Genomic DNA, 53,633 nt, shown 5'->3' with positions numbered 1-53,633 from the left:
TGATTTGTCAATAAACTTCACACGATAGTGGACAATTACACAGTGAACAATTACTAGTTGAGAATAATGGTTGTAAGAAAATCTAAAGTAAAAAAATATATTTATAAATTAATAGTCATTAATTTATTATTAATTAAAATGTATATTTAAACTCTTATACTTAAATTTTAAAGATACTTTTTTTTTGTTTATAAATAAAGAATAAAAAATACTATATCTACACCAAAATCAACCATTTTGTATTTGTGTATATATATTTTTTAAATTTATTTTTAATGTATATTTTATATTTTAACATATATCATATATTAACAATTGATTTTAGTGTACACCTAATATTATCTATAAAAAATATTTAAGAAAATAAAATTGTGCATCAAATATTGCAGATTAATTTAGTCTAATTACGAGGAAGTCTAGTTTGAAATTGTGCAGAATTTGTTTGAGTTTCTAATATTTCATTAGGATAAATATCAATACCACTTGTGAAGATTATATATTATTTAGTTAAGTAATGTTAGAAAATTAACCCTTTTTTTATAATTAACATTAACTCATTTCTTTAAAATCATAAATGGTAACCTTAAAAAATTCTGAATTATAAACTTAAACATTAAATTTGGTTAATGATAACTAACTAAAAGTTTATTTTCAATATTTTCTCTATTTAATTATATAAAACAAACACACACGCGTACATATATAAAAAATGAACATAGATTTATGATGAAGATTGGTGCGGTTTGGTCATGCATAAAATTATGAAAAATGCTACTTTGTAAAATGATGGATGGAGGGGTGTAGAAATGTTAAAAATGAAAATGCATGAGTGTACCGAGTAACAGCGACGTATCAAACGGAATGTTGAACATGCTTTAATTTGCGACCAACAGCATTGTGCAGAAGGAATATTCTGTTCACAGACTTGCTTTAAACATTAGCTATTACAGTAGCAGACAATAGTTTAAACTAAACACCAGAGTATCGGATCTGACTCTGCAAAATAAATCCTTCACTGTACCTTCAATTTTGATACTTTTATTGTCTCAATTCAAACTAAACACTTAAAATTTGATTTTATTCCCTGTTTTTATTCCAATTTTAAGTTATGTTTCGCACACAATTACACTCTTAAATAGTACTCCTTATATTTCATGAAGATGTAAATTTGATCCCAATTTTTTAAGGGATTATTTTAATATAATGGATATTATGTAATCCCTTTTATATATTTATGGATTTTGACGAGTATATATTCAAATTAGTTTTTAAATTTTAAATCAAACATTTTGATATTCAATAAATTTTTATTATTTTAAAGGTTTATGAGAATTACACTTTTCAGACAAATTGATTGCTAAAAATTACATTGGTTAAGGACGAAGAGTTAATAGAAACTGAGAAAAATTACATTGGTTGAGGATGAAGAGTTGATAGGAATTGTGAAAAATTACATTGGTTGAGGATGAAGAGTTGATAGGAATTGTGAAGGATTGTGATTTTGATATAACTATTACTAGCATATTAGATTCGACCATGAAAGTTATTGTGACAGGGAAAGGTCGATATGTGAGATATTGGTCTTCAAAACTTATTTTTCGATCCCGATAAATATAAAATGGTCATTTTTTTATGACCAACTCATATCTATTGCAACAACAGCTAGCCACTATGTATTTGCTTATTTGTTATACTTTTCTCTTCACAAAACAATTGATCATGAGCCCATGGTCCTGTTTTCAAAGCAGATCTCACAAGGTATTCATTTCTGAAGGTAGCAATGTAATGAAAAAAAATGGGGGTGGTATTGTTAAGTGGGTGCTTATGTGAAAGTGTGAAGAGTAAGAAAACTTAAAATGCCCTTTAAAAATTTTTCTACAAACACCTAATGTGAAGAAGAATGAAACTCCATCAAGTATCCCTTATCCCGAATGCATACAAGCACATTTATAAACGATTAGATCTTCTATCACAGTTAGATGTTCTATCACAGCTTTTATAATCGATTGCTGAGATGAGAAAAAATGAATCCAAATCATTTTTTTCTGCTCCTTTATAAGATAAGAGCATCATGTTATAAAACAAAGGCAAAAATCTTATTATAAATCCTATTATTATTTATATTGATAATTCAATATTGTTTGTTTCTCATGTAATGTGACATTTTCGAATGAATATATGACACGTTTAAGAAAGAACAAAAAATTGAATAATCTACCTTATAACTAAATGTAATAATTAAGACAAATCAAAGAAGAAAATATCCGATTCCTACTAAAAAAATACATAGTATCAAAACTACTAGACCGGACCGGTCAAAAACTAGTAATACGGTAGCCTAACTGATTCGATTTGACATTTAGATCATTTATGCATTTAAATCGGTCAATAGCAGTCAAACCCATTGAAAACCCGCGCTTCCACAATATATTAATGCTCCACGTTATCCTTGTCTCTCTGCACATAGCCAAATTGAATGGAGGCACTAAGATTGACCTATTTTCCTTGCTACAAAAATGGATGGACATGGTGGCACTCTTCATCAGAGTCATTTAAGTCTCGCAAATGTCAAATAGTCTGTGTGACCTCTAGCTTCACCACAAGGTCTAGCCATAACGGAAGAAACAATACTGTCCGGCGCATAGCTTCCATTGGAACGTTGCCTCCTCTTGCAAGGGAGAGAACCATTAGAACCATTGTTGTCTCCATTCAGGTTTTCCATTTTCCCTTCTCTAACTTCGTATGTGCGTAACAACACCTCAAATGTTCTTATATCTTTAAAGAAGCAAAATTTATTTAGGAATTACGTCAGTCTAATACAGGTAGCTGCAGTTTGCATGGATAACTTGAATGACATACAAAACGGCACCAAAAGTTAGAAAATATAGAGAATGTACCTGTGAAGCTGTTTTGAAGTGTTTCGCACGATCGCTGTACTTGCTCAACGCATGGGGAGAACGAGCACAATGTACCATCTTGTTTTAACATTTCTGCAGCCGAAGGAATAGCAAGCCATGGTTGGGGTAGATCCAAAAATACGGCATCAGCCAAGCCAGCAAATTCACTTGGAAATCCCTCGCCCTGAATATCCCTTACTCTCACACTGATTAAGCTGCTTAGACCTGTCCTCTCAAAATCATCCCTATGAAGAAGAAAATAAATCAAGTAAACATGAGACAGGAATGGTTCTATATTCCGCACAACCCTTTGGAATATTTCTTCACCAGTATGTAAATGTTCACAAATATGCAATCATGAGGTAAGAAAAGGGCAAAGGCACAAGTGAAAAACACAAAAATATATGAACACACACAGAAGAATATCACCATCATCTTCCTTGTTTGTTACCTGGCCGATCCAGCTCGTTGCTCATGGAAGTGAAGTAGTTAAAGATCCACTTCCAGTGCCAGATTCAAGAACCAAGCAACCAGGAACAACCTCCAAGTACATGATAACAAAGCTAATATCCGCAATATAGAGAATCTGAGTCCTGTGGCTTAAAACTAGAGTCCATAACTCCGGTGTTGGAGCTAACAAATATACAAAACCACCCTTGTTGCTGAATACTTTAGACCCAAATGGCTTTCCTATCCATTCTGAATGCTTAAAGACACCGAATCGATTCTGCAGTACAGTACTTTCAGACACGGTTACGGCCTTCAGGTTGTCATGCCTTTCATAAACTATAACCAAATCACCATTGCTAATCAATCGATTGAAAGATAATTTTGTTGCAGGATCAATTGCCAGCATCTTAAAAGTCCTCAAGAATCTTTCAACAAAATCACAAGGAACAATTATCTGTAATTCATGAAAGGGAAAAAAACCAATAATGCACATTGAATTATTTGGATGTAACTACAATTTAAACTTACTGCATTTAACTCTCTGTCCAAAAATTCATACATGAGTTTTGAACATAAAACACTAATGAAAGTTACCAACTTGAAATTAAATAAAAGTGTGAACTTTTCTCTTAGAAGGAAAACCAAATAAGAAAACAGAGGCAACTAACTGATGATGGAGCAAGCTATAATCTTGACTCGTCAAGGTGAAAACATTATCGACCGAATTGATGGATTCACAAGTTGGGTATCAGAGCTTTGAAAATTGATGAAGGACCAACAGCAGCACTGGTTTAACACAAATATAAATTGATGAGTGATGAGGGGGTTTAACCTGGGGCTATGGTTGGATTGATGGTTTTGGAAAGAGGAGAATGAGATAAAGAGATTATAACAGGATTTTAAAGTAATCTGTAAATAGTACTCCCTAGATCATTAAATGGCTGACAAAGTTATTTCAACTTTGTTAATGATAAAAATACCAAAATATTTTAAAATGCTACAAAAACATAATTATAATAAAATAATATATAAAATTATAAATAAAGACACAGAAATATATTCTAGTAAATCTTAAAAATACACAAATTAATCTAATGACCAACAAAATCTAATAACAAGAACAACTAGGCAACAGCAATTAACATAAGTCAATAACAACATAGCAAAAATTTAATAACACTTAACACAACATCAATTAAGTGATTAACAACTTAACAAATCAACAAAGATGTAATGTCTGTTTGGTCCCTGAAATTCCCAATGCCCGTCAAAACAGCCCTGATTTTTGAAAATGATAAAATTGGTCCCTGAAATTACAAATTGCGAATCTCTTTCGCCCCTAATTCAAATGTCGTTAACACAGTGCTGACTGCTGACATGGAGCACTAAAGTGTTAGCTTGAAATTCCCAATAGTAAGGTGACATGGTTAAGACTTCGGATCAAATAGTCGACTAGTCGTCCCAAATTGGTTAATTGGACTCATTTTAGCCTCTCCACTAGTATAAAATCAATTAACCAAAATGAGTTTAGGGCACCCAATTGATCATATTGAAATCTTAGATATGTCACCTTAATGTCAAGCTAACACTTTGTCAGCACAATATTGAATTAACGGGCGAAGAAAATTCAGATTTGTAAATTCAGGAGCAATTTGGTACTTTTCAAAAAGCCAGGACTGTTTATCTCTAGCGCTAGGAATTTCAGAGAACAAACTGGACGTTGCCTCAATTAACAAATAGCAAAAACAACACAACACAGCAATGAGCAACATGCAGCAAGAACAACTAGGCAATAGCAAAAAATCTGATAACCAACAAAAAAAACACACAACCAGAAACTACAACACAGAAACCAGCAACCATCAACAAAAAGTAAAAACTCAGCAAGAATCAAAGAGGAGAGGACTGCACTACCAGAACTGGAAGACGAGCACGAGGTGAGGGCGACGATGACGGCAGAGCTCGGCGGACTGGAGTGAAATCGCCGCTTCAAGCTCAGGGAAAGGAAGAAAAGCGGAACGGACTGCTGGAAGAGGGGGAGAACCGGATAAGATGGGGCCAGCAGCGGGCTGGGAAGGCTGGAGACGGCGGGGGCTGGAGACGGCGGGACTGGGAAGGGGAAGGGGAGACCCGGAACTTGGAAGGGATTTACTGATTTAGGTATTTCTTAAAAAAAAACGGTCAACTTCGAGGCTGTGTTTATTTTTTAAAATAGAATAAAAAAATATTAAAAAGTGAAAATAAAATATAAAAAATAGAAATATAAAATTTTGTGTTTTTATATTTTTAATAATAATAAATTAAAACAAAATATAAAAATTTAATTTTTTTATTTAAAAAATTTAAAACAAAAAATATAATAATAAAAAATATAATTATAAAAAACTAATAAAAAATAAAAATAAATACTAAATTATATTTTTTATTAATATTTCGAATTCTTTTTGTTAGAATAAATATAAAATATATTAATTTAATATTTTTTTCATATCTTTTCTATTAAACAGAATTTTATGTTTTTATATCCATATTTTATTTTAATAAATAAACGCAACCTAAATTTTTAAGATCGACACTTAACTCCTCGCCTTTTGAAATACAAAATTATGTCATTTTGAAGACCTCCAGATGCAACTGTTTAATAAATATTCTTTCATTTTTCCCCATATATAACGAAAAGACTTTAAACTCCATTCTCTCTTCTTCATTTTACAGAAATAATTCTAACATTTTACAACGTTAACCCCAATCAAAAAAATTCTATTGATAATGACTTCACTGCAGCTCTCCTTGATGATTGCCTCGCCAAAATCTTTAGCTAAATTATAACCCTCTTAGTTTTTGAAAATTTTAAATAATAAATAATTCATAATTCATTATTTTATTTAAAAAAATATTTTTTAAAAAATAATTAAATTAAATTTTATAATATTTTAAATTTAAAATTTATTAAAATTTTTAAATAATTTTTATTATAATAAATATTTTAAAAAATAAAAAATTATTATTATTATTATTATTATTATTATTATTATTATTATTCCAAAAAAAGGAAGAATTGGTCCAAACCTTAAAGAAACAAAGGAAGGAAATAAAATAAGGTGGCTTGCATGCTTTTATATATATATATATATAAACCATGGCAACTCATTAGTTTCATTCATTGAATGTCATATAATCACATAATCATCTTCAATTGGCTTCATTTTTTTTCGAGTAAATTTTAGAATAGTTTTTGAAATTCGAGTCATTATCTAATGTGATCTTTAAGATCCCAATTGTACTATTATAATCTTTCAGATATGGTTTCTGGCTTTATTTTTTTTCGAATAAATCTCCATAATAGTTTTTGAGATTTGGGTCGTTATCTAATATGGTCTTTGAGATCCCAATTGCACCATTGTAATCTTCCAGATACGGCTCCAGGCACCATAATAGTCCTTGGACAGTTTTTCGGTGCTGAGTCATGACCGACGATCTGATGTGTCACGAAATTGCCACGTTGGAGAGCCAAAACGTTGGCGTTTTGGGTTGGCGCCCCAATTTGGTAAAGACGTCGTCATTTGACCCAAAATAAAAATATGAAACGAGCTTGATCAAAAACACACCCTCCCTTTACTTGTCTTCTCCACTTCCATCATCTGTCTTCTTCTTTTCTTCTTCTTCTTCCTCCTCTCTTCATGAATGCCACTACCTTAGGGTTCCATTGGTGAGGTTGAAATTCTTGCACTCAGAAGACATCAAAATCAAGTTTCACTTCATCGTTCGTTTCCTCCTGCGTCAGAAAGAAGAGGTTCTGTCATTTGTAAAGGTAATTTTTTTATTCTTTTTTTGCAATGCATGATGATTTTTGTATATGCTTGTGTTGTGAGTGTGGTTGGAATTATACTTTTTTTTCTGTTACTATGGTTCTAGGGTTTGATTAGGTTGGGGTTTCATGAGATGCTCTGTTTGATTATCGTCATGCTCTGTTTGAAAATAATGCTCTGTTACTTCCTTAGGGTTCCATTGATGAGGTTGAAATTCTTGCACTCAGAAGACATCAAAATCAAGTTTCACTTCGTCGTTCGTTTTCTCCTGTGTCAGAAATAAGAGGTTCTGCCATTTGTAAAGGTAAATTTTTTTATTCTTTTTTTTGCAATGCATGATGATTTTTGTATATGCTTGTGTTGTGAGTGTGGTTGGAATTATGATTTTTTTTCTGTTACTATGGTTCTATGGTTTGATTAGGTTGGAGTTTCATGAGATGCTCTATTTGATTATGGTCATGCTCTGTTTGAAAATAATACTCTGTTTCATGGTCATAAGTGTTCTGTTTGCTCTTATCTGTTGATGTCTGTTATATGAGTGAATACTGCAATGACTTGTAATGTAGATAATACTATAAATACTTCTGCTACAATTGTCCTATCTAATATATAAAAATTCCGTGTCTAGGAGTCAATATTGTTTTTGTCTTGTACTAAATAAAGTGACTATATCCTGCAAATAATTATGTAAATAAAACACTAAAATCTGTTTGTGTACATGTATTATTCTTTTTATTTTTTTTATTGAATAGTTAGTGTAACTAGGACAGAAAAATCTATTTGTGTTTATAGTGATTGTCAGGTAATGGGTTTTGAATTTTTTTTTTCAGATGGAAGAGATGTTGGATATTATGTTTCATCACAGGGGTGATTTCAAAAAAAGACCAAGAAGGAACAATTGGTATATTATCCGGATAATCAGGCTTGTTTAGGTGATCTAGATATGGATACGTTAGATGTCTTCTATCTGAGGAAGGAATTACAACTAAGGGGACTTTTGTGGGAATGTGCAAGGACAACGACTCATCAAGAGTTCAGGGATAAAATGGACAAGATAAAAAGACTGAATAAAGATGCATGGCCATATTTAGATAATTGGCAAAGAGATGCATGGACTAGAAGCACGTTTAGTCATAAGCCGAAGTTGGATAGCATTTGTAACAATGCATGCGAGGTGTTCAATGCAAAGATCAAGGATGCAAGAACCAAGTCCATTATAACATTGTTGGAGGAGGTTCGAATATTCGTAATGCGGACCATAGCCAAGAACAAGATGAAACTAAACAATCACACTGGAGTGCTCACACCTGTTATAAAGAGTAGATTGGAGAAAGTTAGAAAAGAATCTAAGAATTGGAAACCTATTTGGACAGGGGACAGCGGATACGAAAAGTTTGAGGTGCATGGACACCCAACTAATCATGTGGTGGACTTAGGAAAAAGACTATGCACTTGCCAATTTTGGATGTTTACAGGTTATTTGCATTTCTATAATAATTATTTTTGTGCTATAGTAATAATCTGATTAATGGTATATAACTAAAACCCATGGTTGTTGTGGATGTTATTTGCATGCAGGTATTCCTTGTGTGCATGCATGTGCTGCACTGTCTCGGGTTAACAAGCCACCAGAAGATTTTTGTCACCGCTTGCTAACAATGGAGTCATATAGGGAAACATATAATCATCATATTAATTCAATTCCTGGACAACTATTATGGGAGCATACAGAAGAATGTAACAGGCCACATACACCAAAAATAAAGAGAAAACCTGAAAAACTACAGATGAAAAGACGGATGAATGCTGATGAGAATGGTGGTGGAGAATCTAAAAAGTCTAAAACTGATCCCAAGCCTCAGAGTAACAATGGAGATAATGCTCATCTAAAGAGGCAGTTGAACCCCTTTACTTGCAGTTTCTGTGGTGATAAAGGACATACAAAGAGATGTTGTAAGAAGAAGAGAACTTGTGATGTTGATGCAGTTGCTGCTGCTGCTACTGAGGCTGATAAGAAGAAGAAAAATGAAGGAGGTGTGCCTGCATCTGAGCAGCAACTTCAGCAGCCTCAAGATGATGGTGACCAACGTGATGGAGAAGACAATCCTTATGTGCAGTCTACTGAGATTGCACCAGCCACTTCTGATGCACAACCTGTAGAGATAGATATATCTCATCCAACTGCTTTTGATGTAGAAGATTCTCAAAAGGTAACTTCCTATTTACATTTCTTAAATTTTTTATGATTCAAGTGAATCATCATTTATGTGTAATGTAAATTTTTTCTATCTAGGATCATGGAATAAAAAAGCCTTCAAAATTATCACCAAGGAGAAGATCCTCTCCACTAGCAACTTCTGTCCCAGTGAACCCATGCAGAGTGCTAGTTCAGAAACTGCAACAAGACTTGTCAATTACATGAAGTTCATCCCAACTCCAGGATTTAAGGCTCCAAGAAAGAAGAATTGAAGACTTTAGCTTAATATGTATAGGGCTTTCTGTGTTGAATTTAATACTTTTTGCTAGACAAAGACTACATAAAGAAAAAATAATCCTTTATGTTTTGCTGTAAAGTCCTCCCTTTTGAGGCAACTTTGTTTAACATGCTCATGTTAGTTGGCTGCCCTTTGTGTTATGTGACTAACTGTGTTAAGTTTAACCATTATCTTAATACACTTATCTTTTAAGTTTGAACCATTATCTTAATACAGTGCTGGCTAGTTTTCAATCACTTATGTTGCCTTCTTTAGCATATTACTATTTTAATTAATTGAGTTATCCAAGTTTACATTCCATCAACAAACACCATTCAACAGTTTCTAATACCATAATCATGTTATCATTTTTTTACATATTGTTCATTCAATGAACACAGGGTACACACCACCAACTCTTTTAACTTAGGCTTTACAATACTGGATAACAATTAATAGAATTAATATAGACACAACTAATACCAACAATCGGTTAACCAATTTTTTATTTTAGACATCTTCTAATCTCCCAAGCCTCCAATCAAAGTTCATCTTCACTTCATGATTATCTCCATAAGATTATGGTTTCTCAACTGGTTCATCCTGCCCAGTATCTGCCCACACAGAAGTCCACACTATCTCTTTCCACTTGTCTGTAATCAAGCAAACATATAACGTGCTCAAGCTTCAGGGAAGAAGAACAAGAGAAGAATAGTCAGGTAGGTAGGAGCAATCATAACAACACAAGTAATACTGATAACTCACATTATAATTGGGACAACAAAAAAATGGTTTATTTGGGTTTGAATTTGTCCCAGACCACCTAAGAACTGTCCGGCAGCCACAACCGCACCATTCCGGCACCCCGGATCTTCTACTCCTGCTTTGCATTCTCGTCCGATGGCAAGTGCACGATGAACTAATAGAGCTTCCAGCTCTAGTGCTTCCACCACCCATCATGGATATTCACTTCCAGCTCCAGGAACAAAAGCAATAACAAGAATAAGAAAATAACGAAGAAGAAGAATAAATTAACTTACTGAACATTTGAGAATTTAGGGTTAAATATAGAGGGAGGGATCACATTGGGTATAAATTGAAACTGTGCCAGTTCAACTAGCCGTTGGCTCCATCCAGCGTGGCAAAATGAGGCCACGTCAGCGTCTTGATGATGACCTATCACCGAAAAACTGTCTAGGGACTATTATGGTGTACGGAGCTGTATCTGGAGGATTACAATAATGCAATTGGGATTTTAGGGACCACATTGAGTAACGACCCAAATCTCAGGGACCATTATGGGTATTTACTCTTTTTTTTTCATATCATAAGCGAGAGAGAGAGACCGAACTTGTATCGAGAGAACCGTACCCTCCACCAAAATTTCGGCTTCAATTTTTTTAGATTCATAACTCCAATAAAAAATCTAAGCTGGTAAAAGTGTTCGTATCCTCATTCTCTACACATTGGTATTACTTTTGTTCGGTAGAAGTTGACTGTGACGTAGCTCCTCCTTCCCTTGAGTTCGGCCAATTGAGGTTCTAGGAAGCACAGACGATTCTTGACTTTTCTTCTTTAGCAACTCGGTCAAAAAACTTCTCCGAAAATCCCGTTAGTTTGATTTTCTACGGAGGTAGGGTTTGGTAACTTTATAATAATTAAATGTGAATTTGATAAGTGAATGTTGATTTGGTTGATTGTTGTTGCTTGTGATTTGTTGGCTCGGCTTTGAGAAGCAACTCAGTTGTGGTTGTTTTAATAGTTTTGGGACTGTTGTGATGTGGTACTTTGAGAAAATTGATGGGTTTTGGTGGTTGAAAGATTAAATTAAAAGTTGAAATAAATCGGTAACCGAAAAATTCGAAAACAAATTAAAATATAAGTAATATTTTGAAAGGAAAGGGTTAATAATTTTGGTTTTGGAAAAAGAGAAAAATTAGTATTTAAACTTTATTTTTGAAGGGTAACATTGTATTTGTATATAAAAGTCGTGGTATAATCTGTAATTATATAAGTTTTTGGGTATTTTGGGTAATAAATAAAGTACGGGAGTAAAAATAGATATTTTATAAAAGTTCAGGGTTATTTTTATAAATATGAAAATAAGTGAAGGTTCAAAATAATTTTATAAAATATTAATGTTAAAAATAGAATATTAAAAAGTTCATGATTAAGAAAGTAATTTATAAAAGTTTAAAAATAAGGTTTTATAAACTAAGTTTTAAGAAAATATATATATATATATTATTTATTATCATTTAAATTATCTTATTTATATTATTGTTATCATTTTATTAAGAATATTTAAGTTAGAGAAGAGCAAATAAAAGAACTCTTAAAAGTTTTAGAGAGCACATTTAATTTAAGAATATTATGATTCTTTTTCATAAGACATTAGGAAAAGATAAGGGAAGAATGTGAAATTGAATTATAATAAAGAATTAAAAGATTGAAGAAAAGAAGAGAGAAAGAAAAGAAGTAAGAAAATAAAAGAGAAAGATAAGAAAGAAAAGAAAAGAAAAAGAACAAAAAGAGAAGGACGTATTAAGTAAAAGGACTTCTGCTACAGAAGAGCAGAGAGCAGTGAATGAGTGTCTGCCACAGTAGAGCAGATAGAAAAGAAAGTATTAATTAAAGAAATCTCTGCCACAGGAGAGCAGAGAACAAAGATTAAAAGAATTTGATGAACATGTGCCACAATAGAGCAGATAGAAAAGAAGGTATTAATTAAAGGGATCTCTACCGCAATAGAGTAGAGAGTGAAGATTGAAAAGATATTGAGTGATGTTGGGCCTTAGTGCCAAGTGTCTAGTGAGGATGGCGATCTGTAACGCTCACTTGATACAATAGGGATGGCTCAGTGAGGACGGCGATGCATAACGCTCACTGGAGACCGAAAGGAAGGTTCCCCCATGAGGACGGTGATGCGTAACACTCATGGAGGGGACGTTGGTTGAGATAGGGACGACGATACGATATGAAACGCTTATCTCAGGACCAGTGTCGGAAATCGGGCAACAAACCGACACATGAGCTCATGGCCTGTATATGACTAGACATGTATCATACTTGTTTGCGCATATTTGTTTGTGATTGTGTTTTCTATGATTGTGTGTGCTTGTGATTGGATTCTGTGTTCTGTAATTGTTGAGTTAGATTATACTTTGTTGACTGTTGTTATTGACGGAGAATATAATAAAACGAACTTAACTTCTAACCCCAACCCTACTAAGAACTCTCCAATTCTTACCCCTTATTTCTACCCCTTTCAGCTACAGGTGCAAAGGTTTAGTGCGGAGCTACAGGAGCACAAAAGATTATATTTACGAGTTGAGTTGTTAGATTTTATTTTCCCCTCATCATTTATTGTTTTGGTTTTTAGAGGGGTAGGATTAGTATTTGAGGATCTTTGAGTAAATCCATGTATATAAGGCTATCTAAATATATATACTTTTGTGATTAAGTGATTTAAAATAAAGTCTTCTTTTATTTTCTTAATTAAAGTTTAGATTTGTATTCGAAGGTTCGATATTAAATAAATATAGTATATAATAAAAAGGATTATAGGTAAATAGCGCTCGAACTTTTAGTACAATCATGAGGTGCTAAAAGTTAGGGTGTTACATTATGGTATCAGAGCAGTTTGTTTCTGTTAGAGCCTTGAAAATGGACTGACTATATTTCACTACATACTCTGAGTGTCTGTCATGCAATAGAACTTGTCCTAATGACAAGAGTTTGAGTTTTAGATGCATAATTGTCTATTGATTAACACTGTTAGTCGACCGTTGCATTTCTCATGGTATTAGGTCTGGCCAACTTAATAGTGATGATTTGTATATACAGAAACACTAATGGATTATCATAGACGAAATAGAAATAACAGGTTATGCGAATTACTGGGTTTGGAAATGTTAGAAGTTACGTTTTAAAGATTCGTTTCGAAATATACCCTTTATTCATGCTACACGAACTCGTGCCATCTCTTCCTTTATTATCTTCAATGGAATTTTCTTCCTTGGATTTTTCCAAAATGTGATCTAATTATTTTCCGACCATAACTTATCGTTTCTATGTACCTTTTTATGCTGGTAAATCTATTACCTACCTGACTTCTTTCGAAAACTATTTTCGACACTACACGTACTTCTCATCATGAATCCTATTTTTCTTTGATTTAAGTTCAAACTTATTTTAAAGTAACAATTCTCTAAGAAATTTTTTTTATAAAGTGGATAGAATATAACACTCTAAATTCTTAAAAAAATAAATAATGAATTATTCATAATTTATTATTTTATTTAAAAAATTATTTTTTAAAAGTAATCAAATTAAATTTTATGATATTTTAAATTTAAAATCTATTAAGATTTTTAAATAATTTTTATTATAATAAAATATTTCAAAAAAGATAAAAGAATCATCATCAATAGTAAAGTTCCAAAAAAAAAAAAAGAAAAAAATGAAGAATTGGTCGAAGCCTTAAGAGAACGAAAGAAGGAAATAAAATAAAGTGGCTTGCATGCATATATATATATATATATATATATATATATTATATATATATATATATATATATATATATATATATATATATATATATATATATATATTCTTACACGTTTCCTTAGCTTTATGTATATATAAACCATGGCCACTCATTTGCTTTATTCATTGAGTGTCATACAATCACATAATCATCTTCAATTGGATTCATTTCTTTTCTTTCATATGATAAGCGAGAGAGAGAGACCGAACTTGCATGAGAGAACCGTAGCCTCACCAAAATTTTGGCTTCGATTTTTTGAACTCTGTAATTTCAATAAAAAATTTAATCTGGTAAAAGTATTTGTATTCTTTTTCTCTACACGTTAGCATTACTTTTGTTCGGTAAAAGTTGATGGTGATGTAACCCTATTTTCTTTGAGTTTGACCAATTAGAGTTCTTATAGTTCTAAGAAGCACAGACGATTCCTAACGTTTTCTTCTTCATCAGCTCGGTCAGAAAACTTTTTCAAAAATTCCGTTGGTTTGATTTCGTACAGAAGTAGAATTTGATAACTTTATAATAATTAAATGTAAATTTTATAAGTGAATATTGATTTGGTTGATTATTGTTTGAGTTTGAATGAGTTTATATTGAATTATTGTTGTTGCTTGTGATTTGTTGGTTTGACTATGAGGAATAGCTCAGCTGTAATTGTTTTAATGGTTTTGGGACTGTTGTGATATGGTATTTTGAGAAAATTGATGGGTTTTGGTGGTTGAAAGATTAAATTAAAAATTGAGAAAAACTGATAATCGAAAAACTCGAAAACGGATTAAAATACAAGTAATATTTTGAAAGAAAATGGCTAAGAATTTCAGTTTTAGTATAAGAGGAAATTAGTATTTAAACTTTATTTTTGAAGGGTAACATTGTATTTGTATAAAAAATCAAGGTATAATTTGTAATTATATAAGTTTTCGGGTATTTTGGATAATAAATAAAATACGGGATAAAAATGGGTATTTTATAAATGTTCAAGGTTATTTTTATAAATATGAAAATAAGTAAAGGTTCAAATATAATTTTATAAAATATTAAAATTATTATTATTATTATTATTATTATTATTATTATTATTATTATTGCTAAAATTATTATTGTTATTATTAGTACTACTGCTACTATCATCTCATAGTCCAAATGCATTGTTGCTAATAGAGCAATTTTTGGGATCCAATCAGTCTATTTCAATCTAAAAAAGCCCACAAATTAAATTCGAAGTTAAATAATAGAATTATAATTAATTACTTCAGTTAAAAAGAGAGCAAATACCGACGTGTCTACTATAGTAGACAGTGAGAATAAAAAACCTGCTACATGTATTTACGGGTTCTAAAACACGCCTCAAACTCAGAGTTTTGACTCACCTATAGAAAAAATTTATATTCCTCACCGTAGCATTACCCAAAAGAAAATAGTCTCATTCATAAAGGGCCAAACAAAAGAAAAATGTAATTTGATGGCTTATTATATGATCCTTTGAGAGGTTGAATATTGCAGTTAAGACTTTAGTTGAAGTGAGAAATCATATGTCTCTGGTTTAAAAGTTGGTGAATGTCAAATAGGGTACGAAACTCTTAAATGTTGTTTGTTAAAGTGACAAATCATAAGCCTCTTAATATGCTACGTTCAGGTTCAAATCTTGCGAATGTCCCTTAAAGTGTTGTTTGTGTGATTGTGTAGTATGGATGAGTTGTGGTAGTATAATAGAACTACATAGAAAAGTAACCTTCCATCAAGAAATGTCAAGTAAACATAATATATAAACAAAAATGCACTATACACTGATATATAACACCAAATATTCAACACACAAATTTTCTTTATCCTTTTTCTACGCGTAACATAGGTATGTAGTTTTTCTTTCATCACCGGATAGTTAGTTCTATAAAGGAAAAAGGTTAAATGCTAAGCTAAGTTAGTTAAGTCTGTTAGAATTGTTGTAACTATATTTGGCTATGTAGACCATCATTGCATATATGATGCATACCTCCTACTCTTATATATAGGAGTATATCAGTGGTATATAGTATGATTAACACAATAAACATTTAGTCTTTACAATTTAGTTTCAATTCCTCTTCTCTGTATCTTTTTTGGGACTCAAGCTAATGTAGATAACTTCCTTTCATAGTATCAAGAGCTAGGCTCCTTCTAGATCCATGCCATGACACAACCTAACAACAATGCTCTTATTGTCCCACCAGAACTCCATTCATTGCCAAATCATTTTAGAATCCCATAAGCAATCAACTTGGTGAAAATAATTTTAAGACTTGTCAACAAGTCTTGGCAGCCATTAGAGGTTTACCTTAAAGCTCACTTGAAGAAAGAATTAATTCCAGTTCAGTTTGCATCATATGAAGATTGTGTAGTAGGTAAAGAATAAAAAGAATACAAGCAACGGAGGCAAAAATACTATAATCTCATCTCTTTCTTGCTGCTTCCATGGACTAACAACTCAACAACAAAATGGTTGGTTCTGAATTCTATTATGAAATTTGGCAAAAGATTGAAGATTATTTTCCCAAATTAACAAAATACAAGGTAAAACAGTTTAAAGCTCAACTCAAGACAATAAAGAAGTAAGGATTAATAAAGGATCTAATCAGGTTCATATAAGTAATGACACATGTATGCATATATCTCATATAGGTTAGTCTTTACTTCTTGCAAAAGATTCAAATCGTATTTTTAATTTACGTCAATTAATTCATACTCCTGATTTAATAAAAAACATATAAGTGTTGCAAAATTTACTAAGGACAATTAGGTTTTTTTGAATTCCATGCTCATTCTTGCTGTGTGAAGTGCGAACATACTAAGGAACATCTCTTACAAGGAATCAAAACTAATGGCATCTATGAATTTCTAAATGTATCAATACCAAAAACTATTAAGCAACTTGTGAATTCTACATTGTATTTTGTCTTTTACAATTCTTATCATATATGGCACATGAGACTTGGACATGTTGCAACTAAAATTGTTCAGCAAGTTATAAAACAATGTAATATTCAATTTAGCAATAAAATTGACTTTTTTTATCTTTACTTTGTCAACATTGTATGCAAACAAAAAATATGCATACTCATTAACACAGTACACTAAACCTTTAAAATTAGTATATTCAGATGTTTGGATGCCTGTTCCATTAGTTTCACATCTAGATTTTTGTTATTATGTGATTTTTATTGATATCTTTTCTAGATATACATGTCTCTATTTTGGTTTTGATCAAGAATCACGAAATTTAGTTTGTAAACTTAACAAGAGTCTATATAATTTGAAGCAAGCTCCAAGGGAATAGTTCACTAAATTGAATCACACATCTTTCTCTCTTTGTTAAGTATAGTACAAAATCTATTATTTACTTACTATGCTATGTAGATGATATCATCATAACTAGTAATGATTCTCTGAAAATTCAGAACATGATTCAATCTCTCAATAATATTTTTATTCTAAAAGATTCAGAAAAACTACACTATTTTTTAAGCATTGAGGTTGACAACAGTGTTAAGGGACAATTGCATCTATCTCAAACTTAATATATAGAGAAATTACTGTCATAAATGCCAACCCCAATAATTTCCTCACTTCAACTTCTCTCAACAGGGTCTGAAAATTTTGATGATCCAACATTGTTTAGATCTGTTGTAGGAGCCTTGCAATATGTTACTATGATTAGACTTGAGTTATCTTTTATAGTATGTAAAGTCTCTCAATTTATGCATCATCTACTACTTGCTCATTGGAAATCCGTGAAGAGAATTCTGCTCTATCATGGGTTGGTCATAAACAAGTGTCAAGATTACATGATCTATGCCTTCTTTGATTTAGATTGGGCTATTGATTTTCAAGATAAGAAATCTGTTTCAGGTTATCATACCTTTTTAGGAACTATACATAACTTTCTTTCAGGTTCTAATAACAAATATTTCTAATAACAAATATTTCTTTTAATTAATCATTGATCTTGAGTTCGAGTCCTATACATAGAAGAATAAAAATTTATATGTAAACTAAAAATTAGTTATCAAATTAGCCACTATGTATTTATCTATAAATATACATTTTGTTTAACTTATTTTTAATATATATTTTATATTCTAACATAATTTAGTGGCTAATTTTTTATGTACATATAGTATAATAATAAAAGAATCGATACCAAAAAAAGTCATACACCCTAGTTATGAGAGTTATAGAGCAAGCGATTAAGAAGAATATGGGTACCTAATATGTAGCTTAATTACTTAATAAAAATATTATTTGTATATTAAAAGTCATTAAAATTAATTATTAATGTATTTATATATAAATATATATAATTTAATTTATTTTTAATATATATTTATATTCTAATATATATTTTATATTAATAATAAATTTTTATAACTAATTTTAGTATATACGTAGCATAGTTATTACTTAAAATACGATCTACACAAATAAATTATCATTTACAGCATAACATTACCACTTTCTAAATAGTGATAGTTACATCACATGTATGATGATTTAGTCAAATGAATAGCCGTAATGTTCTCTCTCACAAGTAATGATCTTCCCCATTCGTGATTTTTTAGCTCCTTCATATATATGGTACCATTTTATTTTAATGTAATTGGTTCTCGCCTTATTAATAATATGTGCCCATACCCATTATATTCAAGAAGAAATTGCATTGTCCACCAAAACTTAAACTTCGATTAAAAGAAATTAAGATAATAATTAATATTCTTCCACAATCATTCAATTAATCATCCTTTATTGGTTGCTTGTAACATATTCTCTTATCTTCAATTCACTCTAATAATTTGTACCAGTTTAAGAAGCCATACATATTTCATATTTGATTATAAAATAATACCTTAAATCAATTTCTAAAAAATTTTTAATCAGACACTTTAGTTTTTAACAAATTTTAATAATTAAATTAATTTTTAAATTTTTTTTCACTAGAAAAATAAGCTTTTACATCACATAAATATTAGTACCATCAGAAGAATTTTTTTTGTTTTTACAATTAATTAGTTATTAATATTTAAAAATATAGAATAAAATATATTATTGAATTATTAAACTAAAAAAATTAGGTTAATGATAAAATATAATGGCTAAAAATAATAAATTATGATGACTCTCTAGTATTTTTTTTTACATTATATTGTTCATCTTTATAAAAAGATTTATCTCAGAATTTTAAAAATTTTTAAAGACTATTATATCTTTAATTAAATAACAATAAAAACTAATTTATTTAATTTTATATTAATATTTGACATGGATTAATTTGTTTAATAAAATAAAAAATTAAAAACTAATTTAATAATTAAAATTTGAGAAAAATCAAATCGTCTAACTAAAAATTTTTAAGAGATCAATTTGAGATATTACTCTTGATTATATATGTATAACCTAAAGTACTAGGTGTAGATGCGCTTGTCGGATGATGATTTTATAGCTGAGTTTGTTATTAGGTTTTAAGTGATGATGATATATACTTTGAATTCCTACTATAATTATCATCATATTATTGAGGTTCTTTGATATGATATGATGATAAATTAGTGAAAGAGCTCACACTAATTTCAACGAATTTCCATAGAGAGTTGATGTGGCTCTATTTAGACATCCATTTATCTGTTCGAAGTCAAAGGAAGTTAACATGCATAATTGGTTCACGGATCCAAAATATATAACACTACATATAGTGTAATTGATGGCTCTATAAGACTAGGAGCACTACTATATGGAATTTTATTGTGTCAAACTAAGTGGTGTCCATAATTTGAAATTGTTAACCAATGAGCTACGAAAGAGTTCACTTCTTTCATGGAATCAAAGCATACAATGCCTCATCGATTAATGCCATGTGATGATGAAAGAGACTCATATCTATAAGCAACTCCAACGAATTTGGAACAAACAAGTAGCACTATAGGTACCGTATATATATACTCTACTTTTCGTGAGTTGTGAAATTTCACATTGGTTAAATTTCAATTTAGTTAAAAAAAAAAACTTACAAACGAATAATCTTGAAATTTAAGATAAAAAATTGTGACATTTAATCTATTTTATAACTTTTTATTCATAAATATTATGTAAACACAAAAAATTAGTCAATAATTTAATTATTATATGTTTGTGTATAAATATATATATTGCTTAATTTATTTTTAATAATATTTTATACAAATAGGTTATTTGGTGGATGATCTTTTATATACTTGTAACATAATTATTTTTTATTTAATTCGCTAATTTGAATTTTTTATATAAAAAAAATTCTGACTAGCTAGCTACTAGGGTGATTTTTTTTATATGAAAAAATATTAGTATTTTTTTTTAAAATAGGATTATTTGGTATAATTACAAATGGGTGGATTTTGTAGGTGAGAAGTCAACACGTGGGAGCGTGTTACAACACTTGGGGGACGTGTTGGACACGTGACAGCATTCTAGCCAACTTATTAACCAACATGTGGGGAGTGTGTTAAAACACATAGAGAGCGTGTTAAATAATTTCTCAAATACTGTAATACACTTCAAATATCAATATTCAATTAAAACACCATCTTTATTTTCATATTAAAAATAATTTCTGCTAGCTACTACTTTGATGAATATGTCTCCATGTAACAAAAGAAATAAACCAAGGATAGCGTCAAAGTTCACATGTACCTAACCCAACACCAACAGTGAAATTGAGGACATTATTATTATTATCCTTATAGTACTATATATCAACACATTAACTGAATAAATTTCTTATTAAAGTATCATACATATGTATACAAATTCGGCCAAATAGCATAAATTTGCTAGTTTCCTGGCTCTTTCTCAAACAATCTATCTTGTGTGAGTATTATAAATAGCACACAATCTATGCCATTCTCTCTTCAAACTTCACCATATCACAAAAGCCTTTTAATTTTCAACATTATTATTATTCATGGCTCGCTTCAATGCTATTTTGCTCATCATCTTCGTCACCATGCTTGTTTTGGTGAACCATAATTCCTCATTGTTGGTGGATGCTAGAAAGGTGATCAAAATTGAGGCACAAGAAAAGATTCCTTTTTTGAAGGGTACTTCAAGTGTGAGTTATTACGGAAGAAGGCATGTTGCTCGGTTCGCCGGCGGTGAAAGAGTTCTAGTTCAATCTACGCCGAGTCCCGGTGCCGGCCACAGGTGACCAAGTGACCAGATGATCACCACTACTGATATATGTGTTATTAATAAAGTAACAAATTTGTGTTTTTTTTTTCAAAATTATGAGGGAGATTCGAAATTGCAACCTCTAAGTCAGTATGAAAAAATTATATCACTTTAAGTTATAACAAATTTCTGTTATTTGAACAGTTAAAACTAAGTTAATGAATAGTAAAATCCTTAAAAAATGAGCTTAGATATATAAACATAGGGTGTGATATTTTGATGTTGAAAATAATATTTTGCTTATTGATACCTCCAAATATTTTGCTTTTGTGTCTTTATGTATTCATAAATTTAAGGCATAAGTGCCTTAGCTTCTCTCTGCATTACATTTTCATGGAGATTTACATGTATATGACAAAGATATATAATGCTTTGCGCTATTGTAGAAAAGTTTTGAAAGATCTTGCTTGTTATTACTATAATTAGTGACAATATAATTATTGGATTTTTGTAAATAATTGTGTTAGGTGTATATCAAAAATTAATTATTAGTGTAAAATATATATTTAAATATAAAATATAAATTAAAAATAAATTAAATAATATATATTTATAATTTTATACATAAATATATGATGATTGATTTTTATGTACACAACAATTTTGTTATACAAGTTAGAAATTGACAAACATTTCTCAGGTGCGTGCATAGTGTAAATCCGAGAAATTAGTTTAAAAAGAAAAGTTGTCAAATTTAATGGATTTAATCTATAATATAAGAATGATGAATTCAGATTACTGAGATGGAATATAGGTGGGAGGTAAAAAGTAAACCAAACTAGGATTGTGCATGAGCCGATGCAATTATGTTGTAAAAGGCTATTTTTGACATTAGCAATTGTGACAAAAATAAATTATGGTGTAACTAGAATATTATCTGTGTATGTGTAGGTCGCTAATTATTTTTTTCATGATGGATGAAGTTGTATAATATGTTGATATATATGAGTTAAAATAGATATATTCTATAAGTGTGATGTATAACACAAATTGACAATTTACGTAACAAAAGAAATTATTATTTATGATTTTATAAATTATAATTTTTTAAATTAAAAAATTACAATTGTGACTTAAGATTTTTTAATTCTTTTTGTTCTATCTAAAATTGTGATTTACAATTTCTATTTTTTAATTATTTTTTTATCTTATTTAAATCGTTATTCACTATTTTTTTTAACAAAAAACACCCATGACAACCCAATATAAAAAAAAAATAGCCTATCTAGGTTTAGCCTGGCCTACTATTATAATTAATGAAATAAATTACAAAAATTATACCTTTTTTATATAATTAGAGACTAAAACCAAATAGGATGTGAGTTATATTAGCATATACGAAGTAAAAGCACCATCAATACTATTACAAATTTTAAAATCTATGAAATACGGATACATTTTAAACACAATATTTATTGATATTTATCTGACACACGTATCTATTGTATCTAACTGTATCTTAAATAAAAAATTCTTTTTCAGACATGCTTAAAGACACCTGAATACCGTCACATGTCAACATGCCCTTCTTTATTTTTAACATGTATTCTTGAAATAAATTTAAAAATAGTATATATTATTATTTATTAAAATAAAATATTTTAAATACTTTATATAATTAAAATAAGATATTAAAAATAACTAAAAAATTAATTTATATTTTAATATCAATAAATATCAAAATATCATTATGACTTATCTAAAAAATATTTTATATATTATATATATATAAGACTGGAAGTGAGTCAAGTCAGTTCGATCTTGATAAGCTAAACTCGTGAGTTGATGAGCCAAACTTGAGTCTGGAATTGAGTTCATAAATTAAATGAGTTGAACTTGAGTTTGAATAAGTTTAACTCATTAGCTCGTAAACTAACTCGATTATATATATACACACACATATCCTATATGAAATTAATCTGTAATTTTAATATTATATATATACATATGAAATAATAATATATAATTATATATATTTTAATGATCTTAAATATTTAAAATTTTATATTTATTTTTTATATATAATTTAAGAAAAAATCATAAACAGCCCATGTCCATTATCTCGAAAGATAACGAGGTCCTCAACAAAAAAGATACCCTTTCGGCCCCTAATCTTTACTTTTATGAGACTGATCATTAATCCCTTTGTCAATATTTTCTATCTTTATTAACGGATAAGCTTACATGGCATGTTAAACTATTGATTTATTCTTTACGAAATAACAAAGAATAACAATTTTTTTGTTGGAGTTTCATTATCTTTTAAGGATAATTATCAAGGCCGTTTAATTTTTATTTTTATTTTTATTATCTTTTTCAAAAATATTAGCTAAATTTACTGTGTAAAACTAAGAAATATTAATGATTTTTAAATTATTTTTACTTATAAAAATTAAATAGAGAATATATTAGTGATTAACGTATCACATAAGTATGTTTTGAAGAGAGATCATTGACAGAGGGACTAACTAGTCTCACGAAGTTAAATATTAAAGGCCAGAAAGGGTATTTTTTTTTATTTAGGAGCCTCATAGTCTTTCGAAGAAATTATCAGGAGTCGGGTTAGGTATTCACTCATATAATTTTGATGTTAGGACATAAATAAAAAATTTATAATTTATTGATAAATAAACAATATATAAAATTGATCTTTTCAAATATTTTTTTAAAATATATAAGTTATAATTTATTGATATAGAATTACAGATTATGTTCCTATTATTTGAGTCATCTTGTGAGTTTTCGGTGAGTCGAATTTGAGCTTAAGAAATAGGTTCAATTGTTAATGAGTCGAGCGTGAGCCAAACTCAATTTTTGTGAGCCAAGCTTGAGTTTGGTTTAACTCTCTCAACTCAACTCACTTTTAGCCCTATATATACGTGTGTTTTCGTGTTTTATAGGATTTTAAAATTTGTGTGTCGACATATCCCGTATCATGTCATATCTCGCATCCGTATTAATGTCAATATTCGTGCATTATAGCTCAAAACTAACAAATTTTAGTCATCTATAATTAAATTAGAGACATAATAAAAACAATACAAAATATAAAAATGGTATTTAACATTTACTATATTATAATACGCACCACATAACAGAACTTTCTTTTATCTTTCCATGACCATCCCTTGCATCCCTTCCGATCTATCGTTCAGTCACTTCTTACTGTATTTTTCTAAAAATTCTTGTAAAAAGAAGTTCGACACAAGGTATTTTATATATATATATATATATAAAAGACCAGATAAAGATAAAATAAAATAATAATTAATAAGTTGTGAGTTTGATTGTAATTTTTTCCAGTGCTTTTAACATATATTGTCCATAATTGAAAAGATCCTAAGAACTAAGCTATGCAGTACAATTCTGATTATAAAGTAGAGAAAATATGTGTATTAGTGTATTACATTATTTAGAATCACTGCTATTTATACGCGGGCTGAAATAACAACTTTCTTGTTTTGATAAAATCTGTTATTGCTTGGCATGAAAATTTGTTAGATTAACTAACTTGACAAATTTTGGTTTATTCTCATCCTTTTCATCCCCTCTCAAATATAAGGGATTTTTTAAGTGATTTTGAGTTTGTTTTTTGAATTTATTGAAGAGTGTCAACATAAGGAGTTTGGTAAATACATCTGTAATTTGATCAATTTCAGAAATATGAATAATATAGAGTTTTACTATAAAAAAAAATGTTGAATACTATTGAATTTAGCATCGGATGTTAGCATCAGATTTATCGACATATTTACTGGTAAATTTGGCAATACATTCGTCGGATAAAAAATTACCGTCGGATTCTATTTTTTGACAGTAAACTTACCGGTAATATTTAGAGGAAAAAAAGATTAATTGGCGCGAGCATTACTGTCGGATTTACAGGCGGATAAATCTAATGGTAACTTTGGTTAGTGAAATGTTGCGTTTTGGAACACCCGCAAAGCTTTACCGTCGGGTAAATCTGTCGATAAATCTGACGGTAATTGATGTGAGAATTAATGTTGATCTAGAATTTCACAAAATAGAATCTCGTTGCATGTATAGTCTAAATCAACAATTAGCTCCCAAATCAAAGTTTAATTTCTAAAAAAAAACCAAGAGTAATTAAATCTCGGGTCGTCTCCCTCAGACAATGCAATTAAGTTGTCACACTCTTGGTCGTGAGAAAAATGGGATTTTCAAGTATAAAACGGAAAATGTAAAAGAACTAAAAAATAAAAGATCTAAGAAATGATAAAAAAAAGAAATTAAAGCAAATTAAAAGGAAACAAGGTCAAAACTAGTGAAAATGCTATAAATGCATAAAAAAGCCTTAACTTGGGAATAAGAATTAAGAAATTCTATCATCGCCATAACCACAATTATGGCAATTATAATGAGTCAATCTCACTTTGATTATCTTTTTTCACTCAATTTATTTTCTAAATTAAATTTTTACAGGCATTTTTCCTGATTTATAAATATTGAATTCATAATTTCTTTAGCGCTTATTTAATTTATTTATTAATTATTAATTAATTACTTATCACTTACCTGGATTTTACAAATTGTTGATCGATAGAATTTGTGATGCATTCTAGTTATAGATGAAACTCTGCCAAAATTTTTAAAAAATTTAAATATAACTGAAGTTTATAGATTACTTCAAATATTTTTTTAATAAACTACTAATCTTAAATTTTTTATTAATTAGTTTGCGTTAAATAACAATACATGCACATAGGAGTGTACTAATGTCATCAAGTTGATGTACGACCATTCGTGGCCGAGCTACAAGAAGATCTCTTCTGAGATCAGAGAGCAATAGTGATACGTGCTTCAAATATTCATAATATGAAAAGATTAAGTATTATTTAGAAGTTATTAAGTTATATTTTTAGAACGCTCACTTTAGTTTGATGTATTTTGATTTTGTTTATTTAGTTACTAAATTGGACTTTATGTTATGGGTTTAGGATTCTTTATTTTAACCTAATAAGAGGTTACAAATACCTCATAAATTATGGTAGTTGTTATTCAGTGATTAAAGGTATGAAAATTCCTCCTCCCTTTTGGTTTCGTGATGAAACCATGTTGTGGATAATTGAGATTGAATAAGTCCTTCTCTATCCGGAAATTGGGTAGAAGGTTGAGGAGTCTCTTTGATTCAATTCTCAAACTATGGCGTGGACAAGTTAGATTGATGAGTCCTTTCATGTTGTATCAAGAAATTGGGTAGAAAGTAGAGTGATTCTCTTTGTATTCAATTTCAATTTATTCCTTTTATTTTCTATTTTAATTTCAACGTATCTTTTTATTCCGTTTGAATTCTTGTCTTCTTGATTACTTTCTTTTTCCTTATCATTTGGCATCTGATTTCAGATATTAGATTAATCTCTATATTTGTTCTTCTTGTGTCCTAAAAAAAAGAGTTCCAATATCTCTCGCGTCCTTCTTAATGCTCGTATCGTCCTTATCTTTTTTGTTTGTATTTCATTATTGTATTGTCGTCTTGTTGATTTATTATTTAACAAAAAATAAAAAAATAAAAAGTATATAATACAAAAAGAAAAAAACAGAAATGATCTTTTTTATATTTATTTTTTTCATACATTAATTTTTCAACAACAAGATTTAAGGATGAATCTTTTTTGAAGAAGAGGAGAATGATACGTGAATCAAATATTTGTGATATGAAGAGATCAATTATTATTTAAAGTTATTAGTTTATATTTTTAGAATGTTCAATTTAGTTTGATGTATTTTGATTTTGTTTATTTAGTTACTAAATTTGGTTTTATATTATGGGCTTAGAATTTTTCTTTATTTTAACCTAATAAAAAGTTTAAATACCTAATAAATTATGGTAGTCGTCATTTAGTTATTAGATGTGTGAAAATCCCTTTTGTGCTTTTATGATGAAATCAGAATATGGATAAGTGAGGTTGAGTGAGTCTCTCTCTTATTGCATTAGGGAATTGGGTAGAATGTTGAGGAGTTCCTTCAATTCAATTTTCAAATGATGGTGTGGACAAGTTAGGTTGAGGAGTTTCTTTCTTATTGTGTCAACAAATTGGGTAGAAAGTAAAGTGATTCTCTTTGTATTTAATTTCAATCTATCCTTTTTGTGTATATTTCAATTTCAAGGTACCTTTTTATTCGATTTGAATTCTTGTCTTTTTGTTTATCTTCTTTTGCGTATTATTTAGTATCAGATTTCAGGTATTAGATTAATTCTTATTAATTTATATTTGTTCTTCTTGTACCCTGAAAAAAAGAGTTTCAATGTCTTTCACGTCCTTTTTTATGCTCTTGTCATCCTTGTCTTCCTTGTTTGTTGTCTTGTTGATTTAATTATTTGAAAAAAAATAAAAAGCATATAGTGAAAAAAAAAAGAAAAAAAGATATGAATATTTTTTTAAGAGTAAGAGAATGACACGTGCTTCAAATATTCATGATATGAAAAGATCAATTATTATTTAGAAGTTATTAGTTTATATTTTTAGAATGTTCAATTTAGTTTGATGTATTTTGATTTTGTTTATTTAGTTACCAAACTCGGTTTTATGTCATGGGCTTAGGATTTTTGTTTATTTTAACCTAATAAGAGGTTATAAATACCTCATAAATTATAGTAGTTGTTATTTAGTGATTAGAGGTATGAAAATCCCCTTTTTGGTTTCGTGATGAAACTATAATATGGACAAGTAATGTTAAGTGAGTCCCTCTCTTATTGCATCGAAAATTTGGGTAGAAGGTTGAGGAGTCCTTTCGATTCAATTCCTACACTTTGGCGTGGACTAGTTCTGTTGAGGAGTCCCTTTCTTGTTGCGTCAAGAAATAAAGGTAGAAAGTAGAGTGATTCTCTTTGTATTCAATTCCAAACTATCTCTTTTGTGTCTATTTCAATTTCAGTGTATCTTTTTATTTAGTTTAAATTCTTGTCTTTTTGTTTATCCTCTTTTTTTTGTATCATTTGGTATCAAATTTCAAATATTAGATTAATTCTTATTAATCTATATTTGTTCTTCTCGTACCCTAAAAAAAAAGAATTTTAGTGTCTCTCACGTGCTTTTTTATGCTCTTGTCTTCCTTGTTTGTCGTCTTGTTGATTTTATTATTTATAAAAAAATATACAATGCAGAAAGAAAAAAAATTATCTAATTTTCATACACTAATTTTCTAACGACAAGATTCGAGGACGAATCTTTTTTAAAGAGGAAGAGAATGATGTGTACTTTAAATATTAGTGATATGAAAAGATCAAGTATTATTTAAAAGTTATTAGATTATATTTTAAAATGTTCAATTTAGTTTGATATGTTTTGATTTTGTTTATTTAGTTACTAAATTGGACTTTATGTTATGAGTTTAGGATTTTTCGTTATTTTAACCTAAAAAGAGGTTATAAATACCTCATAAATTATGGTAGTCGTCATTCAGTGATTAGAGGTATGAATCCCCTTTTAATTTCGTGATCAAATCATGATGTGGACAATTGAGGTTAAGTAAGTCTCTCTCTTATTACATCGGAGATTTGGGTAGAAGGTTGAGGAGTCCATTCAATTCAATTCCCAAACTATGACGTGGACAAGTTAGATTGAGAAATCTCTTCTTGTTGTATCAAGAAATTAGGTAGAAAATAGAGTGATTTTCTTTGTATTCAATTTCAATATATCACTTCTATTTTCTATTTTAGTTTTAATACATCTTTTTATTCCGTTTGAATTCTTGTCTTCTTGTTTATCTTATTTTTTCTTATTATTTGATATCACATTTCAGCTATTAGATTAATTTTTATTTTTTTGAACAAAAGAGTTCAACATAATAAAGTGGAGCGACAAAGTCTCAAATAGAGACACAATCATCAAAAATAAAGAAAAAGTCTAAGAACAATCTCTAGTATTATCTCCAGCAGCATTGCCATCAATAATAAAAGGGATCCAAGTTATTCTACTCTCTGTAACTGATCAAGGATCTGTGAAATACCTCTTTTACTCTGGATTCCTTGTTATTAAAGATCCATCCGTTTCTTTTTAACCACACATTCCAAATAACTGCAAAGAAACATATGAGCCAATTGTTACGCTCCTCTTTTTTATTAGCAACATCTATCCAACTTTTAAAATATTCTTTTAGTGAACGCGGAATAGACCACAACCTCCCAAAATCAGGTAGCCAATCACACCATACCTGAACTTTGCTGCCGACACTATTAACCTGTCTTGACCTTTCTTCTCTTCAATCTGTATGACCTCAAAAAAAATTAGAAAAGAGTTCAATGTCTCTCGTGTCCTTCTTTATATTCTTGTTATCTTTGTTTTTTTTGTTGTGTTTTATTATTATTTTTTTTGTTTTGGTTGATTTCATTATTTAAAAAATAAAAAAAGACATACAGTGCAAAGAAAAAAAAAAGAATTTGTCTTTCTTATATTTGTTCCTTTTAGCCACTAATTTTTCAACGACAAGATTCGAGGACGAATCTTTTTTTAAGGGGAGAAAAATGATACGTCTTCAAATATTTGTGATATGAAAAGATCAAATTTTATTTAAAAGTTATTAGTTTATAGTTCTAGAATGTTCAATTTAATTTGCTGTATTTCGATTTTATTTATTTAGTTACTAAATTGGGCCTTATATTTTGCGCTTAAGCTTTTTTTTATTTTAATCTAATAAGAGGTTATAAATATCTTATAAATTATTGTTGACGTCATTCAGAGATTAGAGGTGTAAAAATCCCCTTTTTAGTTTCGTAAAGAAACCATGATGTAGACAAGTGAGATTGAGCGAATCCCTCTCTTGTTGCATCAAAGAATTGGGTTGAAGTTTCAGGAGTCTATTCGATTCAATTCCTAAACTATAGCGTGGACAAGGTAGGTTGAAGAGTTCCTTTCTTGTTGCATTAAGAAATTGGGTAGAAAGTAAAGTGATTATCTTTGTATTCAATTTCAACATATCCTTTTGTTTTCTATTTTCTATTTTTCATTTCAATTCATCTTTTTCTGTTTCAATTCTTATCTTCTTGTTTATTATTAGGTTTTTTTGTATCAGATGGTTTCAGAAGTGAGCATTCAAAACTCTACATATTCAAACCTTACTTAGTTTATATCTTATATTTTGTTTAATTATGTATTTAATTTTGATTAACTAGTGTTAAATTTTTTCTATGCGAGAGTGATTTATATGAGACAAGACTCACGATGCCATGATCAAGAAGATCTTCAACCAATGAATGGCTTGGCAGCTGTAACAGATGATGGAGGATGTACGTGAGCGGCGCAACCACCTCACTATTTGACTCTGCCCGGGCCTTATAAAGGCCTTATACGTCCATTGTAGATTGATGAGGGGTTCAAGCATCGCTGTCTCACGAACAGAGCTAACAAGGTATCGGCCAAGTCGTCGAAGTATATTGGTGAGTCAGCGACTTTCATGAAGACAAAGGTTAGGCTAGTATGTAACTTGTTTCAATTTGTTATTAAGTTCGTTTTGTCTTTGAAATATAATGTCATTATTACTTGATTTAACATGTTTCAACCTGAAAAGTCTAAGTCGTTGAGTCGTGATACGATGATGGCAGAGACCTTCAAATACACTCACACCTTGAATGAGAACAAAGAGAATTTGCTGATCAACGATGTGTGGATCATTATGTGAGTAAACATCATGGGGTATAAAGTTTTTAATTAATTGCAGTCCTAATCATAATATGTGCTATACAAGAGTCCTACACGTAGATATTGAAGGCTGCAACCCAGCAATCTCAATAGATTGGAGACAATGGCAACAACTCCGTTGTATCATACGTCGATCCTGACACGGATTGGTGCGAGACTGCATTTGAGCCATACAAGAACTCTACATGTTGGGATCGTTCTTTACCGACAACTTCCACAGCTCCACACTAAGACTTTCATCTGCCTCTACCACCAACCGGTCCGCCAATCTGAGAATGGTGTCGATTTGAAGGAGTAGGTGCTGGAGCTCACCCAGAGACTTCATCAACAGGCTCAGCAATTAGAGTAGTCTGAGGAGAAGTATCAGGACATCCTCACACGCGTATAAAACATAGATTTTCTCAAGCTGGAGTGGAGATAGGAGTTGGAGTGACTTTGCAAAATCCGATGGGAACTACCAGCGGATTGAAAAATTCGATGGTAGTTGGTTATCAGCGAGGGTTATGGTGTCGGATTAATTCGATAGAAAATCTACCGGTAAATATATTACTAGCAGATTATTTTGTTATTCCGCCGGTAAATCCAACGGACTCGACATTTTTCTTATAGAGCTTCCTTTGCTGAACTTTCTCATGAACGAAATGTAGGTCAGATCAAAATGTTTAGTGCGATTGTGCATGACTGGATAAACAGATAGATGAACAGCACTAGCATTATCAAAATAAAGCATAGGAGTTCCTGAAAATCGAAAATGCATCTCAGAAAGAAGATTTTCCAGCCACATTAACTCTGTTGTAGCTGCTGCAAGCCCTTTGAATTTTGCCTCTGCTGTAAAATGACTAACACAATGTTGTTTTCGGCTGGCCCATGCAACAAGATTGGACCCAAAATAGATGCAATAACCAGAGGTAGATCTTCTATCCTCCAAGTCTGATCCCCAATCAGCATCTGCAAAACCAGAAATTCTAAAGTGAGTAGAAGGAGAGAAGAGAAGTCCTTGATTAATATTACCTGCCAAATAGCGAAGAATGTGTTTTACTGACTTCCAGTGAGTTGCCAATGGATTGTGCATATATTGACTCACTTTAAGAGATTTATGGACGAGTAAATGTGCAATATTGTAAGGCCCCTACTATGAAGCAATAATGAGAGGGATCAGAGTGAGATTCGAATCCATATTGAGACAGCTTGTCAGAAGTAATCATGGGAGTGCGGACTGATTTTGCATCTATCATTCTAGCTCAATGCAATAATTCTCTAATGTATTTGCTTTGGGAGAGGTGACATGCTCTAGAATTTAGTTTGAAAGCTTCAATGCCAAGGAAATAGTTAAAGGTGCCAAGAGCTTTCAATGGAAAAATTGCAATTATTTTGGTCATAATAGTTGATATAGCATGTTCATTATTGTCAGTAACTAAAATATCATCAATGTATACCATAACATAAATTGAGTAAGAAGAGGTATGAGAGACAAATAAAGATAGATCAGTTTTTGTAGAATGAAAATCAAACCTGTTAAGAGTGGCAGAAAGGGTTATATACCAAGCACGAGGTGCTTGTTTTAACCCATATTAGAAAATCCTGGGGGTTGCTTGATATATACATCTTCATTCAGTTTGCCATTAAGAAAGGCACTATTAAAATCATATTGTAGTATTTTCCAATTTGAAGAGATAGCAATGGTTAGAAGAACACGAATTGTAGATGGTTTTATAACTGGACTAAACACCTCAGTGAAATCCACACTTCCTACTTGATGATTTCCTAAAGCAACTAACCTTGCATTATACCTTGTGATGTGAGGAGGTGGTGCAGCTAAACTCCATGTATAAGTATTCTCCAAGGCACGCAGCTCTGCCATCATGGCCTCCTTCCAATGAGAAAACTGAAGAGCTTTTTATGCAGATGTAGAAGTGGTGTGCAAATACTAAGGGTCAAAATCAGAAGAAGCTAAAGTGGTATTATGTATCTTTGGTTTAGAATGGCCAAAGTTTGATTTGGTAATCATTGAATGAGTATTAGTGGGGTTAAGAGATGCTGAGTCAATTTGGATCTCAGGGATAGGTATGGAAGGATTAGTAGAAGTAGGAGGAGAATTGGCTTTTAAAATTGAAGATGTTGATGGTAAATTTTGTGATTGTTAAATAGAAGGATGAGGTAGAGGCTGAGTTGCAACTTGAGGCATAGAATTACTTTGAACAGTAGCATTAGATGTAGAATTTGGTAAAATAGATTGAGTAACAAGTGGAGAATGAGATTATATAAAGCACTATCATCATGCACATGCATAATTGGTATAGGTAAAGAAGTAAATGGAAATTTGTTAGAGACATGAGGAATAGCATCAGCAGCAAAGAAATCTTCATAAGGAAATTTTGTTTTATCAAACAAAACATGCCTAGTGATAAGGATTTTGCCTTTCTTAGTGAGAAATTTATATCCTTTGTGATTAGGTGCATAGCCTAAGAACATTACCATCTCAGATTTATAGTTCAATTTATTTTTATGGTTTAATTATTCTATTGGTCTTTATAGTTTTGTAAAAATTTTCAATTAGGTCCCTATACTTTTTTTTCCTTTTAATTTGGTTCCTGCACAATTTTTTTTTCAATTAAGTCTCTCTTGATAGTAATTGGTTTAATTGTATAAGGATTCAACTAAAAAAAATTAGTACAGAGACTCAAATAAAAGGATAAAAAAGTATAGGGACTCAATTAAAAAAAAATTAGTGCAAGGACTTAATTAAAAGGAAAAAAAATATAAGAACCTAATTAAAAATTTCGCGAAACTATAGGACCAATAGAATAATTAAACTTATTTTTATTATAAAGTTGTAAATATGAAAAACAAGCACACCCAAACACACGAAGAAAAGAGTAGCTAGGAACACGGTTATGTAAAAGTTCAAAAGAGTTTTGTTGTCAACTGGAAAAGAAGGAAGACGATTAATTAAATAAGTTGCAGATAGAAAAACATTGTCCCAATGAATAATAGGAATAGAGGCATGAGCAAGCATAGCTAAACCAACTTCCACAATATGTCTATGCTTGCGTTGGGTCCTTCCATTGTGCTGGTGAGTATAAAGACAACAGAACCTATGTAAAATTTCATTAGCTGCCAAATATTGAGTAAAAAAGTTTGAGAGGTACTTCCTTCCATGATGTAATTGTACAACCTTGATTTTGAACCAGTATAAGTTTCCATTCCTGTTTTAAACTAAATGAAAGCTTGTACGACTTGAGATTTAGTTTGAAGCAAAAAAATAGATGTATAACGAGTGAAAAAGTTTAAAAAAGATACATAGTATCAAAATCCATGATAAGATAAATGAGGAGAAGGACCCCACACATCAGTATAAATCATATCAAGAGGAGTGTTGTTGTTTCACTCAATCCTCACACACTCTCACTCACTGTCCTGCAATGAATTTGCAGAACTCACACTCGAACTGTTGTACGTTCAGAGAAAAAACAAGAGAGAGAGAGTTGAACACTAGAGAACTGAAGAAGCAAAACTAACATCTGACACTATTCAATAAACTGTTAAATACAATAACAGAAAAAGAAAAAAAACTAACCACTCACTCCACTACCATAAGAATAGGACTCCACTTCCTTAAAAATAGAAACTAGCTGAACAAAAAAGATTAACTTACCTCTGAGGCCACTAATGACTTTGACTCTATTAACTGAGTCATACACATAAGCATAAAATAGAAATAAATAAATATCAGGTCCTAATACATTATCTAACATTTCTCCTCCTTGGATTAGAGACCTGGACACATTCCAACTTCATGAATCAATTGACTAAATCGACTAACAGCAAGAGGCTTGGTGAAGACATCAGCTATCTGATTATCTGTCTTGCAATACTTCAGCTCCACCTCTTCCTCCTGTTGTGCTTCACGCAGATAATAGAATCTCAGCTTGAAATGTTTAGTCTTGCCATGAAAGACTGGATTCTGAGCAATTGCAATTGCAACTTGATTGTCCATATACAACACAGTTGATCTTTTCTCTTGCAGCCCCAAATCAGAGAGTAACTTCCTGAGCCATACTGCATGCTTTGCAGCTGCAGTTGCAGCCACAAATTCAGCCTCAGCTGTAGACTGTGCTACAACTTCCTGCTTCTTTGAGCTCCAGGAAAAACAACCTGATCTAAGTGAAAAACAGAAACCCGTTGTGCTTTTCATGTCTTCCACCAAACCACCCCAGTCACTATCTACAAAACCAACCAGCTTCATCTCAGGAACCGCTTTGAATTTCACACCATAACTTTGAGTCCCCTTTAGATATCTCAACACCCTTTTTGCTGCAGTAAGATGTTCCTTAGCTGCACAATGAAGGAACCTCGATAGAATACTCACTGCATACTGAATGTCAGGCCTAGTAGCTGTTAAATACATTAGACAGCCTACTAGACTTCTGTACTCATTCTCATGCTAAGAATCCTGCACATTACTCTTGCTTAACTTCTCTTTCTGATTAACAGGAGTAGTGACTGTCTTGCATTCTCCCATTTCAAATCTCTTTAGGACCTCTCTGATGTACTTTCTCTGACAGATGAATATCTCACCTTCTTTTTGCTGAATCTCCATGCCAAGAAAGTAAGACATTCTCCCCAAATCTGTCATCTCAAACTGCTTCATCAGTCCTACCTTCAGCTTCACTATCTCACTCTCCTTCTCTCCTGTAACAAGCAGATCATCGACATAGATAGACACCACCACAAGGCCTCTCTCACTCTGTTTGTAGTACAGAGTGACTTCACTTAGACTCTTCTGGAACCCAAGCTGATGCAGATAACAATTAATTTTGCTATACCAAGCTCTGGGAGCTTGTTTCAGCCCATACAAGGCTTTCCTCAGCTTATACACTTTGTCTTCATGGCCTTTAACAACAAATCCTTCTGGTTGGTCTACATAGATGTCCTCAGATAGGTCACCATTTAGGAAAGCTGATTTCACATCCAGCTGATAGATGGTCCACCTTTTCTGTGCAGCAACAGCTAGTAGCAATCTGATGGTATCCATGCGAGCAACCGAAGCAAAAGTTTCAGAGTAGTCCACCCCACTCACTTGAGCATATCCCTTCACAACCAACCTGGCTTTATACTTGTTCACAGTGCCATTTGGGTTCAATTTTATCTTAAAAACCCATTTGACACCTATAGTCTTCTTGTGATCAGGCTTAGACACAAGTTGCCATGTGTTGTTCTTGTTGATCATGCTCAGTTCTTCTTTCATAGCTGAGGCCCACTCCACACTTTCTTTTGCTTCCTCAACTGTTCCTGGTTCTAGGAGAGCCACATTACATCTGGCATAGACCTCTGCCAGTGGTCTTGTACCTCGCATAGGCAAACTATCAATCAATTCATCTTCAATCAGCTCACACTCATTCTGTAGATCTGCTTCCTCATTTAACTCATCCTCATTCTGCACATTAGCTTCAACTACAATATTGTCAGCCATTTTCTTTTCAAATACTGTCCTCTCCCAATTTTTATCTTCACAAAAAATCACATCTCTACTCATAGTAATCTTTTGTGCATCAGGACAATACACTCTGTAGGCTTTAGACTGAGAACTATACCCTACAAAGATACCAGCCTCACCTCTATGATCAAGCTTGTCTCTACTGACTGAAGGAGTCAAGTAATAGCATAGACAACCAAATGTTCTTAGTCCACTAACCTTTGGTTTGTACCCGTGCCATGCCTCGAATGATGTCTGCTTGTTGAGAGCTTTGGTTGGTAACCTATTCAACAAGAAGACAGCAATATTTACTGCTTCTGCCCAGAAGCTCTTGGGTAGTTGTTTGCCTTGTAGCATACATCTTCCCATATCCACAATGCTTCTATTTTTCCTTTCACTCACCCCATTTTGTTGGGGAGTGTAAGGAACTGTAAACTGCTGCTTTATGCCAGAGTTCTCACAGATGGCTTTGAACCTTTTTGAGGTATACTCACCACCATTATCACTCCTCACTGTCTTTATTTTACAATTTGCTTCATTCTCCACCTCTTGTTTGAACCTCAGAAATACTTCATTAACTTCTGAATTTTGTTTGAGAAAGTAGACCCAGCAAAATCTTGTGCAGTCATCAATGAAGGTCACAAAGTACTTGCTTTTGTTCAGTGACTCCTCAGGCATAGGCCCACAAACATCTGAGTGAACCAGTTGAAGCTTCTCCTTGGCCCTCCATCTTGTTTTCTGGAATGGCTTCCTTACTAGCTTCCCTTGCAGACATACTTCACAATCAGACACTTCACTTCCCAACTGAGGCAAGTCTTCAACTAAACCATGCCTCTGCATAAACTGCAATCCCTTATAGTGAAAGTGACCCAACCTTCTATGCCACAACTCCTCCTGACCCTGCACACATGCCATAGCTTTGCTCTCTTTGCTTGCAGGATCGAATGCAAATGTTTTGTTCTGCATAGGGATCCTAAACAAGAGTTTGCCCTCCTCATCTGCAATAGCACATTCATTCTTATCAAACACAATGTTCATGCCCTTCTCAACTAACTGTCCCACACTCAGAAGATTCTGATCTATCTTGGGAACATAGTAGACATCAGACATCAGCTTCACTCCTCCAGGGCCTTCAAGTAACACATTGCCTCTTCCTTCAACCTCTAGATGATCACCATTCCCAATTCTCACTCTAGTATTGACTGATCTGTCAATATTAGTGAAAATTGCCTCATTTCCTGACATGTGATTGGAACAGCCACTGTCCACCAGCCATCCATCACGTGAGACTTGAGACACAAAGCCTGAAGCAACAAACAATTGCTCCACTTCACCTGCAGCTGCTTGAGCCTCTCCTTGTTGAGAGCTCTTTTCTTTGCAGATTCTCTCTATGTGCCCCATCTTCTCACACTTCCTGCAGACTACATTTGGTCTTCTCCAACACCTAAAGAAAGGATGACCTTTCTTTCCACAGTGTTTGCAGGCTTCATCACTCCCTTTCCTCACTTGTGCATCACTTGAACTAAAACTGGTCTGTTGAGCACCAAACTGCTTGCCTTGCTTCTTCTTCTCACCACTTCCATGCTTCACCCTAGCCTGCATTGCACCTTCAACTGGCTCATCTCCTCTCCTCAGTACCCTCCTTTGTTCTTGTGCTTGAAGAGCACTAACTGCTTCAGCAAATGGCATCTCTGAGATTTCTCTTGTGTTCTCAAGAGATGCTATAGTAGCTTCAAATCTTTCAGGTACAGAACACAGGAGCTTCTCGACAAGTCTTTCCTCTCCAAGATCAGTACCCAACAGTGCCAATTTATTGGTTAAGTCTAGGAGTTTATCAGCAAATTCTTGAACTGATTCATTTTCCTTCATTTGCACTCTTTCTAGCTCCCTTTTAAGGTTCATTGCTTTCATTCCTTTAATCTTCTTATTGCCCTCATATTCTTTCTTCAAAAAATCCCAAATATCTTTTGCAGATTCTAGACTCATAATCCTATTAAAAATAATAGGAGTAACAGCAGCATAGAGACTAGATCTTGCTTTGGCTTTTCTAGTCACACGTTCTTTGTAGAGCTTTTGTTGATTTGCAGTTGGATTGGCAACCAATGGAGGCACCACGTAGTCATCCTCCACTGCCTCCCATAGATCAGCTCCTTCAAGGAATGCTTTCATCCTCACTTGCCAGACATGATAATTGCTCCCATCAAGGATTGGAGGAGCAATGCCTGCTAGCCCAATAGTTGTTGATGAAGCTTCCATCACCACAGCCCTTAAGATACTTAAGACTCTTGATACCAATTTGTTGTTGTTTCACTCAATCCTCACACACTCTCACTCACTGTCCTGCAATGAATTTGCAGAACTCACACTCGAACTGTTGTATGTTCAGAGAAAAAACAAGAGAGAGAGAGAGAGTTGAACACTAGAGAACTGAAGAAGCAAAACTAACATCTGACGCTATTCAATAAACTGTTAAATACAATAACAGAAAAAGAAAAAAACTAACCACTCACTCCACTACCTTAAGAATAGGACTCCACTTCCTTAAAAATAGAAACTAGCTGAACAAAAAAGATTAACTTGCCTCTGAGGCCACTAATGACTTTGACTCTATTAACTGAATCATACACATAAGCATAAAACAGAAATAAATAAATATCAGGTCCTAATACATTATCTAACAAGGAGCATGAAATTGAAAAGAGTCAATAGTAAAAGGAAGAACATGCATCTTTGACATGCAACAATATTCACATAAACTAGAATCTTTATTATTGAATTCACTTGTTGAAGTACAGCTCTAACAATTTTGTAAGAGGAATGGCCTACACGGTCATGCCATAAAGAAAAAGAAGGTGAACACTTAGTAAGAGAGGCACTAAAAATGGAATTAGATTTATTAAAAGAACATAAAGCATTGCATGAAACATTACAGACTCTAGGAACAAGACTAGCAGAACACAAAATGAGCATCACAATTAGATGAACATGGTGATGAAATAACAACTCTTTGAAAAGCATAAACACCATTCTTAGGAGCTCTTTGGAGTAGTATTTCCTGAGTGTCCTGAGATATGACAAAATAACTATCAGCATGAAATTGAAAGAAACAGTTATTAAGAAAAGTGCATATTCTTCACTCAATCCTTCAGAAATTTCCTCTATATGATCATCAGTGGATAGAACATAACTTAAAGCAGCTAAAGAATCCACAATTTTTGTATCTTTTTCAAATATTCAGTTGCACTAGAGCCCCCTTTCTTGATAGATTTAAGTTGAGATTCTAGCTGTTTCACCTGAATCTTTTGTATGTTTTGAATGTGTGTTTATCAAGAATTAGTGAAAGAAGAAAAGATTTTGTTGAAGGCGTTGTGGTGGGAAGGGGTATAATCTGTACCATGAAGATATCCTAAGAGCTAAGCTATTCAGTACGATTCTGAGTGTGTGTATTCTCAATTAAACTGTAATTTCATCTGTGTATTAGTGTATTACATTGTGGATGAGAATCTGTTAGATTAACTAACTTGGCAAACTCTGCTTTATTCTCATCCCTTTCAATAATATTTTTAGAATTATGTAATGTTATTCAAATATATAATTAAGATGATACATGGTAATATTGTATTAAAGGTGTTCGGTGGTGCGGTTACCGGACAGTTCGGGTGGAATATGTGGAACGGGGAACGCTTTGATCACGATCGTGCTTGGATCCGGTCTACCGGGTAGCCGAGCTCTCGTCGTGGAAGGAGGGGGTGTCACCTGCAAAGACACTCCGACGCTCTAGTCAGTTAGTGTGTAGGTGAGGAATGTGTTAGGTGGAATGTGTGACGTACCTTGGGATACTGTGTCAGATATGGGTCCCACAAGGGTAGGACCCTCTTTCTGCGAAACTTCCTCACACAGCTGTGGTGATCAGCTGCTCCGGACACGTGTTCGGGTCGTGTATGGGCGCATCACCCGACCGTTTTGGTCGGGTGGTCAGTGGGTCGGGTCCTTTGGGCTAGGCCGTAACAAAAGGTTAAGTTGTGTTAATAATATCTTGAGCTACATCATCCCACTTGCTTAGCCATTTAAACCTAACCTAACCATAATCTTAATTTCCAACCAAAAAACACATGCACCTTGGATGGAAAATTCAAGTACAGAACATTGGATGGCAACAAAGAACGTATTTTAAGATGCCAAACAAGTACGATTAATGTCACACTTCAGTTTTATAACTCTTCTAATTGAGATTATCTATCTTTGTAAATTTAGATTAGACTGCCGATTTAGATGATAGAAAATCCGTGTCAAAGCAAACAAACTACTATTAGCAGGAGCTCAATTGAAGCTGAATTTTGAACACTCGCATCTGTTTTTGATAAATTGATTTGGATACAAATTTTACTAAGTGACCTAAGACATTTGTGTCAAACACCACCTTCAGTCTGTTGTAATAGCATGTCAACTATCCTTCTACCATATAATCCTATTCTTTACGAGAGAATCAACACTTTTGAGTTTGATTTGTAGCTATCACTCACATACCCTCCACTAAACAGATAGTTGATATTCTAATTAAATTATTATAATCTATGTTGTTCGACAAGTTTAAAAACAAACTTAGATTGTCTTTAAAGCCATCCAAAATTTGTGGGGAAGGAAGGTGTAAGAAGGCACGTGATTTGGTGTTCCAACTTCCAAAGTTGTACGAAATTTTAATATTTCTTGATTAGAAGAAAGAGAAAAAATTTGTATATAGAGTTTTAGACTTTTAGTGTTTTGTTATTAAGAAGAAAGAGAAGAATGATAATTAAAGTTATGTTTTGAGATTTGGGCTAAAACCTTTTTGTTTTATTGTTTTAATTTGATTTTATTTCATTTTTGGATTGATATCAAATTATTACAAAATTATGACGAAAACAAAAAACAAAAATTTAAAAGAATTAAAAGGGTAAAATATTATTTTAGGATTAATATTTTAAAAGACTAAAATATCTTTAATATTAAATTTATTTGATTTGAATTAAAATTTTATTTAATTAAAAAGACAAAAATATTCTTTTAGTATTAATGTTATTTAAATGTATTAAAACAAACAAAAAAACCAAAATACCATTTATTTTGTGTAGGCATATTAAAAGGAAAAAAAGGTTAATAGTCAAATTAGCCCTCGAAAGATAATATATTTTTTAAATTCATTTTCAAAAGGTTTTTTTTCAATCAAATTGGTCTTTTAAAAATTAAGAATTAATCAAATTTGTTCTTCAGTTACTCCACTCACAATTTCCGTCAATGATTGATAATATGAAATATTAACTGATAGCATATATATATGACACCTAACATGTCTAATTGGACGCTGACTAAATATGTTTATGAAAATCTATCAATTTAGTCGTTAGGTCATATTGAGAATAAGGTTTATGTAATTGGGGCAAAGGACTAAATTAATAAATTTTTATAAATATATTTGGTCAATATCTAATTAGAAATATTAGTTATTAAATATGTTGTCAATTAACATTTTACAATCTCATCTTTAAAGAAAATTGTTAATAGAGTGACTAGTGAACAAATATGATTAAAATTTAATCTTTGATGGACCAATTTGATTGAAAAAATCTTTCAAGAACAAATTTAAAAAATACCTTATCTTTTAGGAGCTAATTTGATTATTAACCCTCTATATCATTAGGTACTTAGAAATATTTATCAATTTAACTTTAATTTTAAAAATCTAAATTTATATGTATACTATATAACGTAAAATAATACCTCGTAATATATAATATAATTAAAAATATAAAATTTTTTATATTCTAATAAAAAATTATAATATAATAATCAAAAAAAGACTTCCTAAGTTAATAAATAATTTAAATAATAGAATGGATTAACTACATGAGTTCTAAACTTGAATTTTGATTAAAAAAGATTTTATCTCTTTTTTTTGCAGCGGGGATAGTAAAAAAAATCATACGAAAAGAAAAGGGGAGATACGAAATAACTATAGCGGATGCATCGGATGGACGTGAAGTGATTGATATTATACCTCCAGGACCGGAATTTCCTACTGGAAAGATTTCTCTTTGGATAATAGGTACTCTAACTGGTATTCCTGTGATCGGTTTAATTGGTATTTTCTTTTATGGTTCATATTTCGGATTGGGCTCGTGGACGGACCTATTACCCTACGCGTACGCGGACTAAAGGACAAAAATTAATTATCTTAAGTATTTTGTATCTTAATTTTAATTATTTATATTTGGTTCATCCCATTACACTCAAAATTCATTTTCATTATACTATACATACTAAAGCACACTTATGTATACTATGTATCTTCTTATTTAAACATCAATTCATAAGGTAAACATAAATATATAATAAAAAGTTTATTTATTTAAGTATTATAAAGAGAATATTATTTAAAAAAATAAAAACTATTCTTAAAATTATTATTGAATTTTAAAAGAAAAATAAATATGATTTAAGTAATTTATATGCATAATTTGATTAAATAGATTTAACTCTTTAATATTTTTAAAGAGAATAAGATACAAGATTGAGACAAAAATATACTTTTTTAAAAAGAAATCTACAAATCACTACTAATTTTATTGTAAAAATAAAACTTTAAATTTCAAAAAATACTTTTTTTTAGAGTTTGGAATCCGACCTAACTTAATTACTTTATATATTAAAAAAAATAAAAATATAAAATTTATATAATTTTTGCTTAACCTTAATCAAACTTCAACCATCATTCACCTATTTTTTTATTCTTATTTTTTTTTTCATTGCAAAAATTTTTTCTTTTTTTTTTTGTTTTTAGAAACCTGATTCTAATTCACTATTCAAATCAATGCAATCTATTATGATCTGCTGTCCATGTTTATTCACAAAAATATATTTATCAGATCCATTTCAAATCGATCAAATTTAATCGGTTCAGTTCTCAATTTCTTCCAAACCCAATCTAAGTCAATCCGATTACACCCTAATTTCATGGATTAAATATTAGAAGCAACAATTCTAATTACGAGTGTGACGATAATGTAACACTACTCTGCTCCTTGATTTTCGATTACTTACTTAAAATTACTTTTAAATTTAGTTTTAACTATAAAAATCTAAAATTACATTCAACTAATAACCTAAAATAAACATCTTCAATAGAATCTTAAAAAAATCTTGTGCAATACCTTAATGCATTTAAATTTGTTTTCAATATCTACTCTTTCTTTTGAAGTTTGTTTTGACAAATTAATTTGAAATAACACTTTAAAAAAACATTAATTCTATTCCTAATAAATATTTATATATATCCTAATTAAATGGTATGCTATAATATAATTAGGGATAAGTATGTAAAATCTGGTCAAATTATAATTAATTAAATAATAAATTAAATATGAGCGAATATGGTTCAAAAAATTAGCAATCAGAATTTGATGATTTAAATATGATATTTGGACTTAGTGAATTTTTCTGAGTCAAAAAACATAGCTTTATGCATAAAAACAAGCACTGAAAATTTGACTGGCAGTACCGGCTGAGATCTGTTTGGTACTACGGTTGAGAAAATTAATTATAAATAAATAAGGTTAAGAAATTAGAATTTATAATTTAGAAAGATAGAAATATTTAAAATACGATTTAAAACACTAATCTTAAAGATTTTGGCCCAAAGTTGGGCCAACGGGCTAAACCAGTTGCACTGAGCCTATATTGGGCTCAAGCCCAACATATATATAGCTTTGTTAGGTTATTCAACAGCCAAACCCCCCCCCCCCCAATTTTGTGTGATTCACGGTGAGAGAGAAGAGAGGAAAAGAAAACCAAAACCCTAACCTCTCTTATTCTTCAAACCACTATAACTTGAGCTCTGATGCTCTTATTGACGAGCCGTTTGAGACCACACTTCGTTTTTCTCCTCCTCTTCAAATCTATCTAGGTGTTGTGGTGAGTTTCTCAATGACCTCTGCCCAGTTTTATTTTTCCTCTTGTATTTCGAATTTGGTTTGGGTTTTGAGAAAATCTTGTGGTTTCGGTTATTTAGGGATGCTCTAGTATGAGCCATTGATGAGTTTCATAAAAAAATTTCATGGGTTAAGATAAGGAACCCTCTAGCCTCATGATTTATCAATTTCATGAATCCTAGGTTGATTATAAGTATGAAAATTGGTTTTGTTAGAGTATTGGATGATTTTGGTGCACAATTGGGAGATTGATATTGCTTCTGGGGTTTTGGTGAGGCTTGGAGCTAAGGATTGATGTAGACTTCCAAGAAGAAGCTCAATTGTTTTGGCTCCAAGAGGTACAATTTAAGTTTCATTTAAGTACCGTGTAATATGATGTGAATTCCTAGGTTAGATGTAACACCCTAATATACAAATCCTTATGCTCGAGTCATAAGTCTTCGATACTAAGGTGGTACAACTCTCGAGGTGGATCTTTAATACATAATTTTATATATATTGAAAGGAAATATTAAACGAGAAGCCTAAAAATGAGTAAAATAAAATTACGAAGACGGATACTCAAGTGTCGACAATAAAGAAAATGAAGCGTGGATTGAAAGCAATATAAAGATAAAACTGTAGGGAAGAATAAGATAAAGACAGAATGTAGATATATAACATAAGTAAATAGCCACTAGTCGTGACCCGCGAAGTTTAGGCCGGTTAGGGTACAGAATAAAAGCATTTTGACAACATTAGGTCATATCTCTCGTAAAATATACATAAGGACCTCTATAGGCAAGTTTTCAAAAGATTAAATACATAGCATAAGATTTCCCAAAACAAAAGTGGGGAGAATCTAGGGAAAATATAAACCAGAGAATTCAAAGGTCTTCGCCGTCTTTTAGATAAATCACAGCTCACTGTTGAGCACCTGTACCTATATCTGAAAAATAGAATATATATACGGAATGAGAACCCCCGACCCATGGGTTCCTAATACGGTAAAAGTGCCAAATAAATACAATGTTCTATAATATAAATTCACTAAGCATCCTAAAACTTCTTATCTTGCCATATCCATCTTAAGTTCTCACTAATCCATAACTTGGTAACTTTTATGGGGGATTCTATTCTAACCCAATTCCCTTCCTTACTTTCACTATCTTTCGACCAAATGAACCAAGAGCCGAATCCTCAACTATTTCTCTTCCTTCACAATCCTCCAAACACCAATAGAGCCACACAGACAAACAAGCAGACAATGGCAAAAACAGGTAGATTACAAGTAATACAGATAGCAGATATAACAAATAGCATATTATAATCACTTAGGCAAAACCAATTAATTCACAAACAAGCAATTCAGACAGTATGTATATGATGCATGCCTGTCCTATGGCTGATGAGTCTCATCTGTCGGTTATCAAGCCAACACGACGTGTTAGGTAGCTAACCCAGGCACAATCTCTCTGTTGCGCATTAATACCATTAGAGGAAATCCGTGCCCTGACACCATTAGAGGGTATCTGCGCCCTGTCACCATTAGAGGGTATCGGTGCCTTGTCACCCTTACAACCAGAGAGAAAATACAAGCATACTAATATTCAACATTTTTCATCAATGATTTGCCACATTCTCATCATAGTCTTAACTTTCACATTCAATATCCTCATTAATCATCATCTAATCACCAATCATCAACCATCATTTACCGTTCTTACCTCTTTTCGGCCTCCGGCCCAAATTCACGGCCTCCGGCTCAATATTTCATCAAATAAACTCATAGCCACATAATTCACTATCAAATACCAATTTCAAACAACACAAAAATAATGCACAATTCCACAATCCTTATCCAATATCAATATCATCTACTACACATGTAATACCAATCAATCATACCATTCAAGCTTAATCCTAGGGGTATCTAACCTAGGAATTCACATCATATCACACGGTACTTAAATGAAACTTAAATTGTACCTTAGCCAATTCCTCATAAAATCCAAAGACACCTCAAGGTCAACGTTCCTCAAGAGTCCACCACCCCAAGGCCTCTCCGAACCGAATCTCAGCCACCAAAGTCTAACAATCAAGCCTCCCACATCATCAATGTACTCCAAATCAATAATATTCTCTCTAAATCACATATATTACTACAATTAATCCATAAACTCAAAATATCAATGATTCCACAAGAGGGATAGGGTTCTTACCTTGCATGTGCCTTAATCAAACAAAAGTATGCTAATTCCTTAAGTCAATTTGATCCTAAAACATCAAATTAACTAAGAATCTCAACACCCAAAACTACCAAATTTTTTAATTATAGAAGAGAGTACAGAAGCTAGGAATGTGGTTTCCTCACCTTGTTATGTACTGAGCTTTGTAGAAAATTCTGAGACAAACATGTGGCCGTTGACGGATCGTCAATCGGAGCTCCAGATTGAAAGTTATAAGGATTTGAAGATTGAATTGGAAATGAAGTTAGGGTTCTTACTCCCCCCACTTCATTACAGCATGAAATGTGTTGTTGGAAGGGGAAGGAGGCTGAAATCATCCTTATATATAATGGGCCTTGGGCCCGGTTTGGGTCCGGTTCGACCCGTTCGGCCCAATCTTGAGTCAAATTCTTTAAAACTAGTGTTAAAATTCATATTTTAATTATTTCTTCCATTTTAAACTATAAAATTTATTTTTCTAATTTTTAAATAATAATTAATTTATTGATTAATTATTTACTAATTATTCGTAGCTTACATTCTACCCTCCTAACAGAAATTTTCGCCCTCGAAAATTCGCTCTCAAATCTTCACATATGCTTCCTTAGATTCAACCAATCTCTTACCATTCATTTTGTTGTTCTCCCAACATTAATCCAAACACTAATTACTAAACAATTGCTCAAGTTTACATACCTTTCCTTCCAACATTCTCAATCATAACATCAAAATCATTATCCTTCACATATCCACAACCAACATTCTTATTTACCATCATCAAAGTCATCATTCGTTAGTCCTCTTACCACATCAACTATACTTATATCATAAAATCATTGAATCTGTCATACATTATCAATTTAACACACCATGTCAACTAAATTACCTATCAATCTCCAAAATTCACAATCTAACTTATCCTATGTTAATTTAATCCTCGAATCATTCTCATATTTCAAGGCTTCTTTCTCTCATCTCTGCTATTCTAGAGCCACAAAATTCACTGCGCTTCTGCAGCGTTACTCTGATTATAAGCCACTAGGATCTTAGTCATTCATATACTCCACCATAACATTCCATGAATCTCTTTATCTTTCTAACTAAACGATGTCGACCATTTATTCAGTTGCACGAGTTCTAGTCCTTGGTTATCTCTCCACCTAATCCATCACTTTCTCCATCACAATTTCTAAGTTACCCGCTCCATTTTTTTAGCAGTAGCTCGCACAGCAGCAACCCTAAGATCAGCCGTATCATCTCGCTCACGTCCATGAGACGCCATTTGGGTCTTGTCCACACCGAACAATTGATGCTAAGGTGATCAGTCTTAATATCCAAAGTATAGTGCTTCAAATCTCCAAAAGTAATGCTCATGAATATTTATGCTATATATGTCAAGAAGACATCCTAAATAGCATATACACATAGCCACAGTATGCTCAGGAGCATAGTCAGTCCATTCCCAGGCTCTACGGGAACGAACTGCTCTGATAGCATAATGTAACACCTTAATATACAAATCCTTATGCTCGAGTCATAAGTCTCGATACTAAGGTGGTACGACTCTCAAGGTGGATCTTTAATACATAATTGTATATATATTGAAAGGAAATATTAAACGAGAAGTCTGAAAAGGAGTAAAATAAAATTACGAAGAAGGATACTCACGTGTCGACAATAAAGAAAATGAAGCGTGGATTGAAAGCAATATAAAGATAAAACTGTAGGGAAGAATAAGATAAAGACAGAATGTAGATATATAACATAAGTAAATAGCCACTAGTCACGACCTGCGAAGTTTAGGCCGGCTAGGGTACAGAATAAAAGTAGTTTGACAACATCAGGTCCTATCTCTCCCAAAATATACATAAGGGCCTCTATAGGCAAGTTTTCAAAAGATTAAATACATAGCATAAGATTTCCCAAAACAAAAGTAGAGAGAATCTATGCAAAATATAAACCAGAGAATTCAAAGGTCTTCGCTGTCTTTTAGATAAATCACAGCTCACTGTTGAGTACCTGTACCTGTATCTGAAAAATAGAATATATATACGGAATGAGAACTCTCGACCCACGGGTTTCCAATACAATAAAAGTGCCAAATAAATACAATGTTCTATAATATAAATTCACTAAGCATCCTAAAACTTCTTATCTCGCCATATCCATCCTAAATTCTCACTAATCCATAACTTGGTAACTTTTATGGGAATTCTATTCTAACCCATTTTCCTTCCTTACTTTCACTATATTCATATTTTAATTATTTCTTCCATTCTAAACTATAAAATTTAATTTTCTAATTTCGTTAAATAATAATTAATTTATTGGTTAATTATTTACTAATTACTCGGAGTTTACATTAGATGCCCCTAGGATTAAGTTTGAATGATATGTTTGGATGGATTGATGTTGTAGAGGATGCATGAAGGAAATTGATATTGTACTTATAAAATTGATATTGGTGTGTTTATAAGTTATGTTGAATTGATGAAATATTGGGTTGGAGGCCGGAAAGATGTGAGAACGATAAGTGATGGTTGATGATTGGTGATTTGATGAGATGATAAATTGAATTATTGATGTGGTTGGTAATTGAAATTTAGTTAATATGTATGTTGGTTAGTAATGTTGAGATTGTGGTTGAGGTTGTGATGTGTAATATTGTATGTGAAAGTTGGATATGATAATGATGATGTATATTATTGTATATTGTGTTGAATTGAATGTGGAATAGTTGAGAATGGGTTGATATTGTTGATATGATATGATTGTGAATCCTGTATGAACTATGAAGTTGAGTTGATTAATTTTGTGTTGGGGATGGTAAGTTTATTGGAGTTATGTATCAGGGTATTATGAAATGAATTGAGCAATGATATGTGAATGGTATGTTTAGATGTTGGCAAAAAGCTTAGAGTTTTGGTATTGAGAAATGAGATTGGAGAAAATAGAGGTTTGATAAACTTTGTGAAAATCATATTTTTGGTCGAACTTCGGCGAGCGATAACTTGGCTTACAGACCCTCAAATTCTTTCAAACTTATTTCATATGAAAATTGGGTCCGTGAAGTTTATGCCGTTTGAAGAATGGATGAAAAATATTTTGAATCAAAAAAGTTATGTGCGTCGGAAGTTCAAAGTGCAAAATTGAAAATTCTCCAGCATTCATCATTTTTGCTGTTCTGCATAGCTTGCGTACGCGGCCACCTGCACGCGACTCAACCAACCTTTTTGGGTTAAGCATCTCGCGTACGCGAGCAAGGAGCTTGCGTACACGAGGAAGGAAAAATTACGCGTGGCCTCTGTTTCAGCAAACATAAATTTTGTGTTTTAAAAATGTAATTTTGAACCTCTAAACCTCTATTTTCACTCTTTTAGCCCCTATACCTTAGTTGTATGTTGAGTTGTGAGAAGAAGGTAAGGAGGAGTAGTCACCTGGAGATGAAAAAAGTTAGAAAAGTGGTGAAGTATAAATGAGAAGCATGATTTGTATAGGAAGAATCTGGCCTTAGTGAATGACTTTGAATGATTATGAATGGATATGAATGAATAATGTATAATGATTTGGAAATCAAAATTGTTTGAGCTTGACCTGGCAAGATTTGTGATGGTTTACCTTTTGCCCAGTGTCGAGAAGTATGTGGGATTCGTAGTGGTGTATCGCCCACATGTTTTCAAAAGAGAGTGGTGTGGGGTTCGTGGTGGTGTACCGCCCACATGTTTTTAAAAGTGAATATTTTATGGGGTTCGTGGTGATGTATCGCCCACATGTTTTTAAAAGTGAATATTTTGTGGGGTTCGTGGTGGTTTACCTCCCACATGTGTGTGTTATTTTTCCAATTGGAGATCTTTTAAGGTTCGTGGTGCGGGTGCTGCTCGCAATGCTGCAGCTTGTGGTGGTGTATCGCCCGCCAGGTGGGGTTTGTGGTGGTGTACCGCCCACCGATTTTTGAGAGGACAATATCCGGATTAGCTACTGGGTGTGTCGGGTTCTGACAAAGTAACCGACACGTGAGCTCACGGCCAGTAGGACAGGCATGCATCATCTGAATATGTTTGAATTATTTGGGTTTGTTTAATTACTTTGGTTTGCGTAATTGTATACATGTTGATTATTTGCTGATTGTCTTACTTGCCTTACTTGTGCATTACTTGTCTGTATTGTTTGTATTTGCATAAGAGTTGAATTACTTGAGGGATGGTTCGGTTCTTGGATTGTTCGGTTGGAAGGTAGTGAAAGTATGAAGGATATTGGGTTAGAGTTAGAATCCCCTATGATAGTTGCCAAGTTATAGATTAATGAGACTTAGGATGGATATGACGAGATAAGAAGTTTAGGATGCTTAGTGAATTTATATTATAGTGCATTGTATTTATTTGGCACTTTTACCGTATTGGAAATCCATGGGTCGGGGGTTCTCATTCCGTATATATTTTATGTTTTTCAGATGCAGGCCCTGGCCCTCAGCAGTGAACAGGATTCGTCTGAATGACGGCGGAGTTTATCTGATTCTATTTTGTTCTTTTAGATCTCTTCCCTTATTTTGTAAAACCAACTATGGTGTATGTATATATTCTTTTAAAACTTGCCTATAGAGCCTTTGATGTATTTTGGGAGAGATAAGATGTTCTGTTATCAACTGATTTTAACTCTGTAACCCTAGTCGACCTAAACTTCGCAGGTCACGACTAGAGGCTAGTATACTTATATTTATGTCTATTCTGTTCCATTCCATTTCTTCCTTATATGCTTTAGTTATTTCATCCGTTAGCTGAACGCGTTAAGTTTTCTTATGCTTCGATACGTAAGTGTTAAGACTTTGCGATTTTATTTTACTCCTTTTTAGGCTTCTCGTATAATATTTCCCTTCAACATATATATAATTATGTATTATAATCCACCTTGAGGGTCGTACCACCTTAATATCATTGACTTATAACTTGAGCATAAGGATCTATGTATTAGGGTGTTACATTATGGTATCAGAGCAGTTTGTCCTCGTGAGCTTGAGGGATGGAACTGCTTATGCTTCAATGTATACTTTGAGATATTGAGGTTGATCACCTTGATATCGCTTGTTTGGTGTAGACAAAATCCAAATGGCTTCTCATGGACAGGAGTGAGGAACTCAGGGAGGAGTTCCCAAGAATGAACTGATGAGGGAACGCCGAGACAGGAATCTTGACAGTGGTATATATGAGACCAGTGTGTTGGTTTTGGATTATTGAGTGAAATACTTGGAGGTGGATAGTTGGTTAGATAATTGTTTTAATTAGGCTTGAATTGGTGCGACCCTGATGATTTAGGGTAGAGGGGGCTTGTAATTTGCATTGGTATAGTTTGGATTTGAATTGGAATGAAAGTTCTAGAAATTGAGCACTTGTGTAGGAATTAGAAAATGACTAATTTCTAGGTAATGGATATTATAGGTTTTGAACAATTAGGTAATGTGAGTATGGAGATAAAGGATTTTTAAGAGGTTGTGGATGAGTCTTACGATGAGCGTAAGCTCTGTTTCGGTCAGATTGAGAGGACTTAGAAGTGGGCCTAGGTTTTGTGGTCCAATAAGGGAATGTGACATGAATGCATAATTGGATTCTTAGTGGCTAATGATCAGAGTGATGCAGCGAAAGCTTGCAAAAATATTAAAATAGGATAGTTGCAAATAGGAGTTGTAGAAGATGATTAGAAATACTTTAGGTTTGAATACCTGAAAGGTTTAGTGAGTTAATGCCAATAGGGATTCGTAGGTAATTAAATTTAATTTTTGCTATTGATTCTGAAATAGTTGTATTACTATAAATGATTAAATGTGTAATTGGATTTGTGCTTAAATTGTGATGGATAAATTGTTGGTCTTTGGATGATGCATTCGCAAAACATTGAATTGAAACGTTGAAGTTGTAATGAGGCCTATTTGAGGGAACTCATGAAGGGTGGGGAGCGTCGATTTTAGGAAAAGTTTCATGAAGGGTGAGATGAATTTGACATTTGGTTAGTTATTGAGAGAAACATAGAAGAAGCTAAGGGTGAAATGGATAAATATAGCTTAAGCTGGAATTGGAAATAGTGTGTTAAGAGTTGATGTTGGAGAATGGAAAAATGAATGATACGAGGATGTTTGGTATTGAGAGGGCGTACATGAATACTTAAGAGCAAATTTTGAGGGCAAAATTTTAAATAAGGTGGGTAAGATGTAAAACCCGGTCAAATTGTAATTAATTAAATAATAAATTAAATATGAGCGAATATGGTTCGAAAAATTAGCAATCGAAATTTGATGATTTAAATATGATATTGGACTCAGTAAATTTTTCTGAGTCAGAAAATATAGCTTTATGCGTAAAAACAAGTACTGGAAATTTGACCGGCAGTACCGGCTGAGATTTGTTAGGTACAACGGTTGAGAAAAATAATTATAAGTTAATAAAATTAAGAAATTAGAATTTATAATTTAAGAAATCAATTAGAATTTATGTTATATGCTGTTGATTTTGTTGTTAAAGCTCTGTTTTTGAATTATGGTATACACTTTTTTTAAACAACCATTATGTTAGATAATCAGCTTTAGGTATCTTATTAGTTGTTAGGGATGAGTTTGTCTCTTATTTTATCCGTCTTCTAATTACAGTATTTTTTTTAATTTCTTTGTCAGCATATGTTATCTATCAAGGGCTTGAAGTTTTCTCAACAATCTTCTTCTAAAAGGTTACTAATCTTGGTTTTGATATTCTTTTTTTCCTTTTGGCAGTGCTTTATTTTTGATCTTTTTTTAATCTTCACCACTCTACCACCATGAATTTGAATTAACTGTCATTCATTTTCTTTCTTATCGATAAGGTGTTCTTGCTTCTATTATTTTCATTCATGGGGCAGATCACCACTTTTGTGGCAGAACATGTGTCTCAAGAAGCT

General features: G+C 32.0%; 1 protein-coding gene and 1 pseudogene across 1 annotated transcript; both read right to left on the bottom strand.

Moving 5' to 3' along the window:
- Positions 1–2,096: 2,096 nt before the first annotated feature.
- On the bottom strand, positions 2,097–5,401 carry LOC112703593 (uncharacterized; annotated as a pseudogene).
- A 29,198-nt stretch (positions 5,402–34,599) lies between these two features.
- Positions 34,600–35,476, bottom strand: LOC140174419 (secreted RxLR effector protein 161-like). Its single transcript, XM_072198873.1, has 3 exons — positions 34,846–35,476; positions 34,724–34,756; positions 34,600–34,607 (listed from the first exon to the last, which is right to left on the bottom strand). The coding sequence occupies exons 1-3, from the start codon at positions 35,474–35,476 to the stop codon at positions 34,600–34,602; spliced, it is 672 nt and encodes a 223-aa protein (XP_072054974.1).
- Between the last annotated feature and the right edge of the window lie 18,157 nt (positions 35,477–53,633).

Source organism: Arachis hypogaea, chromosome 7, assembly GCF_003086295.3.
Source record: "Arachis hypogaea cultivar Tifrunner chromosome 7, arahy.Tifrunner.gnm2.J5K5, whole genome shotgun sequence".
Classification (NCBI taxonomy): domain Eukaryota; kingdom Viridiplantae; phylum Streptophyta; class Magnoliopsida; order Fabales; family Fabaceae; genus Arachis; species Arachis hypogaea.
The sequence above is the reverse complement of the archived record's forward strand: the minus strand, read 5'-3'. Positions and strand labels throughout refer to the sequence as shown.

Coding starts and splice junctions, on each gene's coding strand:
- LOC140174419 (XM_072198873.1), bottom strand. CDS start 35,476: ATGTATTTAACAGCTACTAGGCCTGACATTCAGTATGCAGTGAGTATT. Junction 34,757..34,845: donor TGAAGTTGGAATGTGTCCAG/GTCTCTAATCCA, acceptor TGTATGACTCAG/TTAATAGAGTCAAAGTCATT.